The sequence below is a fragment of the Terrapene carolina genome, unplaced genomic scaffold (assembly GCF_002925995.2).
Source record: "Terrapene carolina triunguis isolate 2854851 unplaced genomic scaffold, T_m_triunguis-2.0 Scaffold836, whole genome shotgun sequence".
NCBI classification, from domain to species: domain Eukaryota; kingdom Metazoa; phylum Chordata; order Testudines; family Emydidae; genus Terrapene; species Terrapene triunguis.
Window position 1 is genome coordinate 1,923,768 of NW_020665187.1, and position 62,392 is coordinate 1,986,159.

Genomic DNA, 62,392 nt, shown 5'->3' on the forward strand with positions numbered 1-62,392 from the left:
CAATATAGATAGATGCTTAGCATGTGGGTCAAAGCCTCTGAGTGATGAGCTGGAAATACGCTATGTTTTTTTACGCATTGCATGTTGGAATTGGCAAAGCCCCAAGCTCCCAGAGCAGCAGATTAAAAACATAAAGGGAGCAAATAAAGAGGAAGTCATTTAAGGAAGGGAAAGAGGAGGATTTAAAATGCCACAACGTAATTCAATTAAAAGGCCATAAAAAAAAGAGAGAGAAAGGCGAGATTGGAAACAGGAGGCTCTCGGAAGCCGTGAGCTCCTGCGTGGAGAGGATCAGCCATTCGGAGAAGCAAAATAATGAGACAAGCAAGGGGGGAAAAAAGCCAAGGGGCTGACGGCACGGATTCAGTGCAGCAAAGCTGGATTTATATCCTCGCTTCTGCATGTTAGGAAGGACGAGAGTTTTACTGAATGAGTTTTAACGATTCCAACAGAGTCTCTGTCCCTCCCCCAAATCAGCACTGGGCCCCAATTCAGGAAACCACTTAAGCACATGACGAGACATTTTATCATGAGCCTGGCAGTGCCTGATGTTTAATGTCAAGCCCTAGCTCCCGGAGTCATGGGGCAGTGCGAGAATCTCACTAAGAACATAAGAACGGCCATACTGGGTCAGACCAATGGACCATCTAGCCCAGTGTCCTGTCTTCCAACAGTGGCCGATACCAGATGCTTCAGAGGGAATGAACAGAACAGGGCAATTATCGAGTGATCCACCCCCTGTTGTCCAGTCCCAGCTTCCAGCAATCAGAGGCTTAGGGACACCTGGAGCATGAGGCGGCGTCCCTGACCATCTGGCTAATAGCCACAGAGGTGGCTAGCGCTTGTGGTTGCAGAGCAAAGCTGAAAAAAGGTGACCCTCCCCCCGAAACCTCCCCCAGAGAGCCAATAAAAAGAACATCAATCAGACTTCTTTTTGCCTAAATATGATGATCTTTGGGGGCCTGACTCAGGAGTTTTTTGAACGCTGGATGAGTTAAGCACGTGCTTAAATGCTTTCCTGAATCGGGGCCTGAGTTCTCAAGCCTCCAGCCCTGGGCTAGGCTAGGTCACACCACAAGGGCTTAGAAGAAGGGTGGTTTTGTGACTAAGCTGGAACTCGAGAGTAGAGGCCTCTCAGGCCTAATTTTTAAGCCCAGCCTGGACTCAAACCCACCCAACCCAACCCTGACATGCCCACCGGCCGCCCCACCTTGCTGGGTTGTATGTGTTGCGGAGCGAGAGAAGCTGGGACTCCCGGCACGTTCACTCTGCAGCACACGCAGCACAGCAAGGTGGCAGTGGCCGGAGGAGCGGGGCACACAGCTGCCACCGTGCTGACTCCGCAGGCAGGAGGAGGAGAGCTGATCCGAGCCCCAGAGGGTTCAGTTGTTCGCCCATGCTTGTGGTCAGGTCCCATCCAGGTCGGGTTGCAGGGCTCTACTCAAGAGACCTAGGTTCAGTTCCAGGCTCTGGTGCAGACTGTGTGTGACCTTGGGCAAGTCACTTAGACTTTCTGGCCCAGATCCTCAAAGGTATTCAGACACCTAACGCCCACAATGGGTGTGTGCCTCAGTTCCCCACCTTTAAAATCGGCATAATAATCCTGCCTTTCTCTGTCTCGCCCATGATTGAGCTCAAGGCCCCATTGTGCAAGTTATGTACATGTAGCATGATGCGGCCTTGATCTCCACTGAAATCTCTAGGTGCTACCTTAATGCAAATAACAACGTGAAGGAAATTCCCCAGATTTCATGCAGGTTGCAGTCTTTCTGTGACAGTGCAGCTTTATGACATGCATGGCAATGCCGAGTCCTGCAGGAAGATGTCGCACAGATCCATCAGGGGCAACCAGATGCTTTAAGGGTAAAGTGATGTATCTTTAGATTAGGGGGAGGGGGGGAAATGCAACAAGAAAAGTTAAAGAGTAAAGTCGCTTGGAAAGAACACTGTGTGTGTAGCTCCTCTATGACAGGCTGCGGCAATGCTGAGAACAAAATGGCTGAACAAGCAGGCAGAATTCTCTCCTCAGACTATTTAATTTTTTCTCGTTAGGTTCTGTTAATGACAAGAAAGGTAGAAATTAGGGCTGGTCAAAAATGTCCTATTGAAACTGTTTTAAGGTAGAAAATTGGGGTTTTGATTAAACAAACATTTTCACTAAACATGTCTGCTTTCTGCAGAGATTTTCAACCGTTCGTTAAAAAAAACCCCAACCCCCAAAATTTATATTTGGAAGCGATGTAATGGTGCCTTATGGGAGTTGTAGTTTGGGTGCCTCATGCCGTCACCAGCAAGACTACATCTCCCATGTTACACCATGGCTATGCCGCACCCATGATGCATTGTGGCAGCTCAGCAAGAGGGAGAACATGGTGTATCATGGGAGATGTAGTCCAGCCAGGGAGCCCAGTCCAGAGGGTAGAAGGCATCGAAACTACAACTCCCGTGAGGCACCACGGCAACATTTCTGAATAGAAATTTTTGGGTTTTGGATGAAAACTTTTGAATTTTTATTTTTCACCCACAATGTTGAAATTTTCCATGAAACCCTCCATTTTCCAGCCAACTCTGGTAGAAACATAAAGGGACAGGGCAGAGAAACCAAAGAGTTTCAGAGCAGACCACTCTTTTGGAGTCATACATGCAACTGGCAATGAAATCCTCCCAGACCATGAGGGGTGGCAGGTGGGACTGTATGTTACCATATGTCATGGGAAAGGTAATTTCCCTTGCAGTTGCAGTAGATTTGGATTTCACCTCTGTCCACAGTGCTATAAGCAGTGGTTTGCGAAATATCTGCAACAAAAATGCAATGCTTCTTGAATTTCAAGTCTTTTCACATTTCGTTCTGAACTCCAGAATGGGGACCGTTTCCATGGCAAATTTTGGTCAGGTGCATTAATTTTTCCAGTAAAAAAATAAAAATAAAGAACCCATCTTCTCTTACAGCCCCATCCCCCATGCAAAACACGTTGCCACCTGTTATTATTTATTATTTGTTATATTTAGGGTGACCAGACAGCAAGTGTGAAAAATTGGGACAGGGGGTGGGGGCTAATAGGAGCCTATATAAGAAAAAGACCCCAAAATCGGGACATCTGGTCACCCTAGTTATATCATAGCATCTGGGAACGCCAGCCACGGACCAGGACCCCCTTGTGCTCGGAGCTGTACAAACACCAGACAAAAAGTCCCTCTCCCAAAGAGCTTCCAAGGCAAGCTATAAGACACATGGTTTTATAAATGTGAAAACAGTCCTTTTCCCAAAAAAGTCACACACAGAATATCAGGGTTGGAAGGGACCTCAGGAGGTCATCTAGTCCAACCTCCTGCTCAAAGCAGGACAACCCCCAGACAGATTTTTGCCCCAAATCCCTAAATGGCCCCCTCAAGGATTGAACTCACAACCCTGGGTTTAGCAGGCCAATGTTCAATTGAACATTCCACAATGGTGCATGGTCTACTCATGAGTGTTAGTGACCCTTCCATGAGTAATATGTAAACCAAACCACACATCCCTTCTGATTCAGATTACACATGAGCCATCCGAGAGCGATCCTGACTGCAGGTGGCCATGAAGACTGATTCTGACAAGACTTAAGAACTTTTCGAACTCCAGGCATGGGAATAACCCTACTGAGGGCTTAAAATTAACTCTTTGCGTGGTCAGAGCACATCGCTTTCTGTAAGTCTGAGGTGTTACTCTAATGTCCTGCCCAGATTCCAATTTTGGGGTCGGATCCTCAGGTCAATATTAATAATAATTCTATTTAATTTATCATTTACATAGCGACAGCTGTTGTGATCGCTGCTTTGCTAGCTCCTGCCCTAACTTCCGCCTGCAGTTTCAAATGGACACAGTATTTTTCACTTCCTGCCCCAAATCATTGCGAGTGTTTCTTCCCGTAGGTAAACAGCTGGCACATCCCACCCCAGAGGTGGCTGCATTTTAATGGGGGTGGGGGTAAAGTCAGCCATAGGTATACACAGTAGTTAGGCAGCAGTAAAGTGGGTCAAGTGATTTGGAATCTTTTGGGAGTCAAAGACACGATAGAAACTCAACATACGTTGGCTAGAATGTTATTCATTTACAAGGATAACGTCAATTCGTAGAACTTACTAATGGCTGAAATGTGGCTTGGACAGAGGCATGAGATTGGCTGAGTAAGGACACAGGAGTGAAACGACAGCTCTGGTTTGTTTACTAACTTCTGAGCTATCTCAGGATCAGGGCTGGACTAAGCAGTGAGGTGTACCAGCAGAGCGGTGGGTCTAGGGTGGTCCCAGGTTTGGAAGAGCAGTGGGGAGAAGAAAGCCAGGACTAAAGAGCATGTGTGCAGAAGGCCCCATAGCAGACCATGGGGATCGGAAGGCATCAGCAGAGCTGTGCACAGGGAGGGTAATCCAGGGCTGGAACAGCAGAGGGGCTGCGTTCCAAACTGGGGGCAGAACCACAGCCTCTTGTGCTGCTGCTCAGATCAGCTCCTTTGGCCGAGCCCCTCTCTGCGAGAAGCAATTTTTTAAGATCAATAGGACCGCGCCACCCAGAGCGAAAACAGGGGCTGGATGCGAGGCGCGGTGATGCCAATTAGTCAAGCTACTCAGTGAGACCCAGATCTGAAGAAACTGACAAGCAGATCTGCCCCATTCAGTTAGGCTCCAGTTCCCAATTAACCCCTACTCATCCTGCCACACTCTCTAGACCAGATTTCCAAGACATCTCAGCTCCCATTTAGGCACCAAAGGTCTCAGCCGCTCAGGTGCAAATTGAGGGCTGAGCTCTATGGGAAATCTGGTCCTGATTGTGGAGTCACTTAGATTCACACCTCTGGTGAGCCCTTGAATATGTGACCCCACATCCAGTGGCTACATGAAAATAAGAGAAAAATTGGTGGGCGTCTTCCAAGTTCCACCCCCATGATAGGCTTGTCCCACACCTCTCAGAACTATTATTCAGAGAGTTCACACCTCACCCAGCTATTGTTTCAGGCTCTCTGCAGATTCAGGCAGACGTCGCTGTGTCAGTTACACATGGTAACTGTGCTGAAAACGTGAGATTCTTGCGAGCAGGAAGGCAATTTGGGATAGCTACGAGTATGCTGTATTGCCACGTACTACCCCAATCCGAGCCCTGTCCACATCTCACTTCTTCTGTTTTCACTAGCGCTGATTGGGAACATTTTTTCATCAGAAAATGCTGATTTGTCAAAACTAAATCTGCTCATGGGAAAGGATTGATTATGACAAATCTTTCAAATAAAAAAAATTGAAAAAAGAAGTGTTGACATTTTTGAAAAGAAAAGTTTTGTTTTTCAGTTCGAAACAACTTTTCATTTCAGAATTTTGGTGCATTTATACTTTAAAAAAAGTAAAAGGTTAATAAAAGGTCAAAATCAACCTGCAATGTTTCGAACTTACCAAAATGAAATGTTTCAGTTGACCTGATCTGAAATTTTTTCAGGTTATTGTTTTGCAAAAATATTTGAGATTTCAACTTTTCATCCTGATTCAGAATGGGAAAACATTTGGAAATCTCAGAAACTCTCATGATATGGGAAAACCTGCCTGGCTCTAGTTCTCAGTCCCTCTGCTCAGTTAGCGTTTGCCTCCTGTCCCACATTCTCCTTATGCCATTGGTGTGAGAATGTTTTGCTCCTGCTGCTTGGAGAAGTCTCCTTGTGTCTGTCCTCATCACAGACTCTCCTTGGTTTCTACCCCTTCATTTTTTCTCCGCTTCTGTTGGATTGTGCTTTAGTCAAATGCAAGTTATTGTGCTCAATACGAAGGTGAATGGGTGAAATTCTCTGGCCTGTGACATACAGGAGGTTAGAGATGATCTAATGACACATGTTGGCCTTAAAATGTATGAATCTATGAGTCACACTATATATTTTCTAAGGTTGGGATTTTCAGAGGAGGGTAAGGGATTTAGATGTATCTGAGATTCCTACCTAATCACATGACTCCAGGAGCTGGGGCTTTAGGATAAACAGCAAATATCTTGCGATTTGTGATTAAAATCATAAGAGTTGGTAACACTGTAACTGCCCAAATCCCGTTGAAATTCAGTGGGAATTGAGTGCTCAACTAAATTCCCATTGAAAACCCCAATTGACTTTGTGAGCTCCTAGGGTGCATCATGGGAATCCCAGGACTGCTGTGCGGCATGGGAAGTTAGTTCAGCTGAGGAGCTCAGTCCATAGCGGGGAGAATGGGGGCGTCAGATACCCGAATTACAACTCCCACAAGGCACCACTTTGGGGAAGGGGGGAGAATGCAATTACTATGAAACAATGAAGCCGGTTGGGAATTTTCCATTGAAATGTATCTTTGACGGAAAATGTGGTTTCTGCAAAATGGAAATTTTGTGTGGGAAAATGTTGACTTAGCCAATTTTTTTTTTAAGCTGTTGGAAAAATCAAAAGAAAATGTTTAGTTTGGGGTCAGTTTGACATTAATCTGCATCTGCCCGAACCACTGCAGTGCCTTCTGGGTGCCTCATGCCCTTTTTCTCCCGCTTGGGCGAGGCTTGCTGGCTGAACTACATCTCCCATGATGCACCACAGTCTCCCCTCTGGCTGGCCTTGGTGCATCATGGGAATCCCATGACCTCAAGGCATCATGGGAGATGTAGTGTCTCTGTGGAGCGCAGTCCATAACAGAGAATGGAGGCAGGAGGCACTGAACTACAACTCCCACGTGGCACCGCAGTGGTTCAGGTGAATGCAGATCTTGGGGATGCGGGGTGATTCTCTATTGTTCTCAATGGGGAGGGGGAGACTCTCCATTGTTCCCAGTGGGAGCTTATCTCTATCGTGCTGCATTTGTGTTGCCCCATGTCCTGGCCCCCTGCTCTTAGGGTGCCCCTGAATCAGCTTGGCCCTGTACAAACCCAGCTGCTGAAGGCCTCACTGAGCCCATGCCAACGCACATGATCAGCCGGTCCTGTCTCCCTTTGCTGACGCCTTGCCCTCCTTTCTCCCTTCCTGCAGGAAGAAGCTCGCTATGGCTCCAGCCCCCTGGCTATGCTAACGGCCACCTGCAATAAATTTGGAGGCTCCAGTCCAATCCGGGATTCGGCCACACCTGGGAAAGCGGGGAACCCTTTGGGGAAGAAGCTGTACCAGCTGGGAGCCGAGCAGTCCAGCCCCAAGCTCCGCAGCTCCGAGGCCATGGGAGATTCCTACACGGCCGCCTTCCCCAGTGGGAACGGGCTGATGTCCCCCTCGGCCAGCCCGCAAGCCTCCACCACCTACGGCAACGACTACAGCCCCTTCTCTCACTCCTTTCCAGCTTCCTCCGGCTCTCAGGACCCCTCATCCCTCCTGGTGTCCAAGGGCCATCCCTCGGCCGAGTGCCTTCCCAGTGTCTACACCTCCTTGGATATGGCGCACCCTTACGGCTCCTGGTACAAAGCCGGGATCCATCCTGGGATCTCCAGTAGCTCCAGCAATGCCACAGCCTCCTGGTGGGATGTGCACTCCAATACCAACTGGCTGAGTGCCCAGCCCCAGTCGGACGGCCTCCAGGGCTCCCTTCAGCCTGTGCCGGCCCAGACATCCCTGAGCCCTCAGCTGCCAAGCTACAGCTCCGACTTCACCACCTTGAACCCTGCCCCATACCCGGCCGTGGGCATCACCTCCTCCTCTCATCTCCTCCCTTCCGGCCAACACATGCTGTCCCAGGAGATGTACAAGCCCAAGCCTGTGGCCAACAACTCTCTGATGGAAGGCGGGATCGGACTGAAGGCCCCGCGTGGCGGCACCTTCAGCAGCACCACCGGCCGCTCGACGTGCGATTGCCCCAACTGCCAGGAGCTGGAGCGACTCGGGGCCTCAGCCGCCAGCCTGCGGAAGAAGCCCATCCACAGCTGCCACATCCCAGGCTGCGGGAAGGTCTACGGCAAGGCCTCCCACCTCAAGGCCCACCTGCGGTGGCACACGGGCGAGCGCCCCTTTGTCTGCAACTGGCTCTTCTGTGGCAAGCGCTTCACCCGCTCAGACGAGCTGGAGCGTCACGTCCGCACCCACACCCGGGAGAAGAAGTTCACCTGCCTGCTCTGCAACAAGAGGTTCACCCGCAGCGACCACCTCAGCAAGCACCAGAAGACCCACACCGAGATGGGGGCGGCCAAGCCCGCCGAGGGCGAAGCCGAGAGGGAGGAGACGGCCACTGGCAGTGGCTCTCCAGGCGCGGCCTTGCAGGACGGGCTTGCCAACGACGACAAAGACACCACCAGCCCTGAGCAAAGCAGCTTGCTGGAGATCTAAGCTAGGGGTGGAGCTTCTCCTCCAGCCTCCTCCTCCTGTTTAGTTCCCCTTCTCGCTGAGATAATTTATTTCCTGGGGGAAGTGGCGGCTCAGATGCAGACACCTATTGGGTTCTTGGACGGGATTCTCTTGGGACCCTTGCTTTCTGCTCCACCCAGGCATGGGAGAGTTAAATGACCTTGATGCAAAGTCACATGGAGCAGGGGCTGGGATTTGAACCCAGTCCCTAGGTCGTGTTGTTTTCTTTGCCGTGAATAGGCCTACTGAGCCTTTTGTCCTACCTGGCCGGGATCGCTCGCAAAGCCACTGGCACCGTCTTCCTAAGGAGTTACTCAAGGTTGACCAAGGTGTGTGTGGGAGGAATCATCGCCCAGTGAGGGCTTGATCCTGGGCACTGGGAACCTGATCCTGCAAAGACAATGGGACTACTCGTGAGTTTGGTGTTCAGCGGGTGCATAGATGGATTGGGGCCCTGGAACTCAGCCCCTACCAGGATCGGGCCCTGAATGGTGCATCAGAACCTTTGCCCTCAGGTCAGAGGGGGCAGGGGAGGATACAAATAACCCATGTCGTCCTCCACCCACTTTACAAAGGAGGGCCACCAGTCACTATGCGGAGATATCAAGAGGAGCTTCCACCTTCCCCTCCCCCCTTCCCCCCGTGTATTTAATCTAGAAATGTAAGAATTATATTTATGTCTTAAGTTATGATGATGAGTTAAGGGAGCGGGGTGGGGGGGTTTCAAGAGACCGTTGTGTTTAAAACACAGGAGGAGTTGTCTTTTAACGAGGGGCTCCCTATTAATTGGTCGTCTCTCTTGACAGGGCCTCTGTGATAAAGTTGACCTGCATTTAGCTTTGGGCCCTTTTTGGTTTTTGCTTCTTTATGATGGAGGGAAAAAACAACAACCCTGAACATTCCCCCCCCCCCACTTAAACACCTTTTTAAAAAAATTCTCCTTAGTTTTTTACCTTATTAATATCAGGAATTTTAAAAATAGCTCAGGGACAGATTTCCAGTTCTTCAGCACGCTCAATCCGGGCCAGATTGACAAAAGAGCTCCGCACCCATACAGGGATAGGCACATAAGTGAAGTCCTCAGCAACCAACCTGCCCCATATATTTAGGTGCCTAAATAAGAATTGAGCTCTTTTGTAAATTTCAGTCATAATGTCTGATCTTCCGTGGTGTTATTTTTTTGCTAGGTGACCTTTGGGAGGTCTCAGGGATGTGTACTGTGAGCAGGAATAACTTAAAGGGGTGGTTTATTAACAATGGATTCCTTTCTCCAGAATGTTAGTTAGGCATCAGAGTCAAACAGGTGCTGACAAAGACAAGAGTTTTAACAGTCTGTCTAAAAAAATCCCTACCTGTTTCATTGCTCAGCTCTTGTGATGTCACTGTTTCACTAGATCTCTGGTCACCATAGAGTCTTCCAGCCCAGACAGGACCTGAATTAGGGATGTAGGACTGAAACGGACCTCCCAGGTCATCAAGTCCAGTCCCCTATTTTCACAGGCAACCCTGGCAGATAATCCCCTTCATACACGTATTAAGCACCATCTTAAAACTAGTTAGGGTGTTTGCTCCCACTGCCTCACCTGACAACTCCAGACTGTAAACTCATTAGGACAGGGATTCGCTTTTGGTTTGTAGCTGGGCAGCGCCCTGCACAATGGGGCTGCAGTTCTGCCTGGAGCCTATGGGTGCTACCTCATACCAGTAATAGTAATGATGATGCTGATGATTTTTTTTTAAAATGTAAAAAACAAGCAGAAAACATTTCTTCTTTTTTTTAAAGCTTTTCTGGCCTCATCCATCATAAAGGGGCAGGAGCCCATTTTTCCCCCTTGCAGGTCTCCCTAAAGGAAGGGCGCCTCTGTTAATGGTGGGGTCGTCTCTGTGTGCTAATGGAGGAGGCGTTTAATTAACGAGCGTCGCTTCATTTGAAGGGGGTTCTCTGTCAAAAGCCTGGGGGGCTCTCAACAGGGATTGGGGCTCGCAGGTAGTGGGGAGGGCTCCATATGTGTGACTGTTAATTGGGGAGCGGAGTGAGACGTGCGTCTCTCTTCCTATCCCCCCAGGAAACATGGGAGCCAGAGGGAACCGGCCATCGGGGTATGAAAACGATGTGCCCCTTTTCAGCCAAGTGACACTCACCACGCCCACGTACGCACACTTGCTCAGACTCACACTTACGCGCTTGTGCGTGCGCGCGTGCAGACACACACACACACACAGGGGGGGAGGGCAGCAGGTAGCTGGCAGAAGCATTCAACTGAACACTCCAAGCATCTATTAATTCTCTCCATGTAGGGTAACATGGTGGACCAAAGACTTAGCTGGTGTCAGTTGCGGTAGCTTCCCTGATTTCAACCCCCTTCAACTTTTAACACACTGCCCCCACGCCTGCCCCCAAGCAAAAAATATATGGGGCAAAAATCAGCTTTGCTGTAAGTGTAACCGACTGGGGAGGGTATATCACAGATGCCCAGCTGTGCCCACTCCACAGAGTTCGTTACAGCCCCAGCTAAGGAGGCTGATGCTTTTCGGTCCCCGGTTCTATCCCTGGTGCCTCCACGCAAGGTGGAGGCCATCACATAAGCAGATGTCGACGCCACCGGCATCAGAGGGAACAAGATGGTGTTTTTAAACGTCACCCCTCACCTCCCGCAACGCTCCTCACCGCCATCTGATTCGGAATTGAATTGTTTGGATTTTGGTTTTGTTGGTTTTAATTTAAGTAATAAAAGATGAGCTACGTTGGACCCGTGCGAACGTGACTTTGTTAAAAGATCCAGCGTCTCTGGCGGGCGGGGAAGAGCGAGCTAGAGAAGACCGTGTCCGAAATGAGCTTCTAGGATTCATTAGCCAATAATCAGGAGGGCCCCTTTGTGTGGGGAGCTGTACAAACATATTGGGAGGGACAGACTCGGTCGTGGAGACACGGCAGACAAAAAGGAGGGTGGGGGAAGAAAGGAAGTCATTCCAATTGAACAGATGGGGATCTGAGGCCCAGATGCTCAAAGGCATGTAAGCACCTAACTCTCATGGGCACACAGGGAGTCTGTAGTAGATTTCTCCTGACTCCCACTCCAGTGCCTTATCCATATCTTTGAGGCTAGGGAGGGTGCGCTAGTGTGGTGTATCTCACGAAACTGGGAGGGAGTGGGACGCGTGTGTGGGATGGGTCACCAGGCATTGAAAATCTCCCTGCAATCCAAGAGAGAGAAGGTGGGTGAGATAATCTCTTTTATTGGACCGATTTCTGCCCATGAGAGAGACGCGCTTTCGAGTTCCACTGAGCTGCAAAATGCAACAGAAAGCGAAGAAAACCTCCCTCTCCTATTCCCCTGCCCTTAAAGGTAACGTGTCCTCTGCCTCTCGAACACACAGCGGCGTCACTGACACATTTTTCACTGTCAACATAAGGGCTGTTTGTGAACATTTTTTAGTTTGACTAAAGATGCTGCCCTGCTGAGAGGTTTCGCTCCAGGGCAGCCGAGCGGGACTCGGCGGACCTGGCCTCCATTCCCAGCTCTGCCACTGATCCTGGGCGCATCACTTCATGATAGTGCCTAGCTCTCATCCAGCGCTCGGCACCTTTAGATCCCAAAGTTCTTAGTGCCGGTGCCATTTTACAGATGGGGAAACTGAGGCAGGGGGATGGCCGTGACTTGCAAGCTCACCCAGCAGGCCATTGGCAGAAGTAAGAATAGAGCCCAGGTCTCCTGAGTCCCAGTGCAGTGCAGTGCAGTACAGTATCCAGTAGACCATGCTGCCACTGTTTTCCCTTTCTCTAACATGGGGCTAACACTTTCCTCCTTCACAAAGGGCTGTGAAATGCATGAGACGCTCAGATACTACAGTGACAAGGTCCACGTAGGCACCAAGATAGATCCCCCAGGCTGCCCGTCCCCTCCTTTGCAGGCTAGCAATATTTCAGCACGGTCTGTGTGCTACCTAACGGCCCCGTAGCACAGGCTGCAAATGAGAAACAAGATTACGTCTCCGACCACTGTCGCCAATAGCACAAGACGCGTTCCTTCCCGGCTTGATACACCTGAGATCATTCATTGACTCATCGATTTCAAGGGCAGAAGGATTCATTAGGTCCTCTAGTCTGATCTCCTAACACCAGCCAGAGAATTTCTCTCACTTCCTCCTGTACTGAGCCATTAACGTGTCTCTGACTAAGCATCTTCCAGAAAGACATCCAGGCAGGACCCCCCCTCCCAGCACCACAGGGCACCAGGTGGGTAAATAAACAAAGCAAATAGAATATTTTCCTCCTCTCCAAGAAGGAAAGTAAGGAATGGGGAGACTATAGAATCATAGAAGATTAGGGTTGGAAGGGACCTCAGGAGGTCATCTAGTCCAACCCCCTGCTCAAAGCAGGACCAATCCCCAACTAAATCATCCCAGCCAGGGCTTTGTCAAGCCTGACCTTAAAAACGTCTAAGGATGGAATGAGAGCAAAAGGGAGTGAGAAAGAGGGAGGAGGCGGAGGACAGCGAGAGACCTGGCCACCCATGAGATGCTAACCGCTCTGAATTTGCTGAGCGGTTCCCTGGTAGTGCAGGAAGCTGGGGTGTCTGCCTGGCACCAGGCAGCCAAGAACTCGGCTAAAGCCAAAGCGGTGAAGCCCAAGGCGGCCAAGCCCAAGCCGACGAAACCCCAAACAGTGCAGGTTAAGAGCCTAAAGAAGAAGTGAAATGATGGGAGATACTTACCAGCTCCTGTGGAGCCCTGCTGGAGGCGGCTGCAGGCCTGATTAGGCACCACATGGTACCTAAATCGTCAGATGCCCTGCTGCCCGGCAGCTGGGTCTGAGTCGGGCGGAAGGGTACGTGCTGGGGGTAACACCAGCCCCTAATGGGGCTGGGCTCCTACATCCCCAGGGAGCTGAGATTTGCATGGGCTCAAAGCAAACCCAGCAAGACCTTTGGAGCTAGGTCAGAGCTGCTAGGGGTGTACAGATATTGGGATTCTGGGGTCCCCAACGCCCTCAGCTAGTCGTCTTCTGACTTTAGTAACCCCTGGAGCCCCCAGCCAAGCTCAGGGCCCCATTGTGCCAGGTGCTGCACAGACACAGAGTGAGACAGTCCCCACCCTAAAGAACTCGCAGTCTGAATAGACAAGGAGTGGGGAGGGGAAACTGAGTCATGAGGAGGGGACGTGACTTGCCCAAGGTCACCAAGCAGATCAGTAGCAGAGCCAGGAATACAACCTGCGTGTCCAGAGCCAGCCAGTACTCTACCCACTAGCCCACACTGCCCCCTAGCTTGTGGGGCTGCTCTGTACACCATAGAACTTGCCACATGCTAGAGCACTCTGTATTCCACTCCAGGCCCTGCTGTCCCACGCTATCTCATACACGAGGTGGGTGCCAAACCGCCTCTTTGTGGCTCAGTTTCCCCTCCCACCCCTTGTCTATTCAGACTGTGAGCTTTTTGGGGCAGGGACTGTCTCTCGCTCTGTGTCCGTGCAGCACCTGGCACAATGGGCCCCTGACACGAGATGGGTGTCAAACCCGGATGGGACAAGCCGGACACCTCAGGCCCAGCGGAGTGCACAGCTCACGGACCCAGAAAACGAGGCAAGGCGCATCTCAAGGGCAGAGGCCCTTTCGCCTCCCTTGTGCCAGGGTCTTAATGTGGCATCGCTGGGTCTCCCCCATGCCAAGCTCTCCCTGCTGGTGAACTTCAGGTGGAGTGGAGCCGGCTCCAGAGGTCAGCGAGAGGCCAAGCGGGCGTGGTGGTGGGGCGGGCGAAGGGAGGGAAACGCCCCCCACCCTCCCCAGGACCACAGTAATAATCACAAAGCCCCCGAGTTGTTGTTAGGGAAATCATCACCAGCGAAGCTCCCAGCCCCCATGGAACAAAAGGGCTTCTGTGCGGCCCATAAGCGCACAATGGGGCTTTGTAGGGAGACGGGCTCCCGTCTGCAGGGACGGCAATTACCGCCAACACCGCGGCCACGCCAGACGGCCCCGGTGTTAACTCCTTGGCTCACGAGACGCCGGCCGGACCGAGCCCAAAGGAGCCCCGAGGAATGGGACTCGAGAGCCCTTGCTGAGTCGTCCCCTGTCCTGACGGAGCGCTGCTGCCCTGGGTCCCGAACCCACATTGCAATGCTAGGGCAAACTCAACCCTGGTGTAACAGCGCCGCCTGCTGGGAGAGGTCGGGACTGGAGTAGCCGGGACCTCCCCTTATAGTCAGAGCTCCTGCCCCACTCCCCACAGCGCCCCCTGCTGGGAGAGGCCAGGACTGGAGTAGCCGGCAGCTCCCCCCACTGCCAGCGCTCCTGCCCCATTCTCCAGAGCACCCCCTGCTGGGAGAAGCTGGGGCTGTTGTCAACCCACAGCTAAAACCGCTTTTGAGGGAGGTGAACGCTGGTTTCTGTGTCTGTTTCCCACTGTTGCACTAGCCCTGGTGCACCTCCTCTTGTGCGCAGCAGAGCACTAGTATAGACAAGAGGCTGGTGTTTCTACCGCCATCGTGTCTGACAGCGGGCCCGGGGACATGGTGGTGAAATGTAAGTGTGCCGTTGTGTATGTCCATATGTATATGTGTGTGTGGCGTGCATAGCCATTTGTATGTGTGTGCATTTGTCTACAGTCATGTGTGTGAGCATGGGCATGCATTTGTGTGGGGGTGTGTGTTCATTTTCATATGCGCATGTGTGTCCGTGTGTGTGCATTTGTACATTTGCATGTGCGTGTGCTTGTGTGTCTGTGCCCATTTGTGTGTGTACATGTCAATGCGTGTGTACCTGTGAGTGTGCGTGTGCCTGCACATGTGTGTGCATGGAGATCTGTATGTTGACTTCCACGGGGCCACTTATGTGCTGAAGTGCTTGGCTGGATCGGGCCCCGAGTGCACCAGGGCGCGGCATCAGGGAGAGATTTTCCCCGAAAGTACTGCTGGGTCCCCATAGCACCACAGTTACAGGAGCATCCACAACTAACCCCTCAACACCTCAGCCAGCCAGTCTGCCTCTGGGGAGCCCTCCCCCACCCCTGCTCTGGGGAGCTCTCCCCCACTGTCCCCTCCCCCACTGCTCTGGGGAGCCCTCCCCCACTGTCCTCTCCACCACTGCTCTGGGGGGACCTCCCCCACTGTCCTCTTCACCACTGCTCTGGGGGGACCTCCCCCACCCTACCCCACACCCCAGCTCTAGGGAGACCTCCCCCAACCTACCCCTCCACCCAGGGACGACTCTATGTTTTTTGCCGCCCCAAGCACGGCAGTCAGGTGGCCTCCGCTGGTCACGCGGATTCGGTGGCGTTTCTGCGGGTGATCTGCCAGTCCCACGGCTTCGGCATACCCGCCGCTAGGGTGACCAGATGTCCCGATTTTATAGGGACAGTCCCGATTTTTGGGTCTTTTTCTTATATAGCCTCCTATTACCCCCCACTCCCTGTCCCGATTTTTCACTCTTGCTGTCTGGTCACCCTACCCGCCGCCGAATTGCCATGGAAGCCACGGGACCGGCGGACCTTCCACAGACATGCCGCCGAAGGCTGTCTGACTGCCGCCCTCACGGCAACTGGCACGTCACTCCCCGCGGCTTGCCGCCCCAGGCATGCGCTTGCTGCGCTGGTGCCTGGAGCCGCCCCTGCCTCCACTTCTGCCCTGGGGAGATCTCCCCCACTGTTCCCTCCACCACTGCTATGGGGGGACCTCCCCCACCCCTGCTCTGGGGAGACCTCCCCCACTGCCCCTTCCACCACTGCTCTGGGGAGACCTCCCCCACCCTACCCCCACCCCTGCTCTGGGGAGACCTCCCCCACCCCTGCTCTGGGGAGACCTCCCCCACTGCCCCTTCCACCACTGCTCTGGGGAGACCTCCCCCACCCTACCCCCACTCCTGCTCTGGGGAGACCTCCCCCACCCCTGCTCTGGGGAGACTTTCCCCGCCCTACCCCCTACTCCAGTTTTGGGGGGACCTCCCCCACCCCTCCACCTCTGCTCTGGGGAGACCTCCCCAACCCTACCCCCCACTCCAGCTCTGGGGGGACCTCCCTAACCTTCCCCTCCACTCCTGCTCTGGGGAGACCTCCTCCAACCTACCCCCTCACCCAAGCTCTGAGGAGACCTCCCCAACCCTACCCTTCTCCTCCTGCTCTGGGGGGACTTCCCTCCACTCCTGCTCTGAGGAGACCTCCCCCACCCTACCCCCCACCTCTTCCTGGGGGGGGAGACCCCCACCCTACCCCTTCACCTCTGCCCTGGGGGGACCTCCCCAACCTTGCCCCCCAACCCTGCTCTAGGGGGACCTGCCCCACCCTACGCCTGCCTCTGCTCTCTCCCAAAGCAGCAGGAGACACAAACAACCTTGGGATTCCTTCCAGCACCGACAGTGCGGTCGCCTGCACCCAGCAAAGCCCTGGGCCCCGACTGTCCTAGAGCTGGGGAGCTGCTGGGCTCACTTCCCCACAGGCTCCTCGGGCTCGTCGCTGTAGGGTCTGACGCCTGGAAGCTGCCCAGCTACGTCGCTAACGGTCTCTCCCACTCCTCCAGGAAAGGAAGCCCCAGAGTGTGGCATCTGGCGGGGAGGTGGAGGGGGAAGGAACTGCCCCCCACCCAGGAAAGGCTCTCACCGAGTTAGTCTCTCCAGCCTGGGGCACACGAAGGCTCTCGACGGACCACACACCGTGAGGCGCACAGTAGCTGCACAGCTGGGAAGCACATCTGCTCTCCTTCTGGCCTACGCCGACCCACGTGCCCGGCGCGGCCCCGAAGCCCAGAGTCTCTGTGGTGCCCGAGCCCCTCCCTGTCTTCCTCTCCCTTCCCTCGGAGGGGGGGGGGTGTCAACTTCCAGTAGCCTCATCCTGCAGTTTGCATGAGGGGACGGGTTTCCAAAGGGTGTGTGTGTGTGGCGGGGGACTGCATCTTGCAATGAACTTCCATGATCTTCAGGTGAGCTGTGACTGAAAAACGCTGCCCCTTGGCTGGCAGGGGGGCTACGGGCATGATGAGCCAGCCCCCCCCTTCCCCTACACCTTCCAGGGCTTACCCAGCAGGAAGCAGGCTGGCTGGTGCCCGGGGGAAATCTGGAGTGATCTGAAGCAGGGGTTGGCCCCAGCAGTGGAGATGCCGAGGAATTTCCTCCATTGCTTTGTGACAGTCCAGGAACTGGAGCAGGAGCCAGCGAGGCCCTGCTGGATCATGGGTGTGCAAGGATTGTGGGTGTGCGCAGATGCATGGTGTGTGTGTGTGTGTGTGTGTGTGCACGTGTGTCAATGCATGTGCCTGCCTTATGTTTGTGCATAAACGTGTGTCAACTCCACTGGGACACCCCCCCCTCCAGGGGTCACCCAAGCAGCCACGGAGCCTTGTTCCCTTCTTCCAGCTTGCCTGTTGCTCCGCCCTGGCCCAACCAAATCGGATTGATTTTCTGTAGCACCCCCATTATTATTAGTACTCTGAGTTTTGCTCTGGTGGCGCTGTCCGGCCCCATCTGAGATCAGGGTCCCACTGTGCCAGGTGCTGCACAGACTGCCCCGGCTCCAGAGAGCTCACAGTCTGAACAGACAAAGGGTGGGAGGGGAAACTGAGGCACAGAACGGGGCAGTAACTTGCTCAAGGTCACCCAGACTGAGACTGGAACCCCGGTGTCCTACGTCCCAATCCCGGGCTCCACCCACTTCACCATACTGCCTCTCCTCCCCCACATCACCTTAAATGCTTTCCAGACAGAGCAGAAGGGGCGCTCCCGGCCCTGAAGAGCTACCAGGCAAAGAGCCCCACACTGTGATCACACAGGGGGGTTCGGAGTCCCGCTGTCATTCCCTCCCCAGTCCAGCTGTTACAGCTCAAAGTGCTCATGGGTTCAGGGCCCCTTGGCCATGCCTGAAAAGGGTTAATAGGGCGACAGGATTGTCCCTAGCCTAGCTGAGAGCAGGTGCAGGGTGTCTTCCAGTGGGGAGGAAATTACACCTAATCCCTTGGCAGGCTAAACTGCTAATCCCCTCCCCACACACGCCCCTTCCCTAAACACCCCCACACCTCTCCCCTCCCAGCAACCCACTGGCCTCCCCTTTAGCACTCACCCTGAGCCGACAGAGGAATAGAGCTGCACGCAGAAGAGGCCCTGGCCAGAGTCTCTGGGGTTCCCTTAGCCTCCCCCCACCCAGGAGCAGGGGGCCTCCGGAGCTGAGCTGGTGGCACTGGGTGGTTGCATGGCTCTGGGGGTGCCAGGCGTAGCCAGCTCTTCCCAGCGCCTTGGGCTCCAGCCAGGCCTTTCATCTCTGGGCGTCTCAGTTTGGGGCTTTTTTGGTTTGCTGAAAGATAAAAAAAGGCCTCCCATCCATTGGCATCCCTCTGCCAGGACAAACAGAGGGAAGGGAGCTCAGAGCCACTGCTTTGGACATGTGCAGATGGTTACTGTGCCGGGGGAGGGGGTCCCAGCTATCTGCTCCCCAGGAGATGCACTGGGAGAGAGAGCGACATCAGCACGAATTAAAGAGACAGGGGAGGAGGGTGGGGAAGGAGAAAGGGGGTGTATTTTGTGAACTTCCCCACCCAGCAGTGCCCAGAGAATGTCCACTGGGCAGGGATCCTGGAGCATGAGCTGTGTGTTTGCTGACAGCAGTGCCCATCCGGGGACCCCAGTGCTGTGAGCTTCCCCTCAGCAGTGCCTGAGGCTGAAACCCCACGCAGGTTATGAATTGTGACAGTGTGGATGGGAGGAGGCTGGATGTGCAGCAGTCTTTGCTTGATGCAGTGTGACCTAGTGGCTAGTGCCGGGGACCCAGGAGACCTGGGTTCTATTCCCCATTCTGCCACTGGCCTGCTGGACAACTTTGGGCAAGTGACGGTCGTGCTCTGTGCCTCACTTTTCCCACTCTCTGTCTATTTAGTTCTGTGCCTGTGCAGTGCCCAGCCCTGATCTCGGTTGGGCCCTCCGGGAGCTCCTGCATCCAGAGAGTGGCCTGTTTTCCCTGCTAAGTGGCTGCACATTGTAGCTCGGTTGTTGCTGTTAACACCCCCCCCCCCCCGTGGTGCTAGTCACATGAGCTGGCCTGCACAAGCAGGGGTATAGGCTAGAGCTCAAGTGAGTGGCCCTCATCAGGGGCTAACATGACCTCTGGGAAGTGTGGATGCAGGGTAGGCCACCAAACCACAATGGAGGGCTGCTGTCCCTTTGCACAATTCCCCCCCGGCCATCCCCAAACACACACACACTCTATAAGGAGCGGACTAAGGCCAAAGAAACCTGGGACCGGGCTCATGACTGGAGCTCCGAGCCGGTAAGCCAAGGTGAGCCGGTTTTCCCCAGAAGCCAGCGAGTTCCAGTGAGGCTGGGCTCTACATTCAGGTCTCCGGAGCCTGTTAAATTCGCTGAGCACGGCCGCCCGTTTCATGGGGACGGTGCCGAGTGCTTTCAGGGAGGTCGCAGCCGCCATCAGCTTCGGTGCGTTTCATGGTCCTGACACAAACCACAGACGGGCCTGAACAGCCGCTGGGATGTGGTGAGGTGGGAGCGGGGAGGTCCCTACAAAGTCCAAGCGGCTTCCTGTGAAGTGGTTTTCCCTTGTGGGTCAAGGCGGGGAGCTGCTCCCGTTGGTCTGTGGATGAGGCAGGCCGGGTGGCTGGAATTCCTCTGCTCTCAATGGGGACTGTGTGTGTGTTGTGGGGGAGTGGGGACGGGCAGGCTGGGCAGGGGGAGCTGTTTGCAATAGCCACGGGGGCTTTGGAAGGCTGAGATCCTCCCTGTATGGGCCCTGCCAGGCTGCCCTGCTGCCGACCCTTGGGAAACTGCTAGCAGAGGGGGCAAGGGAACAAGCGTGGGTCTCTCCCTGAGAAGCCCTTTGCAGGGGCAGGGGCAGCAGAAGGGTTGGGGGGGAGCAGCCCCAGGGTGACCACTTGATGCATGTTTTCCAGGAGAGGTTGATTTTGGTGGGATGGCCCCAGGACCCATCAGCCTGACTAGCAGGATGCACTCGGGGCTAGGAACGAACTCCAGACCCGGCTGTGTCACAGCACAAGGGTGTCATGTTATACTGACCCAGCAGTGTGATGCTGTGACACCGCAGCCGAGATGCCACGGTTGAGATGTCGCAATGTTGTGCAGTGACAGTAACAAATCCCTCGTCGCCAGGACTCTGTGTGGCCAATTTGCTGCCCTCTGCAACCACTCCAACTTCACTGCAGGGTTCGCTCTCTGATTCCCCTGCTCTCAAAGCTCGAGCCCCTTCCTTCCTGAGCTAGAGGAGAATCTCCATCAAGCTGTTGGCAGTATAGGGGCCGTGACACACAGATGGACTGTGTTTGTTCCATCCAGTAGAGGGCAATGACATGCTCATCCACATACACAAGAGGAGGATTGCTAGTGCAGGGGACTTACACTGCGTGGGGTTCTTCGTGGCTGGCCGTTGAGCCAGCTCTGCTCCGCTAACCTAGCTCCTGGCCTTAGGGGCTGAGCAGGGGCATGACCAAAGCACACAGTGCTCCGACATACGCCACTTCCACCCCCACCCCAGAATGGGCTGCACCTCCTCTGAGACACAGATCAGAATCTGGCCCTCACGGTCCAGCTCACATACGCACGATTTCAGGCCAGATCCAGAGTTGCAGATGCCAGATCAAAGGGGCTGTTGGGGAGGGCATTAACCCCAGAACCCTTGGTACAGGAGGCCTCTCTGCTAGGGGCAGAGCAGGCCCCACCAGCTCTATGCCCCAATGCAGTCCCAGCATGGGACATCCTGGCCACATTTCATGAGCAGCATGAGGATGGGCTGGAGGAGGAGGGGGCGGGGGGTATTACCCGGGGACCCCCAACAAGCCCCACAGGAAACAGTGGGGTAGCACAAGACTGGGTAGCCCTGAGGGTAGGGCTACGGGTCACACTGGACCCCTGAGCCTGGAATCAAGGAGGAGCCAGCCTAGAACCGGTGGCTGGATTGGACTCTCTCTCATGCAGAGGGCTGCCCATGGCAAACGCTGTGATGACCAGGCCTTGCCCCTCTTCCTGTTACCGTGTCCGCACTGAGCGTGTCATAGGACAGATAGCTGCAGGGGCAGCTGTGATACCTAGCCACTCCTTCCATCGCAGCTGGCCTTACTTGGGACAGTGGCCACTGTGCTGCTGTTGGGGATGGAGGTCAGAGGAGGCGAGGCGTGAGCACCACCAGCAGGCAGCACCGGAATACGTTTCCCGAGCGAATTTGGCTCTGGAGAATGGCGCCTGCTTATACTATCCAGAACAGGCCGATCTTGCATGGGGCAGGGACAGGGCATGTTCTGGATTGCCCCATGGCGCCCTGGAGGGGGCCCTCTGGGAATCCAGGAGAGGGGGCTGCAGCCCCTGTGACAATGGCTTATGTGATGCGGGTATCACAAGCTAGGGAGCGATGCACAGAGCTGCTGCGTGTGGCCATTTATTGCATCAATACAAGCCTGCCCTCTAGTGACTGGCGTGGGTAGATGCACTGGGAATGCTGCTGGGGAGAGGAAGGTGGAGAGTACAGGGCAAGACCTGACCCACCATGGTCAATCAGTCTCGCCTAGCGCTTTTCATCCATCGAAGGCACTTACACAGAGCCCATCACTGTAGTATCTGGGCACCTCACAATCTTTAATGTAATTGTCCTCCCAACACCCCTGCGAGGCAGGGCAGAGCTATTATCTTCACTAGGGAACTGAGGTATGTAGAAACTAAGGCCTGGATCCTCAACGGTATGTGGGCTCCAAACTTCTGTTGAAATCAATGGGCGTTTGATCGCAATGGAAATCTAACACGCACAGATGCTCCACACATAAAGACTGTGGAGGAGCAGGGATGCGAACCCAGCACTTCTAAGTCCTAGGGCTGGTCTACACTGGGGGGGGATCAATCCAAGATGCACAACTTCAGCTACAGCTACGCGAATAGCGTAGCTGAAGTCGAAGTATCTTGGATCGAATTACTTGGGGTCCAGACGGCGCGGGATCGATGGCCGCGGCTCCCCCGTCGACTGCGCTACCGCCGCTCGCTCTGGTGGAGTTCCGGAGTCGACAGTGGGCGCGTTCGGGGATCGATATATCGCGTCTTAACGAGACGCGATATATCGATCCCGGATAAATCGATTGCTACCCGCCGATACGGCGGGTAGTGAAGACGTACCCCTAGGCTAGTGCCCCAACCACTGGTCAATAAGGATGTTAACCCCAGTAGCCTGGCTAAATCCCTGATCAGATAATATCCTGCTTCCCTAATCTTTCCCCTGCAGCTGGATTCCAATTCCACCTGCAGGCGGATGAGGAATTCTCTGCCTGTCCTAAACTATTGTGTGCTGTTGTGGGTTTATCTCAGAAGCATCCACATCTCAGTGGCATGCAAAAAACCCATGTGTACTGTTTGTAGATTAGTTGGTAAGCACTGAGTGGTGGTCGGGGGATGGGAACCATAAATATTATAGGCAGAGCTGATAGCACAACCTAGAGCTAAGGTTACCTAACACGTTTCCATTATAAGCCCCTGTCTTTAGGTATAACTTTGCCAGACTTAAACAATTTGGGCTGAATTATCCCCTGGTTGCTCTCAACCTCAGGCTGAATTTTTTGTTTCTGGGAGATTTTCAGCAAAAAATGGTCCATCTGAGAATGAGGTTAAGGAAAATAATAGGCCGTTTTACCAATGTTAAGCAATTTTTCCTACTGTTTCTTTGAAGAGCGCTAGCACCACCCTGGTTTGAAGCAGGATGTTGAAATTTCGGAGGAGTATCGCCCTGGAGTCAGAGAGGTGCCTTTTGTTGTCCACAGGAAAATACTGCTAGATTTGGCCGAGTTATAATCCTCTGAAAATCACCATTTGCCCATTCTCAGAGCTTGCTCCTAAAAATCTCTGAATATTCCCTTTGCACTGAGCAGACTCCCAGGCACAGAGCTAGAGCATCATATGCTGCTGCTGCTGCTACTCCTTTGACCTAGGGAAGTAGATTGTGAGTTCTAGTCTCAGCTTTTTCCACTTACTGATGCTAACAATTGCCTCCAAGGTCGTTGGGTTGGGACCCAGCTAGCCATTTAAGAGACACTCCTCGTATGTTGCCCTTGAGAGATGATTTGTATTTATTTTTTAATCTGGAGAATGTCTCTTTTAATGAACCTCTTTCTTTGCCGAGCCCCAAGCCGATCGCTGGGGTTACCAAAGCCAATGCTGTAGTGTCACATGCTGTGGATGGGCCCAGGCCAATGGCCCTCTGAACTCAATGGAAAGACTCCAGCTGACTTCACAGGCTCCAAGGGGTACAGTGAAGAGATGACACCAGTGTGGCAGAAACCCAAGGGGAATGCTTGGGTCCTTGGCGGGGAACTTCCCAATCTGGGGGCTCTGTAGGTGTGAGCAGATCTTTATCACCCCATAAGGCTGACCTGGGGACCCCTTGGCAGAGGGAAGTGGGCACCTCAGGCGTTGCCTGTTTCCCTTCCCCACATGCAGCTCCAAGCAGGATTTTGCCTGTGAGTCTGTGTCCAAGGTGGGGGGAAGCCATCAGGGCCGAGCCAGGCCTGTGGTGGTTCTGATGTCTTCCAGCAAGAGGCGCCGTCCAAATCGCCGGCTCCTATCAAACCATCTTCTCTGTGTAATGGATCAGGAATGCAGGCCCCCTCCCGCAGCCCCCTCCGCCAGAGCGTTTATTTAATATCCTGAAAAAATTAAAATAACTTCTGTGGCCACTAACTCCCCCCCCCCCCAAGATAAATAGAATAAAAGTGAGCTGAAAATGGGAGGGAAAGAAAATAGAACCCCAAAGAGGGGCTGGGATCCTTCCAAACCGGAGAGGCTGGGATTCGGGAGGGAATGTGAGCATGAAGGAGACACACAGACGGACACACACGCACAGAATGACACACACACACACACACACACACAGAGGGACAGGCAGACACAGGCGCACGGACAGACGGAGCTAGGCAGCAGGATATACGCACAGAAAGACAGAGGGACACACAGAGAGATACAGACAGACACAAATGGCGACGATGGATGCCTACACACACACATACGCGCGCGCGCACACACACACACAGAGGCTGATGGATTTGCATATACAGAGAGATGGACACACCCAGAGAAAGACACACACAGGCACATACCTGTGCATACATATAGACAGGTACAGGCACACACACACAGACATAGCAGGACACACACAGCTAGATGGACACGCTCATCAGACAGACAGACACACACGTCTTACAGCCCCATGGCAGGAATGTGCCAATTGGGGGAGAAATTAAACAAATCTGCTGAAAAGAGAAAGGCTGGGGGGAGTCGTGTGTGTGTGTGAGAGAGAGCATAGAGCCATGTGGGGATGCCTGTGTCTCGCAGGGACTGGTGTGTGTATGCGCGGGTGTGGAAGGGAATAGGAGGCGTGCATGTATAGGAGGATACATGGGGATCTGATGGGTGTGTGTTTACGAGGGGATGCGGGGCTTGGCTGGAGGTGGTTGTATAGAAAGGTGTCTCTCTGCGTGTGGCCTTGTGTGAACAATCCTTCTAGCCAGCTGCCTACAAGCTCCCCTATTATCCCCTTGCCCCCCCATTGAGCTGGATGCACCCACACACTCCTGTACATCCTCCCCCTCCATCAGAGACACCCCCCCATGTGCAGATCACTCTGCACACACACACACAACAATGCCACGTGCCCACCAACACAGTTGTCTCCCTCATGCACCGTCGGCCTCCCTCATAGCATTGCTGGGCTCCCAGTTAGACAAGCTGGTTACTGGGGTGTCATGGCTGCAGGCGCTCAGCAGCGGCCTGTGCCCTTGCAAGGGCGGAGAGATTCCTCCCCGCACGTGGGCAAACTAGGAAGTGCCCAGCTAAGGTGACACGTCCCACCCAGCACAGCCTTAACTCTGACCCCATCACAGTGGACCTGGGAACAGCCTGGTCTTAAGGAAACCTGCCATTTAACCTCTGCCCGCCCCAATGTCAAGGCAGGACTTCCAGCTACCCCACCCGCGTGGTCTGCACAGCACTTGCTGCTGGTTGGTTGGCAGAGATCACAGTGGACTATCTATGCTAGGGATTTGTAAGGCCCTCCATTACCATAGTGACTCAGTGCACCACAGCCTTAGTGTATTTCTCTTCACAACTCCCGTGAGGCAGGCCGGTGCTATTATTCCCATTGTACAGATGGGGAAACTGAGGCACATGGTGGCTAAGTGACTTTCCCAAGACCACACAAGAAGTCTGTGGCAGAGCAGGGAACTGACCCTAGCGCTCCCACATCTGAAGCTAGTGCCTGGAACTGCTAGAGCACGTCAAGGAGAGGTAGGGTGCTGCGATCACCCAAACAGCTAGGCTCAAATGGGGCAGACTTAAGGTACTTGGCTAATGTCCCCTTAAGGCGGCTATGTTCCTGCTTTTCCAGCATTTGAGTTTGGCCAGTTAAACGCATGCTCTAGAAGGGCAACCATTAACAGAGAGATTGCAAATGCTTTGGGGCAGGGACTGACTCTTCGCTCTATGCCTGTACAGCGCCTCGCCCTGGCCGTAACACTGCGTCTTCCCTGGTTTCACAGCATTTGAGAATTTGGGGAATTAAGGCCGGGATTTCCAAAACTGCATAGTGGGAATCAGGCGTCCGGATCCGCCGAGCAGCTCTGCAAATCTCAGCCTAAGCGCCTCTGCTCCAGAAAGGTGTGAAGAGCACAGGGTGGAGCTGAGAGTGAGACCCTACAGCCCCGGCTGCCCCATGCAGGGGTGGGGGTGGGGTGTTTGCATGCGCACGGCCTGGCCCTTATGTCGTTTTCTAAAAGTGGGTGGTAAGGGGGGCATGATTGAGGGGCACCTGGGGGAGTGAATAACTGGGAGCCATGGGAGGATTGTCCTGGGAACCCCTCTCAGAGCACCCCTGCTATTCGCTCCCCCCTACTCCTGCCCCACATGCCACGCTGCCTGTTTGGGGGGCCAGAGGAGGAGGGGAGTTAGAGAGAGATGGAGCAGGGGGTGGAGGGGACAGGGAGAAATGGAGGGGGGGAGGGAAGGAGGAAGGGGTGAAATGGAGGGGGGGAGGGAAGGAGGAAGAGGCAGGAAGGCCACAGAGCTGCTTAGGGGCGGGGGGGCGGGGTGGGGGTCAGACACCGAGCTGGGGGGGGGGCCGGGGCAGCAGCGGGGAGCTGGAGGCTCAGGCCGAAATGCGGTCGCGGCCCCTTTAATTGCCGGGCCGCTGCTCTCCCGCGTGCTTCTCCCCCTCCCACCCGGCACCAGCGAGCTGCCGGGAGGCGCCGGGAGGGGGCGAGCGCGGGCCTAGCGGCGTGTCCTGAGCGGGCTTCCGTCGGGTTCTGAACCGGGCCCGGGAAAAGCAGGGGCTGGTGCCTGGTAACGGCGGAGGGGCCGGCGGCCCCCCCCAGGGTCTGGGTGGAGGCGGAGCCGTGGGGCAGGAATGGGGGTGGCTGGGGCGCCGGGGGCACGTGTCCCTCTCTGCTGGGGAGCCTGGGGTGAAAGGGGCGGGCTGGGGGCCCCGGGCTCTGCCCCGTCCCGGCTGGGGGGGTCCTGCGGTGGGACGCGGGAGGCGAAGGGGACCCCTTGGGGCACGTGCGTGGGGAGAGACGGGGCGATGAGTGTGGGGCCCTGGGGTCTGGGCTCCCCCGGGCCTGCGGTGGGAAGGGGACCCTGGGGCAGGGCGGAGGTGATGGGCTTGAATGGGCCCCCCGACGGGGGCTACACTCCCCTCTCTGACCCGGCCCGGCCCGGCCCGGCCTGGCCTTCTCCCCAGGACCTGCAGCAGGATGTGCTCCCTGGCGCTGTTCCCGCCCCCGCCTGCCCCCGGAGATGTCACCCTGTACGAATTTAACAACGCGCTGGTCTCCGGCCACATCTACGAGAAGCTCCCGCTCGCTTTCCAAGACCAGGCGAGTGCTGTCCTCCCGAGGGGCCAGCTGGGGCCGCCTCCTCTCCCGGGGCCGCCTCAAGCACATGTGCCACCAGCTGCTTCTTGGAGACTCTGCCCCTCTGGGATGGGCCTGCTCTCCCCAGGGGCAGGTGAACCAGCAGGAGATCAGTGGACTGAACCGAGCTTTGGAGCTCCATGCACCAGCTGGGGTTTGAGTAGATTGGAACAGCAGGGAGCACTCGCCACACCAGCCAAAAAGAAGGGGAGCAGCCTGGGGAAGTGTTGCGTATTCACGCCGTGGAGGGACGGGGCTTGCCCCTCTGGTCGTAGCAGGGGGCATCTGTGCTTTCTCCCAGGTCCCCCTTACTTTAACCTCTGAGCAGGAGGCGTCGTTGTCCCTGAAGGATTTTAATGCATGGAAGAGGGAACTGCCAATCTTAAACCCTCAGAACCGTATGATGTCACTATTTCCTTGTACTCCCACATCCATCTTTTTGTGTCCACCTTTGTCTCTTTCCTTATACTTAGATTTTAAGCTTTTGGGGACAGGGACTGTCCCTTTGTTCTCTGTTCACCAGTTATCTAGCAGAGTGGGGTCCTTGTCCCTAAGTGCGGGTCCGCAACCTGCTTTCTTCTTACTTGAAGATGAAGGAGACTTTGGCTTCTGGCAGTTTCCATCCAGCACCCAATTCACAAATTGAAAAAAAAAACAACCCACCAAAACTTCAAAACCTTTTAAAATTAATCAACATTTTGACAATTTGTAGAAGCCCCTGTGCCTCCTGGCCCAGTTTTTTTCTGTTTCCTTTCCTATGTGACCTTCTCCTTTTCAGGAATCCTAGTCACTTGCCTCCCAACTGCTTATTTCCCCACCTGTAGCTATAATTATGGTGTCTGCTTAGCTGGCAATGGAAGCTGGTTTCTGATGAATGAGTTGTGATCAACTAGCACTCACATTAATATGTTCTCCTAGCATATTGCTTACATCAAGTTGAGAATATACCCTTTAGCTCAGGTTGTTCATTACTTAGAGGATAAGCTCCATCTTTTTGATCTGTGTTTGTATAGCGCTGAACGCACTGGGGTCTTGGTTAATGACTGGGGTTCCAATACAAGTAGGATTCAACCTCCTTCCTCAGATATAGGTGCATTTAAAATGGCTGGCAGGTGCCACTGTGCCAGTCCTGAAGACTGACTCCTTTGTTTATGCACAGAGCAAATACAGTTGGGCACAACATGGCAAGTGTTCCCTATATGCCGCCCCTGCCAATGTGCCTCAACCCTGATCTGGTCATTGAACCAGCCTCTTATTTCTATCAGCCCTTGGTATCTTTGCTGAGGTTGCCCACAAGAGGGGTCACTTGGCTGGTGGTTTTTGTGATTATAAATATTTATTCTTTTGTATAATGGCCACAATGTGCCAAATGTCTTGCAGACTTGTGAGAAGGCATATTCCCTGGAGCTTACAGATCCTTGAACTGCACTGACATCTGCCTGCTTGTTACATGCAAGTTGTCCAATGATTGGAGAGTGGTAGCAGCTTTCAGATGCTCTTTGGAAATGGTGTCTTGGAAGTGATTCGTTCTGTGTCCTGTTCCCAAACCCCTCAGCCATTGGTCCTCCGATCACGCCATTTCACTAGAGTCTGTTTGATTGATTGTTGGTTTTTGTACTTGCAGTTGGCTGATCTGCCTGTCCTAACCATCCCCAAGGAAACCCTGAAAGCTCACAGCCGGCTGGAGCATAGCACAAAACCTGCCTTCATCCACCACCAGGAGACCCTCTGGAAGAGATGTCTCAATGCATGGTGAGCGATTGTGTGCAACAGAAAGCAAGGAGGCAGCTGTCACTTACTAAGATTGCAAGCTTTTGGGGGCAGGAACCATCTCTTTAAGTGTTTGTACAAGGAGTCCCTGATCTTTGACTGGGTCCCCCTAGGCACGACCATAACACAAATGATAATAATTAATAATCCAGGGTCGGTGTGTTGGAGACTGAGAGGTGACTGTTCCTCAGATAACCCTCATTGTGCTGGCTGCCATTCAGAATTAAAATTGTGTCTCATTTCAGTTCCTTATGCTGGCCTTTTATAGCAAAGCCCATGCTGAAATTCTCCTTTCATCTCTCGTTTGCAATCAGTGGACGAAAAGCCTGTGCTGTCCTAAGGGCAGGTACAGTGCTGCTTGAGATGGGAAGGGGTTCTGAACCCTAGACTTTTCTGCAATTTCCAAGGGTGGGCGCATGTCACTTGGAAACTGGGAAATGAGGTTGGTCATTTTTTTTTTTTGTCCTGAGGTTAACAGGCAGGTCCGTGCAGCTGGAAAGCAGGTCATAAGCAAGTCAGGTAGCAGGTTTGCCTGGTATAAACTGACAATTTCCAACAGCTGGGAGGCAAAGGGGTTGGGGGTATTGGATATTGGACCAGGTTGGTGGGAGAGAACCATCAGTCGAAAGGAGGAAGTCAGAGTTGGTGACTTTTGCTGAGGGAGGAGTTGCAGTAAGGTGAAGCAGAGCGAACAAGGTTGGGTTGCAGGGAGATTGCGAAACAACTTGAGGCCCTGTTTAGAGTCTGGCTCCTGGATACTGTGTCCAGTTTGTTCATGCCAGAACGTCTTGCTTACCTACACATGTGGCTACAGAGAGGGTATCTCAGTAGGGATGGGCTGTTTATATAAGGTATGCTACTGTAGTATCTGAGTGCCTCACAGTTTTTAAGGGATTTATCTCGTTTTTTTCTCTCTCTTCCCCTCTACTTGAGGCCGGGCAGTGCTGTTATCCCCATTGCACAGATGGGGAACTGAGGCACGCAGAGACTAAGTGATTTGCCCATAGCCACGTGGGAAGTATGTGGTGTAGCAGGGAATTGAACCTGAATCTCCCAAGTCCCATGCTAGCAACCTGCATTGCTGGGGGAAGTGCTACTCCCCACCCCTACTGTCTAGCTTAAACCTGTAGCCTTGTGATATGTAGGAGACTCGTATCGTTTTCTGTCCACAGGCGCGATGTGGGAATGTGTGGGGTGCTTAACGAGATAGCAAATGCGGAGGAGGCAGGTGAGTCTGACTGTGGCATAGGGGAGCAGCCCTGGCTACGTGTTGGGAAGGAGTTAGGTAGCTGTCTCCTAAATCTTTTCATGCCTTGATCCCTCCATTCCCTTTAGTCCCTGTCTCCTGGGACTCTGCTGCTTCCCCCCTCTCATACTCTGCCCTCCCCACCTCCCTGTGGCTCCTCTCTCTGTTACGTGAGTTAGTGAGGAAGGGGTTCTAGCACTGAGCGGATCAGCTGGAGTTTGTGGGGAAAAGGAAGTGGGGACAGGGTTGACTTCTTCTGAAACAGCTGAAGCTTGATACGAGATTAAAGCTGCCACTCCGTCCTTTCCTCTCTGTCAGTGCCTAGAGTCACTGTAGGACATAGAGGGAGCTGCTGCTGCCACAGCAACAAAAGCTTAAAGCAAAACCCATCTGTTCATTTCACAGAGGGGAAATAAAACCCAACCGGTATCATACACTGCACGGAACCTGAAATAACAACCCGACCCGTAATGAGAGAGCAGCAGAAGACTTGTACAGACACGTCCTGTCTGATGCTGTCTCTCGGGGGGAGCTGTTGGATCGTGGCAGCTCAGTGCTGCTCCCAGGGACAGTAGGCTAATGATGTCTGGTTACGGTTGTGCTTAAAATCCCATTTTCAGAGTTACCTGCTGAGCCTGTAAACTGCTTTCAAATGAACATCCACAGCCACAGAACACCATTGTGTCTCCCACCCTGAAGGATCCCAAATAAGCTCTATGTAGGAATTGCTCCCCTGCCATCCCCTGGAATAGCTGAGTAAATGACCTAGAGGTTGCCTTGCTGGTTAGTCCAGTGGTGGTCCTGGTTCTGTATCTTGTTCCCAACAGTGCCCAGGACCAGATGCTTCAGACAGAGGTGCAAGAAATCCTCTAGGGGATACCTTGCCCCCCAGGGAAAGTTTCTTCCTGACTCCTACTAGGTAGAAGTTGGCTTAATCCCTGAAGCAGGAGGGTTTAGATCCCTGTCAAAACACCTGGGCTTTGGTGGTGCTGTTTTCAGTCCTTACTGTTGTAACTCTGCTGGTTATTTGTAGAAATCTCTAATCCGTCTTTGAATCTTGCCAGCTCTCTGCTTCAGTGACATATTGTGGCAGAGAGTTCCACATGCCTTTCCCCACACACACAGTTAGCATCTCCTTTCTGATTCTGAGTGTCAGTTTTAAATTTGCCGTCTTTCACTTTTGTTAAATCAATAAATCCCTCTCCACCTCACTCTCCACAATTCCCTTCTGATTTCAGCGGACTCATAGCACTTCACTGGGGTTTCCCGCGCTGTCCGTTGCCAAAGTTTGGCCTGTACCCCCTCACTGCTGGGTGCTGCCTTTCACCCCGAGGTGTCTGCATTTCCATGGCACTTTGGGATTCTTTGGGCAAGGCCAGAGCCACAGAAATAGATGGGATTATTTATTAAATCCGACAATGGTCCATGAGATGCAGACAATACATGTGACAGTCCTTAAGTTTCTGGGTTAACTCTAGTCTATGCATCCTTCTTCAGTCCTGGCTTGGAAAATCACGATTCCAGAAGGATTGACGACCCTCTTCTCTTTTCCTTCCCATTCTTATATCCCTCTCTTTCTTCCTAGATCTCCAGTGGATGAAAACAGGATCACGCTGGGCTTTGGCTCTGTGCCACTGGGTCTCCTCTCTTCACGGCTCCCTGTTTCCCCATTTGTCAGTGAGTGCTGTGAAGAATGAATCTGTCCCTAACTATTACTGGGGCCTGGACTGCACTAGGAAATTATCTTGGTATAACTATGTTGCTCAGGGGTGTGAAAAATCCACCCCCCTGAGCGATGCAGTTAAACTGACCTAACCCCCAGTGTAGGCCCTGTCAACCTAGCTACCTCCTCTTGGGAAGGCGGTGTACCTATGCAGACAGGAGAACCCCTCCCATTGGTGTAGGTAGTGTATTCACTGAAGCAGCTGCGTTGCTGCAGCGTTTTAAGTGTAGACAAGTCCGGAGTGTAATGGAAATGCTGGCAGATGTGGCACATCTTGTGATGGTAGCTGTTTGTGCACTGCATGGGGGTGGAGGGTCTGTATGTTTCCCTGACCCTGAAGCTCAATCTCTAACAGGGTGTAACATTGGACCAGCTGGGCAGGAATAGAAATGTTGTTCGCCCTGTTGTATTACAATTAAACTAGGTGGCCTCATGTCCATTTGTGGGCTGTGTCCATCCCATTGCCTTCCAGCAGCATGAGATGTACAATCCAGGCATCAAGGAAGCTGGTCTCCTTGCCCAAATTAAAAATGATGCTTTGAACTTGCAGCGCTTTTCACCTCAAAGGGCTTTACTTAGGTGGGTTGGTATCATTATAGATGGGGGAAACTGAAGCAGAGAGAGGGCAAGTAACTTGTGCCTATGAAGCTTAGTGAGTCAGCGGGAATAAGAACCCAGGTTGCCTGATTCTCAGCCCAGTCCACTAGGCCACAGCTGCCTCGCGGATCCCCTCAACACACAGAAAACTCAGACGTCCCCAGTCTCTGAATTCATTGCAAGGGGCGAATGATCATAACTGATCAAAGACCAATCAATGCAGACATCCTGCCACTCAGAGGGTGGCAAATACCTCAGGCAGAATCAGTCTGGTAACTGGCATTTTGGCCTACAGTGTGTGATTACAAAGGGTGTCACGTCCCAGTTCACATGTCCAAATTCAGCACTGGCTACAGACGTGGGGCAATCTCAGAGTAATTAAACTAGCAGGATCTGCAAGTTGAGAAGCAGAGTGATACAGTGAACGGAGTACTGGACTGGGACTTGGCGAGCAGGGTTCTGATCCTGGCTCTCACTGACCTGCTTGGCCAAGTCACCGACCCACCCCGTGCCTCTGTTTCCCTCACCCCTTTGTCTATTTAGATTGCAAGTTATTTAGGGTAGGGACTGTGTAGCTGCGTAATGGAACCCCAAATTCAGCTGACTACTGTAATAAAATAGTAGTAAGTTACCATTTAAAACTCAAGATGGTTAAAAATCTCCTTTGTTTATAGTGACTGGGATTTCCAAAAGGACCTAAGGGAGTTAGGCACTCGCTATGATGTATTCCTCTAATGCTGGCTTGGCTGGGCACTCCTGGTCTCCTTACACTGCACTCAGGAGGTGTGACTGCAGCAAATATAGTGTGGTTAGCTAGTTCAAAACTAGCTTGCGTAACAATAGCAGTGACGCTGCAGCAGCAGGTGCGAGCCCCATGTCCTGCTGCTGTTTGTCTGTGCGCTGCAGTCCTACCTCCCAATTGCAGTGTAGACACAATCTCTGAATGTTCTTTCCGTCTGGAGAAGGAGAGCAACAGGGTACTGAAAAGCAAGGGTTAAATATGGCAGAATATTCCAGAGGAACCGTCGAGGGTGTGTATGAGGTGGGTGAAATGTGAAAACCACTTAACTGATAACTGTAACTCCCATCAACTTCCTGTGGCTCTGATACCCACTCCACAGGCAGCTGCTGCCTTCTCTGTGCGATTTGCCAGATCTGCTACTGACGTGTTACTTCTTTTTCCATCTGTCCTTAAGCTATGCAGTGAAGACATGATTGCGGAGTTCTCCCAGGCAGTGGACTGGTAAGTTCTGCACGCTGTGGGTCTGCCGTATGTGCGTACCTAGCTGGGCTTTTATAAGGGTGCCCAACGCGTTGGGGACTGAGTGCCTGCAGTGTTACAGAGAGGAGGAATAGTGCAGTGATGAGGGTGTTGGGTCTCCCAAGTCTCAGGCAAGTTCGACTCCCTGTTTTGCCTTGGGCAGGTCACTTTGACTCGGTTCTCCATCTGTAAAATGGGGTTAATGGCACTGCCTGAAAGATAGTGAGCTGCTTGGGTACTACAGCAATGAGGGCCTTAGATGAGCACCTAACTCGTAGCCGTGCTTTTAATCCATAGAGCTCCAAGTATGAGATCAGGATCATTAGCCCAATTTACAGATGGAAAAATCGAGGAGGAAATTACTTGCCCAAGGTTACTCAGCTCTGGTGGGACTAGAACCCAGGTCTCCTGAGTCCCAGCCCAATGGGCTGGCCACTGAGCCACAATGCCTGCATGGAATTACTGCCTCTTGCGGTTTCAGTTTGATCCTACTTCTGCACCTAACAGGCGTCTTGGTTGCTGTGCACCCCAGGAAATGTTAAATCTAACCACCTGCGTGGTGTTATCCCTGTGGTATGTGTGAGGCCCAGAGGTGGAGTGATGTGCCCAAGGTCACACAGTTGGTGGCACAGTTTCAGCCTCTCTCCCTTAAACTAATAAATGTTTTTTTGGGAACGGGAGGGATTTGATCATTGGAGAGAGTCCAGCGGAGTGCAGTGAAATTGATTAGCGGGCTGGGGCACATCATTTATGAAGAGAGGCTGAGGGAACTGGGCTTATTTAGTCTGCAGAAGAGAAGAGTGAGGGGGGATTTGATAGCAGCCTTCAGTTACCTGAAGGGGGGTTCCAGAGAGGATGGAGCTCGGCTGTTCTCAGTGGTGGCAGATGACAGAACAAGGAGCAATGGTCTCAAGTTGCAGTGGGGGAGGTCTAGAAGGGTGGTGAAGCACTGGAATGGGTTACCTAGGGAAGTGGTAGAATCTCCATCCTTTGAGGTTTTTAAGGCTCGGTTTGACAAAGCCCTGGCTGGGATGATTTAGTTGGGGTTGGTCCTGCTTTAAGCAGGGAGTTGGACTAGATGACCTCCAGGGATGTCTTCCAACCCTGATATTCTGATAGCAGAGGGCCAGGGAGGACCACAGACTCTGAAAAGTGCCTAAATTAGACTGACCCTGTAGTCCTGCGTTTACTCCCAAGGGCTTCTGGATCCACCTTACTCCCTTTACAAGTCGGATAGCGAACTTTCTAATTGTCAGTGCTGCACACTCCACCTGGGCTCTTGGTATTGTCTTGGGTTTTCTCTGCTACCACTCATACGAGAAAGTGGGACTTGGCTCCAGCCCGCCCTCCTGTGGCTGTGTCACCCCTTGCGGGACTAAGGGGAATCAACAGCCGTCTTGTGTCCATGAAGCTAGTAGATCAGACTTGCAGCCTGTGGGAGTCCCTCTTCAGGCTTGTTCAATTTTGTGCACAGTCCAGTTGTACACATTGGGCACTGCTGGAGACAGGCCTTGATGTTCCAGCACTCAGATTCGGAAAGGCATTCTCCAGGATATTGCTATATTTGACATGGTGCTCTTCGTCCTGACATCTCTCAAGCTCTGAGTATGCTTTCGGTGGTACTTATCTGGCCCCACGACAGTAGTATCTGAGAATCTCACAATCTGCAATGTATTTATCCTTCCAGCAGTCCTATGAGGAAGGGCAGTGTTATTATCGATGGGGAACTGAGGAACAGGGAGACTAAGTGACTTGCCCAAGGTCACGTGTGGCAGAGCAAGAAACTGAACCCAGGTTTTCCGAGTCCTAGGCTAGCACCCATCCTTCCTCCCTAATGCATGTGTACAGCACTACTGAAATCCAGCTACTTCTGGGGTGGAACTGAGGGGGTTGCACATTGCACTGCATAACAGTGAGGGAGTAGTGAGACTTTTTTTTATTTTTTTTTGCTAGGGACCATAGCGCCCCTTAGACCAATTGAATTCTCAAAGGTTACTCCTCTTGGTAAGGATGAAGGTTTGAGGAGACCTTGCTGGGGTTTGAACCTGATACTTCACCTTTTCTAATCCATCCCTTACTGTCTTTACTATCGGGCAATCCTGTTTTGCATCTCAGCCTTTCAGACCCTTGTGGCTGTGTAACGCCGTGTCATCCCTTCTCTCTTGCTCATTGTTTTTCCAGGGCTGGCTGCTCCATCCGGGCTTTTGCCTGGCACCCTCACACCAGCAAGTTTGCGGTGGCCCTTTTGGACGACTCCATCCGAGTTTACAACACAAACAGGTGAGGAGTGTCAGGTTGCTCGTGCTGCCACTGGCAGACTAAAGACCCACTGGGGTGGCAAAGCTTGTGTGATGGCGAGGGCTCATGCAGTGAGGTACGGACACCTCCACTGCTGCTACAAAGACCTCTATGTATCCCCGTTCTTGGGGTCTGGGAGCCTGAGCCACAAGCTACTGGAAACGGCACTCCTCAGAGGCCGCCTGAGCAGTGCTTTGCTGGCCGAGCTTGGGAAAGGGAGGTGCAGCCTCAGTTGTCTCCAGTCCTTCCTGCCGTACCTTGCAGGGACAGGAATCTGGCGCTGTGTCTGAGTCTGCCTTTGTCAGAGATCTCTTGGCAGGGTCACACCCCGAGCCCACGGGACCATGAGGCAAGGCTCTGAGCCTTCCTGCTGCAGGAGTCCCCGTGCACAAAGGCTGCAGCTCCGTGCAGGGTCCAGACAGGCTGTCGTCTGCTCCTGAACCCTTGATTCAGGGTTCTAAGCTGACTCTCATGCTCTGGCCAGTGCGCACGAAGACTGAGGTTGGTTTCAGGTTTGTTGTGGGCCCCATGGAAGCTGCAAACTGATGTCCTCAGCGAGAGGGGAGTCTGCGTCCTGTGTGGTGGACCTCTGTCGCAGCACAGTTGTTGTCAGACCCGTCTCTAGTTCAGCAGGTCAGGTTCCTAGAATGACGCTGTCGGTGCGAGGCCCTTCTGCTGTGAAGCCTGTTAGAACCTTGGTGGCTGCAGCCAATGTCTTTGTTCTGAGCATGAGGCTGAGATTCCCTAGGAAGTTCCCTTCTTCCCCCTCAGGTGCCTTCAGGCCTCCAGGCTCCTTACCCAGCCTACAGAGCCCTTATGCCCTGCCCTGCCACGCAGGGAGAGAAGGTGGTGCCCTGGGATAGTTCCTTGGCACCAAGACAGTCAAGGCAGTTCCAGTGAAGGCAGCACTTCAGCTCTGGGTCTTTTGGCACCAAATGCCACCATTCCAAATGCTTCTCCAGTATGTCCCAAAGACTCTGCATCCCCTCCGTAACCCACCTCTGATCCCTGAGCTAGCCAGTCCTTCCATCACACGCACGTCTTCAGCTCTTAGCTGGTTCTTTGTGTTCCCAGAATTTCTCACTCCATAGCAGAAGTTCTTATCGGACGTTCAGTAAAATCTCCGGCTCCTGCGGCTAGCCAGTTTTCTCTCCGTTTCCCGCCTCTGTTGATCCAGGCCATCCCATCGGAAGGAAAACAGCACTCGCTGTGCATAGTGAGGAAAGGTGGAATGACACTGCAGCTGGGTGACGTCCGCTGTCGGCAAGGCCTGGCCCTTGAGTGTTAGTGACAGGAGCCAGAGTGTCAGATAAGTGGCTGAGCAGAAAACTCCCCAGCTTGGGGTTCAGACCAGTCCTGTAACTGAGGATGCCCCATGGGGGTCCTTCTCCCAGCTCCTCATACAAACCTTTCCTCTGAGCACCTGTGCAAGGGGCGTGTTGGGGCCCAGCACTGACCCCATGTTCCCTGGAGAGCGGGTATGTTCCCGCAGTCTCTTGAAGCCAGCATAGCTCCTCTGGCACGGAGGCCTCCTTCAGACCAAGGCCCAGAATTGTTAATAGCGCACCTATCGCGTCGCCAAACTAAGCAGCAGCTGTCAGTAAGGGCTGATCCATTCGTCTTCAGGTTAACACTTAAGAAATCCATGTTTCCCTATTCACGTCACTAGGTGGCTGGGCTAAGCAGTAGGAGAGCAGAGCTCGTCTCACGTGCAGCCTGGAATTTGTCCCTCTTCCCAGGTGATGGCTCAGCAGGCAGGGCAGGTTCAGACTGTCTCCCGCTGGCCTGCGAGAGGCTTAGATAGGGGAGGTCTCTCGCGTTTCCCTCTTGGGCATCCATTGAATTTCGTCTCTCCTGCAGGTCTCCCCACTCTCCAGGTGGGTCCCAGCTGGCAAGTAAAGGCATCCTTAAAAGAAGACTCTCCCAGCTCATTGTGAAATGCTGCCGGCTTTCCCCTTTGCAGGCTGCATCCCCCGGCTGGACTTTCATGCCAGCAAGTGCCAAATCACCCCCATTAACTGCTGGGAGTAGGCTGCAGGCAGCACCGGGCACGCCGCTTAAACAAACTAGGTGCGCTGCCATCTCTCTGTCCTCTTGAGCCTCTGAACGTTGCAGCTCTGCCACCCTCGGTTGTGATATTGTCAGGTTCCCCCAGGCTTAGCAGTGTCAGGGCCTGGTCATTACTTCAGGGGACTCCTCCAAAGAAAACCCAACATCTTGCTGGAAGTGGGATTGGCAATTCAGTACACCCGCGCTGCACTCAGTCAGTCGTGACCTGGCGTGGTGCTAGGGGGCGCTGTCTTTCAGATTAGGTATAAAACTGAACTCCTGGGGGATCTGTGAATTGGCCGCAGGTAGTTAGAACTTTTCCCAAGAATCAATGTGTTCTGGTCAAATTCGGCCGTGTCCCGCCTGCTTTAAATCCCCCTGGTATTCTTTACCTCCTGCACTGAGCTGGTGTGCATGCTATGACACAGTTGCTGCGTTCCTCCCACCCAGAGGGGGCCATGTTTCAGTGGCATGTGTACGGGCTTTGGGATCATTTCTTTCTCTTTGGTTATACCCATTACCGCAATGCCTGAGTGCCTCATAATCTACAACGTGTTTACCTTCAGAACCTTCCTGTGAGGCAGGGCAGTGCTATTATACCTAGTGACGGAGGCACAGAGACCAAGTGTCTTGCCCAAGATCCCCCAGGAAGCCTATGTCAGAACAGGGAATCGAACCTATGTCTCTAGAGTCCAGGCTGGTTCCCTAACCCCAAGGCAATCCTTCCTCTCCATTTAGGACAAAAGGTGCTAAAGAAATAGAAGATTGTATTAGGTCTCATAGAACTATGCTGTATGCACATCCCGGGCATCAACCCAGGCAGAGTATCTGGAGCTGATGACTAGGCAGAGGCAGATACCAGAGGTGCCGGTTACCTTGCTGATGCTGTGAATGCTGCCTTGTCACACCCCTCTCTCCTCTCTTGCAGCGCGACGGTCCCCATCCTGAAACACCGCTTGCAGAGGAATGTGGCCTCGATGGCGTGGAAGCCACTGTGTGCATCCATCCTCGCCGTGGCATGCCAGAGCTGTGTCTTGCTTTGGCACTTGGATCCTACTTCCCTTTCCACCAGGTAACCAGCCACCTGGAGACATGGTCGTGCCCCTGTGGTCTCTTCCCATGTTGCCGGCATCTCTCTGCCGGCAAGGAGGCTGCCTCTAAAGCCTGGGCCAGAATCCCATGTGTCTAGTAGTTATAGTACACCCATCACCTGACTTGCATCTGAAGAAGTGAGGTTCTTACCCACGAAAGCTTATGCTCCCAATACTTCTGTTAGTCTTAAAGGTGCCACAGGACCCTCTGTTGCTTTTTACAGACTCAGACTAACACGGCTACCCCTCTGATACCCATCACCTGGGTGAGCAGAGCAGCATGCTGTCATTAAGAGCCCAGTTCAACGGTGTTTGGATCAAAGCCACCTACCCATCAACAAGCCACCTGACACAGACAGATGTGGCTACATGTCCCCTAGAAATTAGCAGCCTCCCTGGAACATGTCAGAGCAGTTTGGACCCTACTAGCAAGGTCTCTCTCTCCTCTCTTTCAGGCCTTCCTCTGGCTGTGCCCAGGTGCTTGCCTACCCCGGTCACAGTCCCGTCACCAGCCTGGCATGGGCCCCCAGTGGAGAGATGCTGCTCTCGGCCTCGCCTGTTGATACCGCCATGCTTGTGAGTAAGGAGGGCCCTCCTACGTTTCTCTCTGCCTGTGTCCTCCTGTAATGCGGGGAGTGGCTGGGGTGTCTCTACCACTCGGTGCTGGATGGAACAGCAAGACCCGCTGAACTCTCAATCACATGCCCTAGGAGATGAGTGTGACTGTTTCAATGGGTTTCCACTAGTAACTAGCACTAATAACTGTGTGTCTAGTTCAGGGGTGGCCAATCTGTGGTTAATATGCGGCTCCTTGCATAGGTGCTGACTCTGGGCCTGGAGCTACAGGTGCCAACTTTCCACTGCTCAACCCCAGGCCTTGCCCCCACTCTGCCCCTCCCGCCCCCTCCCCGGAGCCTGCTGCGCCCTTGTTCCACCCCCCTCCATCGCAGAGCCTCCTGTACACTGCTTCCCCCGCAGCAGGCAGGAGGCACGGGGAAGGAGGGGGAGGTGCTGATTGGCAGGGCTGCCAGGGGGCAGGAGGTGCTGGGGTGGGGGCTGCTGACATATTACTGTGGCTCTTTGGCAATGTACATTGGTAAATTCTGGCTCCTTCTCAGGCTCAGGTTGGCCACCCCTGCTGTAGTTGGTCATCCCCAAGATTTGAACCTGCGATGTCTGGATCTAAAAGCATGGGTTTCTACTGCCTGGCCTACAAATCCAACTCCGCTAAGTAAGAGGCAGTAGTGGGCTCACATCTCTGCGGCCCAGCCACTAGAGAGGGACAAGGATCTATATAGATGCTAACGTAGGTCACGTTAGCATTATTCCCTAGACCAGTGGTGCTCAAGGTAGCCTCATACTGCTGGTGTGCTGCAGAGGACTGGAAGGAACCTCCTGGGTCCTCAAGTCCAATCTCCTGCCATCACAGGCAACCCTTTGCCAGAGGGCCGTTGAAAGCCTGCTGGCGACATCGCTGCCTTTTAGTTTCCAGCTGCCAAACTCTATTAAAACAGCTAAAAATACATTAAATTGGGTCCTGATCTTACTCTTCCATGTAGTTGCCCCAAGAATGCTGTGTGATGGAGAACGGGATGGAAGGGGGCCTCTGCACTCACGCCTGGCCCAGAGGTGCCCGGGAGACAATCTCCGTATTAAGATTGAGAATCTGAGCTCCCCCGCTCTAGACTGGCCTCGGTTTATAGAGACCCTGAGATGGAGTCCAAGATTGCACATATGATGATAGTGTCGCTGCAGGCCTGGGTTCGATTCCACCCAGCTCCGTTTGGCAGCAGTCGGCCACCTCTATTCAGAAACCTCGCACTGCAGCAGCAGGGAGCTGCAGGTCAGGAATGAGGGGCAGTGGCAGTGCTGCTGCGAGGCATGGGGGGCAGGGAACTGACGGGAATAGCAAGGACGGTGGGTCAGGGTTAAGGGCCGTTGGCAGCACTTTGTGTGGGAGGTGCTTAGGACTTGAATAGCAAAGGGGCTATGGGTCAGGATTGAGGTGCGTTGGGCAAAGAGTGTGTGCCTGGCTCAAGCTAGCCCTGTCTGTGAGTAATATCTGGACACCCTGATAGAATTTTAGGGCCAAAACCTCCTGGCCTGGGGGCAGCCTGTCTGCTGCTGTGAAGAATCCCCAGGTTCAATTTCTAGATTCTGCGGTTTGCTTCCTGGGCCAACAGGACCTGGGTGGTTTGGAGGCAGCGTGCTTGAGCTTAGGGATGGGGCGAGCTGTGTGCCTGTGATCTTGTGCCACCAAAGTTAATTCCTGATGCTCAAATCCACTGTGTGCGATTCACAACTTCCAGAAAGGTTGTAGAGAGCTGCAGAGTGGGAATTGGTCTCTGACATGACCAAAGGGACTAAAATACTGCTCTGACCGGGGGAAAACCATTCCCTCCTTGATGTGCTGCAAGGCTGAGGCCTCTACTGACACTGTGACGGCTTAATATTGAAAAGCATGGCCGGTGTCTGTCATGCTCTTCCTGGCATAGCAAGAGCCTGCCTGGAAGATAGCGAGCAGAGGTGCACAGATCCTTTCCAACTCCCAGCTGTTTATGGGTTGGAGGGAGACAGCAGGGAAGACAGACTTGTTTTTCCAGTATGTTACCCTCATCTCTCCCCCACCCTTCTCTCCTTCTCTAGGTGTGGGATGTGTCCACGGAAAACTGCGTCCCGCTGCAGTGGTTTGGAGGGGGTGGAGTCACTTACCTTGCTTGGTCACCTGATGGCAGCAAGGTGCTAGCAGCCACACCCTCAGCAGTGTTCAGGTGAGGATGAGGAGTGCTGGGACCTGTGAGAGCGTGATCTAGTGGTTAGGGCATGGGACTGGGAGTCATGTTCTGTTCCCACCTTTGGACTGGGGCAAGTCACCTGTGTCTGCACCTTGATCTGTAAAATGGAGAGGATGTTATGGACCCATCTTAGAGGGGGTTGTCAGTCTTCATCTGTAAAGTGCCTTGAGATGTGGGGGTGAAAGTTAACAGAGAAGTTCTTCATTCTTCTGCTGCAGGCAGGTGGTATCTGGGTGACGGCATCTCCAAGCCCTCCATCACTGCAGGTTTTCTGCTTCAGAGTCCCATGGCTTTGCTGTATCTGTCTGTCCCTCCCCTCCTCCCCAACCAGTAACGTCTCCCCCCCCCCGCCTAGCTCCTGCCATCCAAGGGGCTCCAAAATGTTCTAACTTTAGCAAAGCCTCACACTCCTCAAGGAAGCAGCTGTTCTGTGGCTTAGTTAGAGGCAGAATCAAGGAGTTTGCACACCCCAAGCATCGGTGAAGACCATGTTGTCTGCCTGCTGATGGCAGTTGTTTGGTCCCTCTCAGAGAAGCAGAACTGGATTAACCCTTGTCTCTCGATGATCTTGGGTCTAACACAAGAATTGAAATGGAGATGCTGGAAATACAGTGAGTCTGCGCTTTCATTCACCCCGACCTATGGTCTCTTCCAGGGTTTGGGAAGCTCAAATGTGGACGTGCGAGAGGTGGCCCACCATCAAGGGGCGCTGCCAGGTATGTGGGGTGGAGGGTTGTTCCTGATTCCACGCTAGTGAAGGGGAAAGCACCGAGTAGATTGCTCTTGTGAAGGTTAAAGGACAAACAGCTGAACTGTGAGGTCCTTTCCCCCTCACTGCCCTGCTACGTACCAGGTACACAGGAGCAGATGCAGTGAGGCGCCCTGCCTTGACCATCACCCTCTTGAGACTAGCTCTCTGCTTTGTTCTCCAGATGGGCTGGGCCCTTCCTGATGCAAAACTGGGAATTTGATCCAAAGTGGGGTAGTGTTGTTGTTTTTTTGTGTGGACTCCCATCCTCTAGGGTAAGAACAGATAAGACCCATCAACCTCCAGCCCCCTGCTGTCACAGGCAACCCCTTGCCAGAGGTCTGTGGAGAGCCTGCTGGGGACGCGGCTGCCTCTCCTTGTTTCCAGCTGGCAAGCTCCATTAAGTCAGCTAAAAACGCATTCACAGAAAAAACCTTGAGCTGGATCACAGCGGCATAAGACCAGTGCTTCATCCCCAGCACCCCAGACTTTACCTCTATCACATGATGGAGTCGTCCCTTGTTCCTGTGTGGGGTGGAGAGACTTTTCCTTACATCAGGGTCAAACGAAGGCCTCGATCTGTGCTCATTAAATACCCCAATTCTGATCCAAAGCACCCTGGGATATCCGCCCCAGGGTCCTGGCTGAATGCCACTCTCCCTACCTAAACTCCCCCTGCAGTGCGAGTTGAGCACTTAAAAGCTGAGTTAGCCACATGACTTCCATGACCGTTAAGGGGAAGCTGAGTGGTTAGTTATGAGGATAAAAGGTGCCCTGTTGTTGTTACAAGTCATTCTCACGGTGTGGTTTTAAACGCGCGTCTTTCCTTCCCACAGACAGGGTGCTGGAGCCCGGACGGCAGCCGCTTGCTCTTTACGGTCCTGGGGGAGTCGGTCATTTACTCCTTGTCCTTCTCGGAGTACAGTGGTGAGTATGGTAAACTTTCCAAGAGGAGATAGCCGATTCCACCGAATTGTCTGATTCCTATAGCCACACTGGCCTCCCGGATGCTTTCCAGCCAGAGCTTTGCCTTCCTCCTGTGTGCTCTTGTTAATTTCCTGCTGGTCTGGTGAGCCCACCCTGGGTGCTGACTATGAAACACACCAACCAAAGCCAGTGTTTGGGCTCATCTTTCATTCTGTTTCCTCTCCCCCTCCTTAATCCAGCCCATTGTGCCATAACATCCTGTAGTGCTACGTGTCCGAGGCACACACTAGTGGGGGGACAGAACTCTTTGTGAATTTCACGATGCTTGTAGCTCTGAGTTACTGGTCATTAGCCTAGTTGGGGGGGGGGGGGATTTTCAGAAATACAAAGGGGAGTTAAGTGTCCAACTGCTATGGACTCTCAATGGGAATTGGGCACCTAATTCCTCTCTGAAACTGTGAAAATCTCCCCTTTGTAGTCTAAACCACAGTGCAGCTGCTTCTGGGGTGGGGCAAGGATTCTTTTCAACAGTGCACAGCAACATATGCAGTGGCTTAGGCCAGGAAACAGAGAAGAATCCTGCATCCAAGCTGAAGTGCAGTGGCAATTTAGGGAGGCAGAACGGAACAACCCGTCATGGGATTTGGTTAGGACATGGGGGCCAACACAGAAGCCACAAGCTGATTCCACGGATCCACGTTGTTCCACACGACTCGGCAACTTTAGCTACTAGCTGAGTGGCAGAATTCACCTGTCTTGGTCTCTTCCATTCCAGGCGAGATGCAAGGGCAAGTAGGAGGATCAAAAACAGCTTCTATTGTGGCAGACCTGTCCGAGACCACCTTCGAGACGCTGTATGGGGAGGAGAGGTGAGAGCAGGGCAGCTGGCCCTGCTACAGGGCTGCGGTGGGCAGAGCGAGTGGGGGGACAGTGCCAAAGATTCAGGCCCTGAATGGAAGATGCAGGTGCCGATGCCTTAAAATAGCCCCTGTGTATGTTACTTGAGATACTCAGATCTGTGTATGGGGCATCACTCAGTGCTTGCACGACATGTTTCTCTCCCAATCTCTCTTGTGGGTGATTTCAACGGTAGATCGATATCATTGCGCAGAGCCTGGTGTAAAACAGGCAGGCCCTTTTCTCTCTCTTCCCAGGTTCTTATCTCTGCACCCATGAGCTCAGTCACGGCCTGCAGCAATCCTAGGTGACTGCAATTCTGGGTAATCCCTGAGGTGGGAGAACTAGGTATAGGTTGCATGTAGCAGACGAACTAAGCTGAGCTCAGCTGACTTGTGTCACTTGTGACTTCATCCGAAGGGGTCCCAAGCCAAGGCCAAGGGTGGAAGACGGGGGTGTATCCCAGTTATGCTACTCTGTCCCCATAGGACAGAAATTCTGTGATGCAAAAGGCAGCTTGGAACAGAGCTCGCTTGGAAGGAAACGGTGTGTGGGGCATGGGCTTCTTCCAAGCCCATCTAGCGAGCGAGGTTCCTGGCAGCTGAGCCTAGCTCACATTGATGCTGCTGTCTAATGCCCGGTGCGTTGGTTTCAGGATCGGAGGGGAAGTGCATGCCATGGTCTGGGACCCCAGCGGCGAGAGGCTTGCGGCTCTCATCAGAGGTAAAACCTTAAGCCCTTCAACCCCCTCGCCCCCAAATGGGATTTTCCTAAGCGACCTTGGCTTGTGTAACTTGGTTCCCCCACCCCATGTGAGGTTAACCAGGGAGTGGGAGCTGCATCATGCAGAAGGGGAAGGGATAGCTCAGTGGTTTGAGCATTGGCCTGCTAAACCCAGGGTTGTGAGTTCAATTCTTGAGGGGGACATTTAGGGATCTGGGGCAAAAATCTGTCTGGGGATTGGTCCTGCTTTGAGCAGGGGTTGGACTAGATGACCCCATGAGGTCTCTCCCAACCCTGATAGTCTGTGATTCCAAGGGTGGTGCAGCTAGCTCCAGCTGAGAGAAGTGGGTGGTCTCCTCTCACTCCAGAGCTGATCCTCACCTGAATAGCCTCTTCCCCATCTGTGTTAAACAGCTGCTCCTGCCCCCCAAATCCTCTACTCGCAGGCCAGGAATAGGGTGGGCTTCACCCTGCCACTGGGTCTCAGCCTTCACCTGCATGAGCTGCCTCTTTCAGATGAGCCTGTAAACTCTCTGGAGCAGGGACCTGCGTGTTCATACAACGCCCCAGATGGGGCCCCGGTTCTGATCTGCTATACCAATAACCAGAGGGGTAACCGGGGAATGCTCTGTTGCTGCCATTAGACCTACAACCTAGAGGCCATTCCCAACCCACTGAACCATCCAGTCCCCGATCTCATGCAGAGAAGTCCTGTGTGCTGTGTAGGAAGCTCAGTAGAGAAGAGGAGTAGCTGCAAAACCAGGGCCGGTCAGGACGCATGGTACAGTGACAAGCCATGACTGGCGCCCTGTGCTATGCCACCCCCCCAGCTGGCCCAGGAGTGAGAGCAGGTGTGTCCTGCAGGCATCCAAGCATATAAAATTGCATGCTTGAGAGACTTAAAATAATCTGCATTTTAAAGCAGCAAGCGGGAGGCGGCTGGGATTCTCTTCAAAGGCTGGTTATAAATGAGCCACCTTTGTTATTCAGAGAGCAGGAACCCAATGGGATAGCTCTGTACCAACCCCCTCAGAGAGCTCGTGCAACTCCAAAGAGGGCTGTCAGGAATGTGGACAAACTGTGGTGTCATTCCTGCCCAGGGCCTGGCCGGGGAGTTTACCCGCACCTTGGCCTGAGGACACTTTTCATCCCTTCCAATGCCCCTTTATACCACTTGAGCAGTGTCAAGTGGCCTTAGTCATGAGAATCCGCCATCTTCTGTCTTAAAAACGCTTCTTTCCTCTATTGCCCTGTGAAAGACCCCACAAATGATGGGGAAATTGTCTGTCCAAGGGAAGCTGCCTCCACCAGCGTGCTGTGTAAAGCCACTGATAAACTAGGAGGAACACACACATTTCCCACCCCCCCTCCCCCAATCTTTCAGTTGTAGGCGTCTTAGGGTGGGATTTTCAAAAGTGGAGCGAGAGGATGGTGCAGTGGTTAGCGCCCCAGCCTGGGACTGAGGGAACCCAGGTTCAATTCCCTGCTCTGTGGACTCCCTTGGGGAACCTAGCATGTCGTGATTCCCCCTCTGTCCAGTGGGGATAACGTCTCGTGGCAGGGAGCGAGGATAAATAGGTAAAGACTGTATCTGAGCACCCCCACAATGGTAAAGAGGGCCAGATAAGTACCGTAGATTCCCCCCCTTACCATAGCATCTGAGCACCCCACAATTTTTACTGTATTTACCCTCACAACACCCCTGTGAAGAAGGGCATGGCTATTATTCCCATTTTATGGGCAGGGAACTGAGGCACAGAGACCAAGTGACTTGGCCGAGGTCACCCAGGAAGCTTGTGGCAGAGCAGGGCTTGAACCTAGGTCTCCCAAGTCCTAGGCTAGAATCACTCTTGGCTTTCTCTGATTCAGCACCTAACACAGAGTACAAGACCCACTGGCTTTTGATCACTTAAGTGTGGTTGAAAACCCCGCCCTAGGCATTGCTTGTCCCAGTCACTGGTCAATAACGTTCTGACGAAAGTGAGGCTCTCTGGCTCTGATCCAGTGCAGAGAAAGGGGATCTGATTAGCGTCCGGGCCACAGTGATCACTTTGGATAATGGTACAGGTGAAGTGAAGCTCATTAATGAAGAATCACCCCAGATTCCTGCTGGGACCTGCTGACAAATAGTGATTTCCTGGGCACCACTTGTGTCTGAAAAATGGCCAACGTCTTGTTCACTTGCTTTTTTCCTCTTTGCAGGGAATCCCGAAACCCCTGAAAGCAGGACGATTGTTGCTGTGTTTCGTACCCGCAACAGCCCTGTGTTCGAACTCCTGCCATGGTGCGTACTGGTGGCTTAAGGAGTAGCCCTCAATGCCATAGGATTAAAGGCAGCAGAGGGACCGTTCTGATTAGTTAGTCTGACCTCCTGCAGAACACAAGCCAGAGAATTTCACCCAGTAACTCCTGCGTCAAGCCCAGAGCTTCTGTTGGCGTGAGGTCATGTCCTTTAGAAAAATGCATCCAAGCTTGGCGTGATACTGGAGAGGGTGCTGGGTTCTTGGTGCCATTCCCTCTGAATCGGCACTGAGCTACCACCCAGAGGTGGTGCTAGGGTGGACTGTGTCACCACGGGTGCTGTCTTTCAAGTGAGTCATAAAACAGGGATCCTGACTGGCTGGCCCTTAAAGATCCATGATGCTGAGGTGAGATCAGGGAGTGGCCTCTGGTGTCCTGGTCGAATTCGAGCTTGTGTAATTCCATTCTGCCTCGTGGTGCTGAGTACCCTCCGTTGGCACTAATCACTGAGGACACATTGCAGGATCAAGCCCTAAATTTCCCCTCATTGGATGTTGCATTCTGTGGTTCCTGCCCTAAACTCTCAAGGAAATGTTAGGGTGCTGTGTTGTGCCCCAGAAGTGACTGCATCTCCGATGGAGCAATCCCTGCCATCCTGGTCCTTTTTCCTGCTGGCAGGGTGGCTTCCACCGAGTTCCTATTTTAAAATCAAAACAAAAAACTCTCCTTGCAAGGCAGGAAATAAGAGACACCCATAAGAGTAACAACCCCCTCTCCACAACACCAATCCATACAGCCCATACAGAAGGCTAATGGCATTTTGGGCTAAGTAGGGGCATTGCCAGCAGATTGAGGGACGTGATCATTCCCCTGTATTCAACATTGGTGAGCCTCATCTGGAGTACCGTGTCCAGTTTTGGGCCCCACACTACAAGAAGGATGTGGAAAAATTGGAAAGAGTCCAGCGGAGGGCAACAAAAATGATTAGGGGGCTGGAGCACATGACTTATGAGGGGAGACTGAGGGAACTGGGATTGTTTAGTCTGCAGAAGAGAAGAATGAGGGGGGATTTGATAGCTGCTTTCAACGACCTGAAAGGGGGTTCCAAAAAGGATGGATCTAGACTGTTCTCAGTGGTACCAGATGACAGAACAAGGAGTAATGGTCTCAAGTTGCAGTGGGGGAAGTTTAGGTTGGATATTAGGAAAAACTTTCTTACTAGGAGGGTGGTGAAGCACTGGAATGGGTTACCTAGGGAGGTGGTGGAATCTCCTTTCTTGGAGGTTTTTAAGGTCAGGCTTGACAAAGCCCTGGCTGGGATGACTTAGTTGGGGTTGGTCCTGCTTTGAGCAGGGGGTTGGACTAGATGACCTCCTGAGGTCCCTTCCAACCCTAATATTCTATGATTAAGGCCCCAGAACACCATGACGTGTGAAAGATCCACACCTGCACACAAGACCATCAAATCCCCAGATCCTGTCCGTGTCACATCAATGTTAAAGATCCCGTAGCACTGTACAAGGGTCGGGGTAAGGGGATTTACCCCAGGCCCTAAGGCCCAAATGTCCCTACTCCCTCTCTGTTTGCTCTCCACCCCAGAGGTGGCTGCACCTTGCTGGTGTGGTATGAATAGTTTGACGCGCTCTGGTGGCAGTGTAACGATGCCTCCCGCAGCGTGAAGGGGTGGGGAAGGGATCCCAGGTCCTGTTGCTCGCAGCCCATCACTGGAGGAGTGAGGAGATCAATTGGTCACCAAGTCACCGTGTCCCCTCTCTCTTCCCTAGTGGGTTCCTGCAGGGGGAGCCAGGGGCTGAGCCGCAGCTGATCGCTTTCCATCCCTGCTTTAAGAAAGGGGCCCTCTTGACTGTGGTGAGTGCAGCCTTGTTTTTCGGGATCTCCTGGGGGGAGGGAGGGGGCTCCCAGCTGAGACTCTGAAGCTGGAGGCTTTCTAAACAGTCATCCTCCCCCCAGCCACCCACCCTCACAGGCCCTGCACGACGGAGGAGCAGGAAAGATCTCCCCAAACCACACGGCTTCAGCGGAGGTGGGATGGCTCTGCGGCTGCTGGGAATGGGGCTTGAGGGTGCCGTTACCCTAACCCTGGATCTGTTAGCATTGAAATGGGGGGGAGGCGTCATTACCAGCCCCCATGAGGGCCTCAGGGGCCTTGAGATCTGCTGGCACTGAGAATGGGAGGTGCTGTTATCCTGACACAGCCCCATACGCTGGGTGTCCCTAGGCCTCGAACTGCCAGAAGCTGGGACTGGACGACAGGGGATATATCCCTCAAATCGCCCTGTTCTGTTCGTTCCCTCGGAAGCGCCTGGCACTGGCCACTGTAGGAAGACAGGACACTGGGCTAGATGGACCTGTGGTCTGACCCAGTCTGGCCGTTCTTAACTCGGGTTCTGTTGGCACTGGGACGTGGGTCTAATTTCCAGCAGAACAGGGATCTAGTTGGCTGGGATTTGGGGTGTGTTGCGCAAGCCCTGTGCTCATGTTTCTCTCTCTCTCTCCCCCACCCCCTCAGTGCTGGTCTACAGGGAGGATCAGCCACATCCCGTTTTTCTTTGTGAGCGCCCAGTTCCCCTGCTTCAGCCCCAGCCTCAGTCCTGTTGTGGCCCTGAGCAGCAGCAGCGCCAGCGTGCGGGAGCAGCCCTTGTTTTCGGAGCTGTGAAGAGCGGAGCGGGGGACCCTTGGGCCGGGCTCCATTTGAACCCTGCCAGGCCTTTCCTTATTATGCTACTTGTGCTGTTCTGCTGGGTAACCACGGTGCTCGCTTCCTCTAATGGTTACTCCGCCCCACCACATCCACTGGGATCATGCTGGGCACTGATGGATTTTATAATTTGTCAAGAGAGCCCCGCGTCTGGAAGGGGAGCAGTTTTGTTTGCTGTATAAGGAGCCAGCCCAGGGCGCGAGGCCCTGCTTTGTAAAGCCGCTTGGTGCTGTCCGGATTAAAGATCCCACTTCCATTCTGGCTCCCGTTCTCTTGCACCTCCCCAGTGTGACCTGAATGGCACTTGCTCTGCATCCACAGCAGCTCAAGGGCTGCACTTTGGTGTTTGCGCTGGGGTGGCTCAGAGCCCCAGAGCTATGTGACCCCAGGAGATGCTCCGGGCAGGTTTTGAAAGAACTGGCTTCCACGTGCCTTTCATCTGCAGCCACCTGGCCTCAGTACTGCACTTGGTCACAAATGGGGCAAGTGTTTACAGCTTATGTCTGTTCTGCTTTGTGGATGCAGGCGTGCGGTGACAACTGGGAAAGGGGCTGCTTGGAGCTAGGGGGCCTGTTCCTATTAGGCACTGCTGGAGGGCTTTACAAACAAGGGACCTCTCTGCACCAGATCAGTATTCTCCCATTCTCTATTGGGCTAAACGAAGCATAGAGTGTGGCTCTCCAGCCCCCTCTAGTGTCTGGATTACATAGGGGTGTCCGTCACAGCCTGAGCACACTTGGGTCTTTCTGTACAGCCAGTGAACGCTCCTGGTTTGGGATCCAAAAGGTCCTGGGTTAAATCCCTCACACTGACAATTCTCCCGTAGGTGTCATGTTACTTAGAGGTGGGCAAGTGTTGGTGTGGGTTGGGGACATGACGTGGGTGTGGAACCTACGAGTCCTGCCCATGTGACATTACTTCCTTTCTGTATGTTGGATTTGGATGCCCTGCTCCTGTTAATGGGATCTAGGTGTACAAATCTACTAGGCAGCTCTGAAAAATCTCGGTCCATCTTACATAAAAGTAACAGAGCTTTTTCCATGAGATCAGAGAGAATTCTCAGCCCCCAAGCCAGAGTCTTGCATGTCCAGGGCTAGTTCATAGGGGGTGGCAGGGAGAGGTGGTGTGTAGGGATAATTCTGAAATTGAAAGAATTAAAGTTTGGTTAAGAAAATGACACATTTGCTTTATAGTTCGTGGCCGCAATCAGCAAGTAGAAGAAGACTGTGAGAATAATGGGTATTACTTGTAGTGTGGGAAGGATGTGCGGTTCCAAAAGTAACTAATGAAATAAAGAGCTGCAGTAAGGAGACAAAAACTGTCATAAAAGAAACCAGCACAAACCTTCCCACGGTTCTGCTGGTAAGCGAGGAGGGGAGCGGAGATAACAAGGGAAGACCTTGGAGGGAGGAAAGTCCCAAGGATAAGCTGCTTCAAACTCAGTTTTTGCTAAAGCTAGTAAGTTAGCTGAAGGGTATAAAGTGAGCCATGATCTGAAGGTTCTTTGTCAGATCATGCTGAAGCACACCAGCGTGAGATGGTTTTCCCTAGGTCTGGCCCATTTGTAAGTATACTGATCACATGCCGCTGAATACTTTGTTACTGTATTGAGTGTAGGGATTGCTTGTTTTTCGACTGTTAGGCATGTTTAGAGCCATTGTATAAAATACCATTTGGCCTTTGGAATTAATAAAGGAATTTATGGTTGAATTACTGTCTCGTGGCCTCCTGTACTAATTTCAAATATTAATCATTCCAATATGGTGGTTCATTTATTTCTATTGCTGTGGTGCCTCGGAGCCTCAGTCAGAGACTGACACCCCACTGTGCAAGGCGCTGTACTAACAGAACAAAAAGACAGTCCCTGCCCCAAAGAGCTTCCAGTGATGCAGGGGAAACTGGCTAGGAACAAAAGTGAAAGTGACTGGAGTTTTAATTTGAGTGGAGAGCAAGGCAAAAAGTTGTGACCAAGAGTCGTAAAGCATGAAAAACCTTTCATGGCCCCATTACTGTCATCTGAGCACCTCACAATCTTTATGACTTTATCCTCATGCAGCCCTGGAGGCAAGGCAGTGCTGTTATCCCCACTGTATGGGCAAGGAACAGATCCGCTAAGGGACTCGGGCATGGCAACACCTCCCTTTTAGGCACCTTGCCATCCAGTGGAATTCATTGCGCTGTATTCGCCACCCAGGCATGATGAGAGTTAGCCATGGCAGAGAAACCACCTAGGCTAGCCAATAGGGGGGAGGGGAGGTGTGGGTGTGTGTCTCCCCATCTCTTTTGTTGAGCCTGTTCCATTTTGTATAAATAGTCACTACCAGGACTTGAAGCTGGGTCTCCTGCATCCCAGGTGAGCTCCCGACCCAGCCTGCATCCCAGGTGAGCTCCTGACCCAGCAGGCTGTTGGGTGCTCTGGGGGACTTCCTTAATCTCTCCTGTTTGAAGCTGCTCCACTTTGTATAAATAGTTCAACAGTCCTTGACGCAGGTTCAGGTCTCCGCTGCTCCTTCATGCCAAGGCAAATGCCCTAAACACCAAACTATAGAGTCACTCTCGCTTGCTGTGTGGCCCAATGACTATTTAATACAAAGTGGAACGGCTTCAACATGGGAGCTTCCCCATCCCAGAATACCCCAGGGCACAACCCTACCAGTTGGAAGACCTGGGTTCTAGTCCTTGCTTCAAATTGTGGTTATTTGAATACAGGCCTCTGACCTCTCAGCTGAGTGCCCTAACCTCTGGGAGGTCCCACCCCAAGCTATCTTTTGTGGGGGTTAGGCACGTGTATCGCTGGCAGCCAGATGCCAGCTCATGGCGAGGTACCCATGTCTCAGGAACACTGACAAACACATCGCTGGACTCAGGCTGGCTTACCTGTGGGTTAGTGTTGTTAAAGCAGGTATTAAAGTTCCAAGCGTTTAGACTTTATTGAATGCTTGTGAGTGGCTGCCTGCATTAATCTCATTTACAACATCTGTGTCCCATATTGTAAGGTAATGTTCAAGCATTCGTATTGTGAGCCTCTGTGACAGTGTAAATCACTGGACAAGAGAGAGACATGAACTCGTGCAGTGGTTTTCAACATTTTTTCATTTGCGGACCTCTAAAAAATGTCTAATGGAGATGTGGACCCCTTTGGAAATCTTAGACATAGTCTATGGACCACAGGTTGAAAACCGCTGAACTAGCGTAAAGTGCTGGTCTCTAACAGAAGCTGTTACCTCATGGCCAACAGGGAAGGCCCGTCAATCCCAGACAGACTATTGTGGAACATTAAAGAGGACAAAAGACTTTGTTGTTCTGCTCTTCCCTTCAGTGAAGATGAGTCATGCAAGTGGATTCCTCCCATCAGCTGAGTTCACAACTCAGAGTACAGGGGTTTTAATTCCCTCCCCCCATAACGAGAAGGAAGAGTATCTCTATGCTGCTTGGGCTCTGGGGGGCAAGGTTTTCTAGGCATAGGGAAGAGATCCCCAGTGCTTGGCCTGGGTTAGCCCTAAAGGACATATCGAGCTTGCTGATTATAGAAATGTCTATTAATTTTTGAAACGTAAGATTGTAACTCATTTGTGTGGGTATGTTCACCTGCTTGAACCTTGTAAATAACTCTCTTGTTTCTTTTTCCTATATAATAAAAGTTTACCCAAGGCCTGTCTACAAGCATTGGCTTTCGTGTCTAAAGTGCAATTGAGCTGGGGTTAGTGACTGGTCTTTTGGGCCTGGGAGTAACCTGAATATTGCTGTGATGCTTGGTGAAAGGGACCAGCTATCACAAAGGCCGGCTCACTTGGATGCGAGACAGACTGGGCTACCCAAGGGGGCTCTGTAACTCCATGTTAAGGCTGTTAGAGTGCCTTAGATGTTTACACTTCATAGCTGGGTGGTGAACTCTAAGTCTAGAGCTCATAGCTACTTCGGGGTTTGTGCCCGGGTTTGTAACAGTCTGCCCTTAGGTTGCTCTTGAGCCACTGCAGGTCATCAGAATGAGGTGGGAGACCTGAGTTCAAGGTCTTGCTTCAAATTGTGGTGCATGGAGATTTGAAAACCGGTCTCTGACCTCCCAGCGGAGAGCCCTAACCTCTGGGCTGTTGGGTATAATGGTACGTGTAGGTAGGTCCCACACCAAGCTCTTGTTTGTGGGGGCTAGGCATGCACTAAGAATGCCTGCCCCCATCACGAGGAGCTAGACCAGGGGCCGCCTAGTTTGAGAATCCTGCTATGGCTTGGGAGGTTGAGCTATTCGGGGCCATGGGGATTTAGGCAGCTTTGCAAATGCTCACCAGTGGAAACTTAGGCACCTAGGGGATTTAGGTGCCTATATCATTAGATGGCAGCAGGCGCTCAGTGGCCCCTAAGTCCCTTTGTGAAGCTAGGCTAGTTCCTCAAGACGCCTATGTGAGCTGCCCAAGGTCATGCGGGAAGGCTGCGATGCTGCAGAGAATTGCACGCACGCTCTTATCCCAGGTTAGTGACCTAGTCCCCAGATCATTCATTCTCAGTCTAAAATGTGGGGCTGGGGATTTGTCTTAATTTGCTCATGCTTATAACTTAAAGTCAAATTAAAAAAATAAATATGAAACTTGGACTAACATGCACAAAGGCTGAGCCAATAAAAGAAAGCAAACACGCTTAGCACATAACAGGAAACTTTTAACAGAATGAACAATTAACCTGCAGAACTCACAGCCACAAGCTAATAGGGAGCAAAGTGTTTAGTGGGTGTTAATAAAAGATTAGCCACTTGTGGGACCAGCACTATCCCCTGTTCCATTTGATTATAAAAGCCACACACCAAATAATCTCACCATGATGGGAGCTGAACTCATGAGTCCCCACCCCTCCCGGGGGGGCGGGGGTGGGGTAGGAATATTCCCCAAGTGCTATTATTGGATAATAGTTCATTAAGGGACGGGCTGATACTGTGCCACTGTGAACGGTGGGACACCAGACCAGTTCAGACCATTGGTAGTGTTAGGACTAACAGACGTATTGGAGCATAAGCTTTGGTGGGACATTCATCTGACGAAGTGGGTATTCACCCACGCAAGCTCATGCTCCAATACGTCGGTTAGTCTATAAGGTGCCACGGGACTCTTTGTCGCTTTTTAGAGATGAAAGGGCTGGTTATAAATAACCTGGCGAGAGGATGGAGCTTTGCAAACCCAACCTCCGCCCCAGATGGAAATGAGCACTTTGAGCATTAAACAGGCCCACTACAAACGATCTAATTTTCTGACTTGAAAGGCCAGCTCAGTGCAAGTGACTGTGGTGAGGTTCCCGGGCAGCAAGGACGTGCAAAACTGAGGGGCTGTAATTGATCGTGGTCCGGAGCCTTGTCCAGGACGCTCCAAGCAGAACATTTGACCACAGCAGAATGAGCTGGGCTAACAGTAGCTCTCTCCATGGAGATGTCTTCTCTGGCCAGTCATACCTAGCAGTTCCCTCGTGCTGGCAGGAAAATGCCTGGGGACCAGAAGCAGCGCTTCCCAGAGCTGGGCAAGCCAGGAAGCAGCAGGGAGAGGATCTGGGACGCACCTGTGGGAGTGAAGGTGTTCAGTTGTGGAGTCCTACAGGCCTGCACTGAGCCAGTCTCCCCCAGGATGTCCCTCCCTTCAGGCCAGGCTGGTGGGCCCCACGCTGGGACTCCGTCAATGGTTTCCGCCCCAGAAATGAGCAATGCTGCGGGCGTGACACACAGGGGCCTTTGAGGACACCAGGAAACGGGGGGTTTAATTTTTTAAAAACAAAACCAGAGGAAGCCTAAATCGGCATCCAACGTGAGTCAGGAAAGATGCCATTTGGTTCAGCCGTAATCGCCTTAAACCCTCGCCGGGCTGGAGAAATTAAAAAGAAAACCAAGTGCCTGCGTCTCAGCTGAGCTGCAAAGCCCAGGGCCTCGCCCCCTGCTGGCTCTTCTTGTACCAAGAGGCAGAGGGTATGAAATATTAGCATCCCAGCCAAGTGCCGTTCCCCCTCCAGTTTCTCCTCCCCTAACTTGTCCCATAGTGTGGCTGTGAGCTGTTAAAACAGCGGCCCTGTTCTTCCCCAGGGCTGGCTGCATTTCAGGCCAAGGGGGGAGCGACGTGTGTACTTGCAAAGCATTTGACGGTTATTTGGGATGAAAGGCGCTATTGGCAGGCAAACTCTTTGTTCTTCTCCTGCTCTTGCCCGCTGAGGAGAGGCAGAGCGTGCACGCGGGTGGCTGAGAACGACTGGCTGGAAAGTGGTGGCGGGGGGGGCAGATGGGCCCGACGCACCCCTGAAAAGCAGGGATTAGAGGAGAGGGATTTATGGTGGTTTCATTGTTAATCCCCCAGATTAAGCTTTTATGTCCCTGCCAAACCCCCCGCTGCTGTGGGGAGAGGGGGCCCTTGCAGAGAACAGGCCCAGCCTTGGGAAAACTGCCCCCAACACCCACCTTTCACACTCCTCTCAGCCCCCCAAATACAGCTCCTGACCACTGTCTCTCCACCCAGACAGCCTGACTCCTGCTCCCTCCATTCCCATCCGCTCTGCCTCCTCCCACCCCATGACACCTCTCTCCTCACCTCCCCCACGACATGTCCCGGGCCCCTCCCACAACTCCAAGGCCCACTCCGGCTTCTACCACATGACTCCTGTCTGCTTCCCCTGACCTCACTCCCTGTCCCTTTGTCCCCCATCTCCTGCCCTCCCTCACCCCGACTACCTGACTCCCCCCCTCCTCCCTGCCACATCAACTCCCAGCCCATCCAACCTTCAATTCCTGCCCCCTGCCACATACCCCCCTGGTCCCGGCCACCCTTCATAGTGGAGATGGGTCACCAGAGGAGAGGCTGGGCCTGGTTCTGACCGGCAGCACCTCGCTGCCCCATGAAATCACCCAGCCCCTCGGGCCAGGCCGACAGAAAAGGGGCCCCGCTGACACTCCAGGGCTTCCTAGTTCCTCTCCCGCCAATTCCTCAGCAGGCTGACCCAGCGGCCCAGTAGAGTCATCGATTCCAAAGCCAGAAGGGACGACTGTGATCATCCAGTCTCACCGCCTGTATAATACAGGCCAGAGAATTTACCCCAAATAATTCCTTCTGACCTAGAGCAGATGTGCTGAGAAAACATCCCAGCTTGATTTCAAAATGATCAGTGATGCAGAAACTCACCATGACTCTCGGTAAAGTGTTGCAATGGTTAATTACCCTCCCGGTTAGACAAATTCAGACTGGAATAAGGTGCAAGCGTTTAACTACCACTTCCAGCTATTGGATCTTGTTACAGCTTTAAGAACAAGCCTCCTTTGCAATGCGGACATGTCCTAGATCAGTAACACAAACCTCCCCCTCCTAACCCACCTCGTTAGACCAGTACAGTGTGTGTAGAGCAGGCCTTAAACTGATCTCGCTTATTCCTCTTCCCGTATGGGTAGAAGTGCATGTATTTCAATATAACTGCATCCCCACTACAGGGGCTAGACCGCTTTTACTAGAGGGATAGAATTAAAGCACTACAATTTGTGTGTGTAGACCAGGCTTAAATCAGGATTTAGGAAGCCTAATTGTGTTATTAAGATGCATCATGGCTACTCTACAGCAAAGGAAAGGGACTGGCTTATGAGTGTGTCTATAAACCTAATCCGACACAGGAGTTCATGGCTCATACCCTGCCCCCGGAGTAAGGGAAGGGGGCTCGGATTATCAGCCAGCCTGGCCAGAGTGCAATCAAACAGAAACCCCGTGACTAACCAGGCAACAGTGACCTGGAACTCAACTGCCTCGCCTGGGCAGGAGTCGACGTGGCCCTAACAGGGGATCTGGAGCTGTGGCCCGCCTGGGGTCTCACTTCTCTAGGTTTAGCTGGAGGTGGCCGACTGTCCGGCTTCTTTTTCTTCTGAGGCACCGGCGAGTGAGATCAGTGCCTGCTCTCCGCTGGGCCTCGGGAGGTGCCGTGCCGGTACCGAGCGTCCCGGGACGAGTCCTTTCTCGGCACCGAACAAGGATGTGTTAGGAGCCGGGTCCCCATAGCCCGGGTCCGAATGGGGGCATAGAGCTGCATGAGGATCACTTTAAGCCGCTGCTCCCTTTCTTTAAGAGTTCTAGGGCGGAACTCGCAGCCGATCTCACAGCGATCCTTTTGGTGGCCCTCCCCTAGGCATCGTAAACACGAAGAGTGTGGATCACTCTTTGGCATGCGCTTCGTGCAGACCACAGTTTTTAAACCTTGGGGACCGCGGCATACCACGGCTCCGGGGAGTCGAAACGGGGGGGACCCTCAACAACTCTAATCACTAACTAACTAAAACTACTAAGATAACCTATATACAAAGAACTGTTGAACACCCTTGCTAAGCAAGGGCTACGGGACGTTCCAGCCTACCATCACTGGCGGGAAGAAGGAGCTGAGGTCGGCAGGGGTCTATATTGAGCGCCATGAAGGCGTGACTCCAGGGGGCGCCCGCACCAACCCGACGGAGGCTGCTATGGGAAAAATCTTCCGGCCACCGTGCACGTCCGCGCGCACACACCGGATTGGAATTGACATGAACAAGCACTCGAAGAAGAACGCGGAGTTTGGAGACCAGCTCTTTATTTGGTTTGAGTTTCAAAAACCAGCTACAATTCGGCAGGTAGAACACAGCTGTCTATGCTAGTAACTCGCAGCAGCCTTCCCAGCCCCACTGGGTCACTGCGTGCCGCTAACTAGCTGGTTATGAAACTGATCGGTGGTGGCCCAGTTCGGAACGTGTGAGAAGGACAGTGATCCACAGAGGAGGTCAAGCCAAAAATAAGATGTTTAGTTAAGTCAATGGGAGCTGCTGGGCGCTGAGCACTTTTGAAAATCAGGACATTTACTTCGGTGCCTAAATAAAGGGTTTTGTCGTCTAAAATTAACCCCCTAGTTTTGAATATCTCCATCTCCCAGGCAGGTGCTTCTAGACCATCATCAGGTTATTTCTTCACCTCTTGAACAATAAGCTAAATAAGTTGAGCTCCATCAGCCTCTTGCTCTGAGGCAGGTTTTCCAGAACTTGAATCATTCTTGCAGCTCTTGTCTGAATCATCATTTTTTCCATCCTCCTCTTTGAAGAGTGGACGCCAGGATTGGACACTCTTGGTCCAGCATCGCTGTTGTGCTTCAGATTCATGTCCTACTTTATTCTGGAATAACTTCCCCATGTAGACAAGCCCTAAGGTACAGATGGGGGAACTGAGGCACACAGATGCTAAGTGACTTGCCCAAAGTATCACAGGAAGTCTGTGGCAGAGTAAGAAATAGAACCCGGGTCTCTCCTGGCCCAGGCACCACCAGGCCAACCTTCCTCTCTAACCTTTCCAGCATACTCTGTATGGATTTGGTGCCGTGCCGATTTCTCAGCCATCGTGGTTCAAAGTCAAAACCTTCCCCTTTTAAATACAGCTCCCGCCCACTGCAAAGAGTCTGGGTCAGAGGATGGTACTGAGCGTGTCTTCCTCCATCTCCTCCTCCTCCTCCTCCTCCTCCTCTGGACTCGGCTGCTTAATGGGCAGGGACTTGAGATACTCCAGGTGCCTGCGGGTTTCGGCCTGGTTCCGCTGAACGTAGTAGACCACGTAGGCGATGAGCACCGCAAACCAGCAGAACATGGTGACCAGCATGGCCACGTCCGTGGTCCTCTGCTGGACACTGCAGAAGTCGATGCCGGTGTTGAGCAGGAGGGCGAAGGGCTGGCCGACGTACTCCTCCCGGGCCGCGCTGGAGCACACCACGTCCTCCAGCGTCTCGGCCTCCAGGGGCAGGGCCTCCAGCAACTCCTGCAGGGAGCAGCCGCAGTGCCACGGGTTACCGTAGAGGCGCATCTTGGCCCGCAGGGTGGAGGCGGCCTCGGCAGGGCCCAGCTGCTGGAGCCGGTTATTGGAGAGGTCCAGCAGCTGCAAACGGCTGCCCAGCTCCCCGAAGGCGGCTGGGGAGATGTTCTCGATCAGGTTGTCCGAGAGGTAGAGTTCTCGCAGCTGGCGCAGCTCCCGCAAGGTGCCGTCCGGGAGGCCGGTGATCTCGTTGGCGTCCAGGTAGAGCACGCGAGTGTCGCGGGGGATGCCCTGGGGGATCTCCCTCAGCTGCCCGTGGGTGCATCTCACTACCCTGCTCTCCAGCGGGCAGCGGCAGCCCTCAGGACACGCCAGGCCGCCACACTGGCAGAGAACGATGACGAGGAGCCAGGGCAGCGCTGGCATTTCTGCATAGCTCCCCCTGCCTCGCCAGGACACTCACAGCAGGGAAAGAATCCCCGGGACGCGGGCTGGCCACCCCGTCTGGAAAGCAAGAGACAAACCCCAGGATGTAAAGAGCACTGGGAGGCGGGGCAGTGGGGGCGGAAAGATGCTGGCAAGTGTGGGTGTGTGTAGGGATGGGGGTACGCCACTGTCAGGGCAGGCTGCAGCCCAAGAGGGGCCGTAGGATTAGTGGTTAGAGCAGGGAGCTAACAGTCAGGACTCCTGGGTTCTAGCCCTAAAGCTGGGAGGGGAGTGTGGTCTAGTGGGTTAGATAGAGCAGGGGGGCTGGGAGTCAGGACTCCTGGGTTCTAACCCAGCTTTGGGAAAGAGGTGGGGTCTAGTGGTTAGAGCAGGGTGGAATTCAGAGTCAGGACTCCTGGGTTCTATCCCTACAGCTGGTAGGGAAGTGGGTCTAGTGGGTTAGACCAGTGGTTTTCGAACTGCGGATCGCAACCCAGGAGTGGGTCACGGCGGCACTGGTAAGCGCCGCCGACCGGGCCGTTAAAAGTCCTGTCGGCGGTGCTGCCCGGCTAAGGCAGGCTAGTCCCTACCTGTTCCGACACCGCGCTGCGCCCCGGAAACGGCCAACAGGAGGTCTGGCTCCTAGGTGGGGGGCCACGGAGCTCCACGCGCTGCCCCCACCCCAAGCACCGACTCCGCACCAGTTCCCGGCCAATGAAAGCTGGGGGGGCGGTGCCTGCGGGCGAGAGCATAGGAACCAGAGGGGGGACATGCCACTGCTTCTGGGAGCTGCCTGAGGTAAGCACCGCCCGGAGCCTACACCCCTCACCCCCTCCCGTGTCCCAAACTTCGGTCAGAGCCCTGTCCTGCACCCCAAACCCCTCATCCCCGGCCCCAGCCCAGAGCCCTGACCCCCTCCTGCACCCCTGCCCCAGCCCTGAGCCCCCCCCCCAACCCCCTCATCCCCGGCTCCGTTGGGTCACAGGCCAATTTTCTTTAACTGGGTCATCAGAAAAAATGTTTAAAACCACTGGGTTAGACAGAGCAGGGGGGCTGGGAGTCAGGATTTCTGGGTTCTCTCCCCAGCTCTGGGAAGGGGGGGGTGTCTAGTGCAGTGGTCTCCAAAGTGGGGTGCACAAGAGGCTCCTTGGGAGTGCGCAGCAGAAAGAGTGCTTTTTTTTTTCTTTTTGCTTCGGCGCGGCAGGGGGTGCGTGCTCAAAAAAGTTTGGAGCCCACTGGTCTAGTGGTTAGAGCAGAGACTGGGAGGGACCCACTCCACCGGGGATAATAACAAAGGAAGCAATTCAAACAAAAATACCTGTGCTGCTGCAGCGATAGCCGAGTGCATGTGCGCAGCAGGTGCCTGAAGAACTAAACCCCGCCAGCACCCTAGGGTGCTAACCCCTCTTACCTCCCCTGCCCCCCACCCCTTGCCCCCGAGCTCCTGGCTGCCCCACCCAATCCAGCAGAGCTCCACACACCCCCTTGCTAATCACTGGCTGGAGGGCTGGGGGGAGTGGGGGGCCTCAGGAGCTGCTGTGCCCGGCGCTGCACGAACCCAGCTCTGTCCTCCCGGGGCGCCCCCCGCGCTCCTGCTCGGAGCCCTGGGGCCGCGCGTCCCCGGGCTCGCCATCACCGCCCCCCCCGCCGGGCCCCCGGTAAATGCACCCACCTGGGGGGGGGGGGCGGCCCTGCAGCTGTCCCGGGCTCCTCGTTCCGGCTCTGGGCGGCCCCAGCCCCGGGCATCCGCCTGCCCGCTCCGGCAAACTTCCCCGGCTGGACCGGCCACTGCCTGCGGGCAGAGCCCGCCCCGCCAGCCGGCAGCGTGCGTCAGAGCTGCGAGCCCCCACCCCTCCCTCAGAGCCCGGCCCCCTCCCCTGCCCCCAGCCCCCCTGCCCGGCCCCCTCCCCTTCCTCCAGCCCCCCACCCCCCCCGAGCCCGGCCCCCTCCCCTGCCTCCAGCCCC

The 62,392-nt window shown here is 53.5% G+C and overlaps 3 protein-coding genes across 6 annotated transcripts in view; 2 read left to right on the top strand and 1 right to left on the bottom strand.

Annotated features, from left to right (window-relative positions):
- SP7 (Sp7 transcription factor) overlaps window positions 1-11,027 on the top strand; it is a 27,282-nt gene extending 16,255 nt beyond the window's left edge. For 2 of the 3 annotated variants that reach the window (XM_024218234.1, XM_024218235.1), the window contains exon 2: window positions 6,993-11,027. In XM_024218234.1, coding sequence (XP_024074002.1) covers window positions 6,993-8,270 — 1,278 coding nt within the window. In that variant the 3' untranslated portion in view covers window positions 8,271-11,027. Of the gene's footprint in view, window positions 1-6,990 lie in introns of all 3 variants that reach the window. The other variant, XM_024218233.1, reaches the window with a different exon arrangement.
- A 15,479-nt stretch (window positions 11,028-26,506) lies between these two features.
- On the top strand, window positions 26,507-51,449 carry AAAS (aladin WD repeat nucleoporin). Of its 2 annotated transcripts, XM_029913730.1 has the most exons (17): window positions 26,507-26,589; window positions 26,987-27,122; window positions 28,783-28,910; window positions 30,101-30,156; window positions 31,760-31,851; window positions 33,691-33,737; window positions 35,937-36,035; window positions 39,031-39,174; window positions 39,649-39,769; window positions 41,840-41,964; window positions 42,644-42,704; window positions 43,573-43,663; window positions 44,439-44,532; window positions 45,216-45,283; window positions 47,486-47,567; window positions 49,309-49,393; window positions 50,055-51,449. In XM_029913730.1, the coding sequence occupies exons 2-17, from the start codon at window positions 27,000-27,002 to the stop codon at window positions 50,199-50,201; spliced, it is 1,563 nt and encodes a 520-aa protein (XP_029769590.1). In that variant the 5' UTR covers window positions 26,507-26,589; window positions 26,987-26,999; the 3' UTR covers window positions 50,202-51,449. The 2 variants fall into 2 exon arrangements, with proteins under 2 accessions (XP_029769590.1, XP_026516502.1); XM_026660717.2 differs by lacking the exon at window positions 26,507-26,589 and having other exon boundaries at window positions 26,811-27,122.
- A 7,285-nt stretch (window positions 51,450-58,734) lies between these two features.
- Window positions 58,735-60,502, bottom strand: LOC112119544 (leucine-rich repeat-containing protein 3-like). The gene has a single exon (XM_029913733.1). It carries the CDS (start codon window positions 60,425-60,427, stop codon window positions 59,660-59,662), a length of 768 nt encoding a protein of 255 aa, XP_029769593.1. The 5' UTR covers window positions 60,428-60,502; the 3' UTR covers window positions 58,735-59,659.
- Window positions 60,503-62,392: the final 1,890 nt, after the last annotated feature.

Excerpts from the sequence above, each read along its gene's own strand:
- AAAS (XM_026660717.2), top strand. The coding sequence starts at position 26,913 with ATGGGCCCCCCGACGGGGGCTACACTCCCCTCTCTGACCCGGCCCGGC. Across the intron at positions 43,664-44,438 it reads GTCCTTCTCGGAGTACAGTG|GCGAGATGCAAGGGCAAGTA; the intron begins GTGAGTATGGTA and ends CTTCCATTCCAG. Across the intron at positions 47,568-49,308 it reads GTGTTCGAACTCCTGCCATG|TGGGTTCCTGCAGGGGGAGC; the intron begins GTGCGTACTGGT and ends TCTCTTCCCTAG.
- LOC112119544 (XM_029913733.1), bottom strand. The coding sequence starts at position 60,427 with ATGCCAGCGCTGCCCTGGCTCCTCGTCATCGTTCTCTGCCAGTGTGGC.